General features: G+C 35.7%; 7 protein-coding genes across 7 annotated transcripts in view; all 7 read left to right on the forward strand.

Annotated features, from left to right (window-relative positions):
• LOC105972078 (mannan endo-1,4-beta-mannosidase 2) overlaps positions 1-41 on the forward strand; it is a 4,052-nt gene extending 4,011 nt beyond the window's left edge. The window contains exon 5 of the mRNA XM_012997010.2: positions 1-41. This exon is cut by the window's left edge and continues 579 nt beyond it. The gene's annotated coding sequence lies outside the window, so the exon portion shown is untranslated.
• A 9,288-nt stretch (positions 42-9,329) lies between these two features.
• LOC105972067 (putative serine/threonine-protein kinase At1g54610) lies at positions 9,330-15,392 on the forward strand. Its single transcript, XM_012997000.2, has 8 exons — positions 9,330-10,378; positions 10,874-11,158; positions 11,747-12,064; positions 12,152-12,379; positions 12,665-12,765; positions 12,900-12,990; positions 13,588-14,013; positions 14,783-15,392. The coding sequence occupies exons 1-8, from the start codon at positions 9,971-9,973 to the stop codon at positions 15,002-15,004; spliced, it is 2,079 nt and encodes a 692-aa protein (XP_012852454.2). The 5' UTR covers positions 9,330-9,970; the 3' UTR covers positions 15,005-15,392.
• Positions 15,393-16,010: 618 nt separating this feature from the next.
• LOC105972018 (uncharacterized) lies at positions 16,011-17,239 on the forward strand. Its single transcript, XM_088811933.1, has 3 exons — positions 16,011-16,204; positions 16,277-16,508; positions 16,595-17,239. Exons 1-3 carry the CDS (start codon positions 16,052-16,054, stop codon positions 17,014-17,016), a joined length of 807 nt encoding a protein of 268 aa, XP_088668059.1. The 5' UTR covers positions 16,011-16,051; the 3' UTR covers positions 17,017-17,239.
• Positions 17,240-20,684: 3,445 nt separating this feature from the next.
• On the forward strand, positions 20,685-22,533 carry LOC105972020 (transcription factor bHLH162). Its single transcript, XM_088811738.1, has 3 exons — positions 20,685-20,920; positions 21,658-22,011; positions 22,144-22,533. The coding sequence occupies exons 1-3, from the start codon at positions 20,774-20,776 to the stop codon at positions 22,294-22,296; spliced, it is 654 nt and encodes a 217-aa protein (XP_088667864.1). The 5' UTR covers positions 20,685-20,773; the 3' UTR covers positions 22,297-22,533.
• Positions 22,534-24,921: 2,388 nt separating this feature from the next.
• LOC105972021 (uncharacterized) lies at positions 24,922-25,910 on the forward strand. Its single transcript, XM_012996957.2, has one exon. The coding sequence runs from the start codon at positions 25,044-25,046 to the stop codon at positions 25,764-25,766; it is 723 nt and encodes a 240-aa protein (XP_012852411.2). The 5' UTR covers positions 24,922-25,043; the 3' UTR covers positions 25,767-25,910.
• A 590-nt stretch (positions 25,911-26,500) lies between these two features.
• Positions 26,501-27,367, forward strand: LOC105972022 (protein NDR1). The gene has a single exon (XM_012996958.2). The coding sequence runs from the start codon at positions 26,594-26,596 to the stop codon at positions 27,278-27,280; it is 687 nt and encodes a 228-aa protein (XP_012852412.2). The 5' UTR covers positions 26,501-26,593; the 3' UTR covers positions 27,281-27,367.
• Positions 27,368-48,051: 20,684 nt separating this feature from the next.
• Positions 48,052-49,362, forward strand: LOC148765662 (uncharacterized). Its single transcript, XM_088811894.1, has one exon. It carries the CDS (start codon positions 48,052-48,054, stop codon positions 49,360-49,362), a length of 1,311 nt encoding a protein of 436 aa, XP_088668020.1.
• The last annotated feature ends 22,727 nt before the right edge of the window (positions 49,363-72,089 follow it).

A 72,089-nucleotide genomic window follows, 5' to 3' on the forward strand; every position in this document is an offset into this window, starting at 1 on the left:
TTCGTTCGTAATGAAAACATATACGAAGACCTTTTTTTGTTGAGAGGAATAACGAGAGAAGTTCAATTCGGAGTGCTCGTTTTTCGTTTCTCGCTATATATATATTTGTATTGTGAAGTTATAACTACCGACTCGCCACGCACCTGCATGTACGTGTGTCACTAGTAGAAAAATGGCTTTTTACTACGATCATTAATCGTAGCAAAAGGTATCAAATTCGTACTAAAAAGGCTTTTGCTACGCATTTGCTACGAATTTGCCCCGTAGCATATACGGGCGTGACAAAAGCTTTGCTACGGTTAATGGCCGTACCAAATATTTTTTTGCTACGGTAAATCCTAGTATTTACTATGACTTCAAAATTGTTCCGTAGTAAAAAATACCTTTTATTACGGTTTTTTACCGTAGCAAAAAATTTCATAGTAATAAGCAAATTTTCTACTAGTGTGTGTGTGTGTGTGATTGTGTGCGATTGTATGGTGAGATTTTACTCGATATAGCATGAAATAGAATCTGAAGAAAATTGCAAAATACCCTGCCTATCCGTAATTACAAAATTTTCATGGTGTTTTGTTTGCATCTTACACTGACCCCTTATAATTTAAATTTTCATCGAATCTTTTTGATTCCAGGGAATATTCTCAGAAAATACCGATTCTACCTACAGATGTGACATTTCTTTATGCTACTTTTTAAAGTAAGAACTTACCCTTTGAGGCCTTTACACGGAATCATTATTCTTCTTAAATACATCTTCAGAACTTTTTATCATTACCATTATCCTTCCAAGAGTAACCTTTGTCTTTAAAAATAACACAAAAAATATCACGTTTGCAGTTTGCAGAGGTATAATTGACATTTTTTGGGGGAATATTCTCTAAGATTAAAAAGATTCTATGAAAAATCACCTGTGAACGAGTTGGTGTAAGACGTAAACACGCGTCAGGGGTATTTTGATAATTACGAATCGATGGGGGTGTTTTTATGATTTCGTCTAAGTTCAGGGGTGGTTTTGTAATTTACCCTTGCTGTTATTATATATATTGCAGCTTGGCTGGTATTTTCTTTTTTTAGACTATTGGGCTTGATCTTTTCAAAGCTATAATATTTTCTTTATTTTATCATGCCTATAAACTCCAACAAGGATAAATTGATTTGAAATTGTCTTTTCAATAGATTATATATATATATATATATATATATATATATATATATATATATATATATATATATATATATATATATTAGTTTCTAGAGATTTAGATATTAAATTAATATCTGAACCAATGAAAGTCCATTTTAGAGGCATAATTAAAGATGATCTAAATGGTGTAATGAGGTAAACAACAAACTCCAATAAAGAAATTTGTACTAGCTCCCTCCTTTTCTTTTCAAACGTCTGACTAATAAGTCATAAATAATATTCTCTTTTTTTAATTGTTTGTTTTGTTAGAATTTTAAGGCAAAAAATAATTTTTTATAACAATTTTGTCCTTTATTACCGGAAAATTTTGAGTTACATATTTAAGTGGATTAAAATTATTTTTTTTAAAATTATTTGTTGATGAATGACAAATTAATAAATTATTTTCAAAAGAATTGTGATTAAAACTATTGAGAATCTAGAAATATATCCTACGTCCACTATTTGACTTTTTCGATTTTCACACAATTTCATAATTGTTCGTTGGAGTTCTTCTTTAGCCCGGAAATATTCTCTATGGATTTTCTTCCGTATTCTTATCAAGAGTTCGAAAACACATTCGAGTGTTTGCAGATTTTTTGTTCTATAATATCGAAATAAGGTCGTTCTATCTTAGGAGGCAATTGCTACAAAACCGTGAGCACCAGTGCAGGACAATAATGTCTTTAGGACAAAGAACCGAGTTCTTGCCTCTACAGATTTGTTAAATCGACCAGTTTTTTTAATTTTTTTTTTCTTTTCTTTAAATGCTATTTATTAGAATTCATAATTTGTACTCGATCATAAATTTTCGTCTTTTTTTCGTTTTGAAAATGTTGTATTAAATAAGGAAAATAAGTCAACAAGGAGAAGTTGGATCAATTAATGAATTAATCAGCTAGATAGCTCAAGCTTGAGAGGTAAGTTGACAGCTATATGTAACCAATGCATATAGAATAATTGATATACTTTTTTTCTTCAAATATGTTACTACAGTTAAATCGGGGAGAATTATATTTTTCACCTCTCATTTTTCACTCGATTTCACTTTTGGTCCCTGTTGTTTTGAAGTGAGCAAACTACAAATCAAAAGTCCAATTTTAAACACATTTGGTCCCCTCGGTCACATGAGCGTTAGATGCCAACAGAAAACACTATTTTGGGCTAAAATTGGAATTTAATATTGTTTTGGGGCTAAAAAACAATTAAAAATTTTAAAGTACTAATTCTAACTTTTTTAATATATTTATATTTTAATATATATTTTTTGCACTTTTGTTTGTGAAAATTAAATATTATTCAATTTATTATTTATTTATACTTAATATTATAAAAAAAATTGATTATAATTAGTACTCTAAATTTTTAATTGTTTTTAGCCCCAAAACAATATTAAATTTCAATTTTAGCCCCAAAATAGTTTTTTCTGTTAGCATCCAACGCTCATGCGACGGAGGGAACCAAATTTGTTTAAAATTGAACTTTCGAGATGTATTTTGTTCACTTTGGAATAACGGTGACCACAAGTGGAATGGAATGAAACATGATATGGACGAATAATGCAATTCTCCTATTAAATCTCTATAACTTAATACAATCAGAACCAGCAGAATTCTATTAAAATATTAAATTATCGAACGAATAGTGTATTACGCTTACATCGAGTCGGAACCGATAAAACATATTATGCAAGCGACTAAGCGAGGTCGTACTGCACATGTAATAATAACGAACACAAACATGAATTTCTCAGAAAGAACAATTGCAGTGTTACTATTCATGTATGAAGTGTGAGTAATAACAAAAAAGTAAATGTTGATAATTCTTTTCTAAAAAGAGAAAAATGATTTTTTTTTTAGATAATTATTAAAAATAAAAATATTTAATATGTGAGGAAAGCCACGTCACATCAATAAGAGAGGCCGGAGTTTTAGCAATGTGGTCTTGTTTTATCCATAGAGTTAGCACATGTCCGCCAGCAAATAATTCAATTTTTCTGAAAATATATAAAGTTTGAAATAAGTTCAATTCTATCTTCAAATTTATGCCATTGAACTATCAATCCCCTACTACCCCACACTCTTTGAATTGTCTTTTTATGCCAAGGAATATATATATATATATATATATATATATATATATATATATATATATATATATATATATATATATATATATATATATATATATATATCGTGTGTGAGAGAGAGAGAGGTTATTGGCTATTTTTCGATTAATTGAGCTTTAGCCTCTATATTTGGCTACTGTTTTCTGACTTGAGCGTTGTAAGACAATCGTGGGCCACACCTTCGTGTTACTTAGTGTTTGCTAGTTGTTTTGTTGGTTAACGAACTATTTTATCCCTTCAACTACCTCAAACACATAAGTAGATAAACTTTTAATTTGGAATTTTATTGAAAACCTATGTGTGTATTGTGAACCCGTTTTTTTCCTGATATTATGCAATTTTTCCTAATTATTTCGTCTACTTGGTTCCTTGAAGTTTAAAATAATAGTTAATTTATGGTCTTTATATGTGATTATTGAATTGAACTTGGAAGGTCGTTTTGATAATTACACTGTTAGTGGAAGAACCTCTCGATCAATTTCACCGAATAAATGTGTTGTTGGCGTTTGAATGTCATATGTGTAGTTAACCATTATTGAAGCATGGATTTTAATTAATGTTTTGATCCTAATTGAATTGCATAGAAGTATTGTAATTTGATTTTGATCATGAGATTTGATTTATAATACACGCAGAAGGGGATCATTATTAAATTATTGTTTCAAGTTAATAATCATGAACCGTAATTTGCACGATTGGTGAATTTTGTGTGAACAAATTACGATTACCGAAAATATGAAATCCTAGGTACTTTTTATTTGGATAATTTAGATGTTCAATTAATTATCCTTTTAAGAACAACCAATCAACTCTGGTTTATTGGATAAGATCGTAACTGTGAAATAATTGGTACGGATTAGATAATTTATCTATTGCATAAGGGTCTGACATCCGACTCATCTGAGTGAATCTGAATCCACTGTTACTATTTTTTACGATACGTGCACTCGCATATGAAAATATTCCAACACCTTACATTCTATATCTATTTAAGCTTTGTGATTAGTTTATAAGCAACATCACCTTACATATAGAACTCGAAGCATAATCTAGGCTATGTTTAGAACTACTTCTTGAATAAGTATTTATTTTGTTTTTGTTATAAATGTATTTTTCAGAGAATATTCGAGAAATGAAATAATAATTCTTTTTATTTTGAATAGAAATAATTTTATATGGCACTCAACAAATCACTTCTAAAATGTTAGGAAGTATATGTAGAGAGAAGTTCAATTTGAGAAATTAAATAATATTTATTAATTTGTATTGTAGTTCATGTATTTTTTAATTTTTTTTACAGTAACGGTCTAATTATATATAGAAATATTACAGGACTTTGATTAAGTTCGAGCTTCTTAGAACATTAAACCTAAAGAAATTTCCAAGTAATCCTAAGAAGTAAGAACGAAAACTCACCGCGTGTACTTGAGTTGAAGAATTTGATATCGATCAGACAATTTGATCGAATAACTGTTTTTTACTATGTAGCACGGAAATTTCAAATTGTTAATGTATTCGCATTTTGCACATGTTTCGTGTCCCACACTCGGGAACATCTATCGAACACTTTATGGGCCATTTTGTAATATCCGAAAAGTTAGAAACATGTTTGAATAGCAAATTTTCAAATATTCTTGTTGCTTCCCTAATTATTTACATGATTTAATGATCAATTGCAAATTAATAGTGATACTTTTGAATATATTTGTATGGAAATATATAAAAAGAATCTATATATAAATAAAAATTTATGTATATTTATATAACATATTTATAAATGTACCCCTATATTTTTTTAATATTTACATATTTCCCCCAAATTCTCGTATCCCCCATTTTTTAGAATGCCGTTTTCCCGTGTCCATGCTACATAGGTTTTATATCACACCAAATGAGATGAATTTAAAATCCACGACATAATATAACATAAAAAAATGTCAAATAATTTAATTTAAAATATATTGTTTAAAATAAAAAAAATATTAAATTAAGGAAAACCATGGAGTCATGGGTAGTAGGTTTAGACTTTTAGACTTAGTAAAAGTATTTATTATCCACCAAATATATAAGATAATTCGTCCTGGTGGTGTCCTTGTATCTAATCCTTGTATTTTCCAAGTCTCCTGTGAAACTTGGTCAACTTTTGAGCGTTGACTTTGTGTGATTAATTTTTATGTATAAAAAAAGTTAATAGTGTGGAAACTAATTATTATTTAGTGAAATTAGTCATAATTTTTTTGATATTAAAATATTTTTTTCATTAGTGGTGACGTACATAGTTCATGTGAATAGTTTCTTCTATAGTAATTTTATTTTAGAAAATTATTCATGTTATGTAAGTTAACTTCTTATGTAAGATATTTTGTTTTGGACATCTAAATGTTTGATTTTTTTGCACAATGTTTTCTTCTCCTTATGAAATTTGAAAATTATGTTTCAATCTTTACATTGAATAATCATAATATAGCATAAATATATAATAATATTAGCTTTATAAATATAATTTCCAAAAAAAGTAAGAAACAGAAACGGAATTATTTTTTGAGATAAAAATCTAACAAAAATAAAATCGTATTTTCATATATTCTTAAAATGGAACTATTTCATAAAATTAGAATTGAGAAGGCGAACTAAGAATTTATAAGATGTTTCGAACTCAGGTTATTTAATATCACGCACTTTCTTATTCCACCAACTAGGCCACTCTTTGCAGGGCATCTATTAAGTTCTCGTACTATTAGTACTATTGTTAAGTTCTATTAACTAAATAACAATGACTAGTAATACATTTGGTTGATAATATTCGTACTTACTCAAACCAGCTACGAAAATTAAATGTCGTTATTTGATAACATATTTTATAGACAAACTCACGTATCGTACGAGAATCTTAGAATTAAATGCAAGGTCTAATGTAGAGAAGCGTATAATCTACCAACTAAATATTAGTTAGTTTGTAGAAAATTAATCCGATCACATCTGATTCATAATAATTTGATATAGGAAATCAAATAAGGTCAAAGTAATTGCCAAAATTAGACATCTCTTATTCTAAAATAACTTGTACTTCTACTTGTACAATAACAATATAACTTGACTCAAAGAAGACCAAAAATATTTTCGCAAGGAGTGACTTAATTAGGTGAACACGCATGATATCATTTGATTCGAGTTCTTGTGCACTTTAATTGAAGAAGTAAACGAGCACGAATTATTATTGGACCTGAGTTTGAATTCTCTTACCAATACTTTTTAGATCGAGCTCATTTCACTGTTTGAAGATAGAGTTATATGATATGTTTTAAGTGGCTGTGAGTTTTCTTGTCAATAAAAAAAAACATAAAATTAAAGTAAAAAAGATGATTAAGTACTACTAAATAGTATTGAAAATAAGTTGACTTAGGTAAAATCCAATTGAACCGTGTAGAAAATTGGTTGAATCGGTTAAAATTGAATTTTTTTATGGTACTTACATTGTAAATGTTTTATTTAATTTTTTTTATTCTCCAATTTTTGGATAGATGATTAATAAAATTGATCTAATGTTTTTAAGTTGATGTTTGATAAATAATTTTTTTTACAAACACCTAAAAATAGATTATAAAAAAAAAAAAACCCGTTCAAAATCTGTATGTAAAAACTTGGGCAAACACCACTGAAATACAATAAAAAAAATAATATATATATATATATATATATATATATATATATATATATATATATATATATATATATATATATATATATATATATATATATATATATATATATATCAAAACATAATAGAAAGATATTTAAGATATTTTACATCAAACAATTTGACATTGAAAAATAGTGGTATAGACTGTAGAGAGATACTACAAGAATAGAAAACAGTCAATAGATTGGTTATGAAAATATGGCTTAATACTATTTTGCACCCTTAAATATAGCATTATGGCACTTTGTGCCCTTAATTTTTTTATAGCACCTTGCACCCTCGAAACACAATGAATCATAATTCATATATAATGCACCCCTGACAAATTTTTAAAGCTAATGAAAGTAATTTGATATTTTGTGGTATTTTTTAGAATGTCAAATGTCAAATCAATTTTTTTATTCATCAATCCTTTTGAAACTATAAAGTGCAAAAATAAATATACATTTTATCACCCTATTAAAAAAAATATATATCTTTGAACTATTTAGGTATCAAATTATTTGAAAATTATATTTTGTTTCAAAGATTTCTACCGACTACTTTCACTAATTACAATAAAAAAATCCATCAATTGAAAATTTTAGTGAGATTTTGTTTTTTCCAGTAATTTTTATTTTTTGGGTAAATTACAACTATCTCCCTGAGGTATGGTCTACGAAAACCCCCTCTTGTTTGGTTAATTACATCTACTCCCTCAACTATGAATCTTCTTACACTTCCACCCTTATGGTGTCAAATTCAACATAATCATCTAGATTCCGTGGAATATGCTCTAGTTTGTACTCGTTTTGTGTAAAAATACAGTTTCTGATGCACCACAATTTGATATATATTACCCCAAAAAACACATCTTATGATCATCTTGCTTCAAAATATAGAGCTCGTATGGGATAAAACGGATACAACAGTGATAATATTCCATATAATCTCAAAGCTTCCAGTAAATTTGAAACCGCAAGGGTGGACGTGTAAGAAGATTTATAGTTGAGGGGGGTTTGTAATTACCCAAACATGAGGGGATTTTCGTAATTTGACCACACCTCAGGGGTGGTTGTCCCTTTTTTTTCGAATTTTGTACGCTTAGAATTATTTTGGGCTGAAATAATATAATAATTTAATTTATTATTATGCACCCTGAAAAAAAAACTAAAAGAAAAAATGAGATTATCCTTATTAAGGTTTAAATATTCAATTATGGTGCATTGTATACATTATTGTGTTTCGAGGGTGCAAAGTGATATTATTCCTTTTTAAGGGTACGAAGTGCCAAATTATCATATTTCAAGGGTACAAAATGGAATTAAGCCTGAAAATATTACACCCGTTGCACCTGATTCTCCCTCCAATTCCACTTAAGAATGGAAAATGATTTGGCACAATCATAATCTCACAAATATCTGGCTGAAAATAGTCAATCATAACAAATATATACACAAATTATTGATTTTCAAAATACATAAGATATTTTTATCTTTTATTTTTATTTTTATTTTTAATTTTATCTGGTAAAATTCACAAGATAATTCACACAGTCACACAAGTATACATATCAATGATTTTAAGTAAATCAATCATCACACGCATATAGTAAGATATAATAATCAATTGGTGGAAATTGGAGTCAGATTTCTAAATTCTTCCGATTTCAATTTGAAAATTTCCCAATTTTTAAACAAGTTTTTTGGTTCCAATTTTGGATCTTTTCGGAACAAAATTTGATTCAATTTTTCACTTCCGAAATAATTGAAGGGTAAATTACAACCACACTCCTGAGGTATGATCAAATTATGAAACCACCCCTCTTGTTTGGATAATTAAAACCATTCCCTCAACTCCTCAAATTTAATAGAATCTTCGAGATTATATGGAATATTATCACTTTTGTACCCGTTTTATCACATTCGAGCTCTACATTTTGAAGCAAGATGATCATAATACGTGTTTTTAGGCTTGTATATATCAGATTGTGGTGCATCAAAAACTGTATTTATACACAAAACGAGTACAAACTAGACCACATTCCACGAAATCTAGATGATTATGTTGAATTTGACACCATAAGGGTGGAGATGTAAGAAAAAATCACAGTTGAGGGGGTAGATGTAATTATCCAAACAAGAGGAGTTTGTTTTGTAAATTAACCATACCTCGGGGGTGTTTGTAATTTACCCAATAATTGAATTAATTTCGAAAAAACTAATTTCAACCCGACCCGTTTTTAGCAAATTCAAAAAAAAAAAAAAAAAAAAAAAGAAAAGGAAAAGAAAAAAACCGACCCGTTAGATATTTATTTAGCAACAAAAAAAGGTAGAAACATATTAACAGAAAGTAGAATAATTTGAAGTCAGAGAGAGAATCCCAACACCGTCATCGTCCTTGACTACACCCACACACAACTGCTTTTAGAGAGAGAAACTGCCGGCACCCCCTTTTTCATCTCTCTTTCTCTCTCTACATATATATATCCATCCATACGCAAACTGATGCATGTAATAATACTATAATATCGCCTCAATTTATATATATATATATATGTATATGTGTATGTATAACCGTGTTGAACAGTCAATAAAAGCACAGCTTTTGTGATTTTTTTTTTCTTCTTCCAGACCAAGTCATTTTTTCTGACTTCGAGGAATTTTGCTTCTGAAGATCAAGGAATCGCCAATTCGCATCTGTTCCGATTCAGGATTTCAGCAATTGCAGCGAATTTTGGTACGGATGGTGTGTTTGCATGAAGTAATTCGATAAGAATTTTTTTGGGTATTTTAGGTTTTTTTTTATATGATTGTAGTAGATTAAATTATTTGGATTGATTTCAAGTATGTTGATGAATTTCGTGAGATGTAAGATGAATTAATTACCCAGAGATGGTACTGTGAAAGTGAAGAAAAAAAGGGGAGGGTGTAATTTGTAATTATTTGCTGGGGTTTGAACTTTAAATTGGGGGAAAATTATGGGTTGTGTGTGTGGGAAACCCTCTTCAGCAGTTAAAAACAGCGGTGACAGCCCGAAGCAGAGAGAATTAATGAGGAAGACATCTGAATTACGAGTGGCCCGAGCGATTTCGTCGAAAAGGGATGAGAGTTTTTCGCTCAAGGAGAGATTTGAGAAAGTTGATATGAAAATTGGGTTGGTTGATAAGAAAATGAATGGTTCTTTAAGGGGGAGGCCCGATTATTACGAAAAGAAACGAGGGAGTTCTGCAGATATGGTCAATTTTCCAGTTATGGGGAACATTCCCAGAGCTGTTGAAGGTGAGCAGGTTGCTGCTGGATGGCCTTCTTGGCTGGTTGCAGTCGCCGGTGAAGCTATCAGAGGATGGGTCCCGCGAAAAGCCGATACATTCGAAAAATTGGATAAGGTATTGTTGGATTCGTTGCAAAATTGTTTGTGGTATTTGTTGTTTAGCTTGTGTTGTATGGTAATGAAATTGAATTTCATGATCATGGAAGTCATAATCTGTTAACCGAGTTTGACTTATGTTGGTTTTTTTTTTTGGCCCCCAATGAAAATGAGTTTAGTATTTTTTTTCCGAGTTCTTCAGAAAACCATATCAACGAAATAGTTGGATTAATATCTATGATTTGGTTTAATTGATATCTCGTTTTCTTGAAAACAAATTCAGTTCGTAAGAAAGGCTCTTTATTGTAGAATTTTCATCGTCAATCATAGGTAGCAAACAGTTGGTGTGAATCATACTCTGTGAATCATAATCTGTGTGAAACAGTCATATAGAGACTAATGAAAGTATCAACATTGACCATTGACATTCAGCTCCCCTTTCCTCGAGACATTTTGTGTATTTCAGGACTTGTGGTAGTGTTTTAACCATGATATTTTTTTTTTATTATTGCAGATTGGCCAAGGAACTTACAGTAGCGTGTACAAGGGTCGTGATCTCACGAACAACAAAGTTGTTGCTCTGAAGAAAGTACGTTTCGATAATATGGATCCTGAAAGTGTCAAATTTATGGCAAGGGAGATTTCAATTTTACGAAGGCTTGATCACCCGAATATTATTAAGCTGGAAGGCTTGGTAACTTCTAGAACATCACCTAGTTTATATCTCGTCTTCGAGTATATGGAGCATGATCTCACTGGACTTGCTTCACTCCCTGGTGTCAAATTCACCGAACCTCAGGTTTTTCTTTCTTTCTTTTGTTCTTCATAGTTCTTTCTTGGTTATGAGATTCATTCTCCACTTACAATCAAATGGGAGATTGTAAAGTGAAAAAAGCCGTTAAATTATCGAGTAGTTGAAGCTTTTTTCCATGATTAGCCATGATTAACTAAATCATTAGACTTTGTTTGATGTTTGATCAACCGAATAATTTTCCGGGTCGACCCGGAAATGTTACATTATAATGGTCTATCTTGCCTTTGGGGGAGCTTATTTATCAGACCTCCCATGATCCAATAATAAAATTAGATTTTAATTAGATTATCTTAAGAACCAAACAAGGCCTAGGTGGATGAACTAAGGCCTCGTTTGGGAATTTCGATGGATTGATAATATTGATTGAATTGGCTAGGACTACAGTGTACCTCATAATGTAATATGTGATCACTTTATATGCCTGATTTAAAATCTGGGCCCTTTTTTACGCACGGCCTTGAAAAACGTAAATGCCTAAAATTTTAAAGAATCTTGATTATATTGTCTATACAGTCCTAACTTAATTCTCAAACAAGGCTTAATAGTATATTATCTCTCTTATTTTCCTTTTAGGTGAAATGTTATATGCATCAGCTGCTGAGTGGACTCGCCTACTGTCACAGTAATGGTGTCCTTCATAGAGATGTGAAGGGCTCTAATCTGTTAATCAACAATCACGGCATCTTAAAGATTGCAGATTTCGGCTTAGCCAGTTATTACGATAATCAACAGAAAGTTCAATTAACGAGCCGTGTTGTGACTTTGTGGTATCGACCACCTGAACTATTACTTGGTGCAACAAATTACGGAGTTGCTGTTGACTTATGGAGCGCTGGCTGTATACTCGGAGAACTCTATGCTGGCAAGCCCATAATGCCTGGTCGAACTGAGGTATTAAAATATTAATAAATAAAATAAGCAATGGGTTATATTCATTGTTATGTAATTTTCTGGATTGATGTTTTTTGGGCTGTGTAGGTTGAGCAGTTGCATAAGATATTCAAGCTTTGCGGTTCTCCATCGGAGGATTATTGGAGAAAATCGAAATTACCTTATTCGACACAGTTTAAGCCTATTCAGCCATATAGAAGGCGAATTGCTGAAAGCTTCAAGGATCTTCCGGAAGCTGCGTTAGGGCTGATGGAGACCTTACTCTCTATGGACCCTTCGAATCGAGGAACTGCCTTTACTGCTCTTAACAGTGAGGTAATCTCTCTCTCTCTCTCTCTCTCTCTCTCTCTCTCTCTCTCTCTCTCTCTCGCCCCCCCCCCCCCACCACCCCCCCCCCTCCCTCCCTTATATGTGTGTGTGTGTGCGCACGCGCGCTTATTGCATAGTTTAATGGTACTCAATCTCAACCAAATTATTTGGAAATTATGCCATTCTTGTGGTTCTAGTTGTCCAACAATATTAAAATATCGCATACAAGATGTTGACCCGTTGATTTCATTTTTAAGCAATATTTAATTTTGATCTTTTTCTTTCCGACAGTTCTTCACAACAGTACCATTTGCTTGTGAACCATCAAGTTTACCGAAATATCCTCCAAGCAAAGAGATAGATGCAAAATATCGAGAACAGGAAGCACGAAGGTGTGTTCTGGTTTTCTCTATTTTTTTTTCGTTTCTTATTTGCTAAAATTTCAAATTTGTTACTCAAATAGTTTCACAGCCGGATTTTGCTTCACATATTTTAGTCTTACATTTCTTGAAACCTACTTTTACAGGCAAAAACTTGAAAATGGTCTGATAAGATCGAAAGAACCACGGATTGCTCCAGCACCCGATGCTAATGCTGAGTTAGTTAGGTCAATGCAGGTAATTCGATTCAACGATATTTATCACTTGTTGCCTTAATGAGTTGATATTCCGTCTATCTTTTGAAAAGTCAATAATACTCAGTCTTCCCTTCAAAGACTTTTTATTGGGGGAGCTGCAATTTTGGAAATAATGAACTTAGGGCATCCGAATTGTTTTAGGGGTATTTTGAAAAAGCAACAATAAATAAGAAATTTTTAATTAGCTCCTCAAACTTAGAAACTATGCATTATAAGTGGGTATTTTACTTTTTTGGGGGCAAATACACTAAAATATATAATTGAAAAAAAAACCCTATTAAAAGAAACATTTGAAGGGGCGGCTGCCCCCTAACTTAGTCTGTTTCATAAGGCCCACTAGTACCAATTAAATGTGGTGGGGCATATCTTTTTCCTACTCAATTTGTAGAATTGCAGTTTTCAAAATTTTAGTTTACCAGATAGTTTCAGATACATTGCATCAGTTGATTCAACCTCTGATTTGTTTCCAATAATGAAATTACATCGCATAAATTTCCTATCAAGCCATTGAATAAAGATAAATAAAAATCGAGTTCAGTTCTCTGTTATGCACCAATGGTTTAAAATTGTGTTTCAGAGGAGGCATGGGCAAAGCGAATTGTTCAACCCTCACAAGGAGGAATCTGCTTCCGGTTTTCCATTCGATCGACAAAGACCTACACAAGGTTTGAGAGAAACGAGCAAAGATCAAATGCAAAACCCTCCACAGAGAGTTTCTCACTCAGGTCCTCTTGGAAGGAAAAACGAGGACACTTCGATTATTTCCAACAGAAACAATTTGTCTTCTCTATCAGGTTTGGTGGCATCAAGGGATTTTTCGTCCATACAATCCCGAGACGAGTTACCTTCTTCTCGTTTGGAAGCTACAAATCAAGTAGCTAATTTTTCAGAGTCGTTTGGGGATCGAATGAAAAGAAATGATAATAGAAGGCCCCAAATGCACTTATATTCTGGCTCGCAACAATCGGATATTGGAAGAATGAGCATGAAAGAACCTGTTATGGTGAGTTTTTTTTTTCTTTTTTTCCCTTTCAAGTACTCTTTTTTTTTTTTTTTCTAGCTGCTGCGTTTGTGTTGTGTGTAAGTTCTTCAAGTCTTAGGTGGTGTTTGCAAAAGCTTTTGAATAAGTAGAAGTTGGTGATTGCGAGTAAAGTTGAAAATAAAAGTTTATACAGAAAAGTTGCAGGTGTTCGCAAATCCTATAAAAACATCAAATTTAAGTAGTCAATTTAAAAGTTGTAGGTGTTTGCAAATCAACTTTAATTCTTAGCTGTGAAATGTCTAAATATCAACATCAAAAAAGATTCAGATAAAAATTAAGGGTATGTATGAGTGTAAAAAAATAATTGGTAGTTATTTGCAGAAGTGCTTTAAACGACTTATTTTTGGAGAAGCAAAAGCAAAAGTTGTTTTTGCAAAGATTCTAAAACTGATTATAAGCCAAAAAAAAGCTCATAATCAGTTTTCAAAAAGCTTTTGCAAACACCTCGTTAGTTGACTCCGTAACATGTAAAAGATTTTTATAATCAAGATTGGTGTAATTAGAAGTGGTCATCAGGAATTAGTAGTGTTCAATTTTATTTTCCTTTTTTGCAGAAAGAACGTTATTTTGGAAAAATATAAGTACGAAATTTGAGATATAGAATATTTCTTTATGTTTCCTTATAGCACTATTGCTTCATTTTCTTGCTTAATTGGCCATTCACGTGACGTCGTAGCCATCTAAAACCATTTTTTTAGTAATTTAATTTAATTTTTTTTTACGTGGGCAGGATTCGCATAGTCAAAAAGAGAGGACGATCCACTTTTCCGGTCCTTTAATAGCGCCTTCAAATAATATAGAGCAGGTGCTAAAAGAGCACGAACGAAGAATCCAAGAAGCAGCTCGTAGAATAAGGCATGACAAAACTCGAGGAGGTGGTCGAGTTCGCCCTCAAGAGTTGCATCATTTCTCGGCTAATCAACTCTATCTCTCCAATCAGAGTATTGGCTAGAGCACACCGTACCCCCCCACCCCCCTCCTCGTTATATATATAGTTGCTATGTAAATTATCGTATGTGTATAGATATATTTCTTTCTTGGGTGAGGATTGATCTTCACTATTTTAGAATGTTTTGATCTTTTCGTCTGGGAGAGGAGGAATATTTAGGAGGAGAGATTGTTGTTGTTGTGTTTTGATGGGGGCTTTTTCCACTTATTTAAGTGAAAAGGCGATAAACGAGCTTATCGAATCAAATGTTTTATGTACGTAAAATAGTAAATCATCTTGAGTTGGGTATTTTTTGGCCTATGGAAAAAATTGGAGTCTATTTTCTTGAAAAGGAATCTTGTTTTAGTTTTTTTGGCAAGTGATGCTATAAAAGAAGTTTATTATGCTCAAATCCCGAAATTTGGCAGATTCAGTTTCGCGCGCTTTGGGTACATATCCAGCGTGACATGTCTTTTTTTTTTTTTTTTTTTGTGTCGCGCGCTCACACTAATCCATGCGCGTGCGCTAACGTAAACTATAGAAGAAACATATAAGAACCTCAATTAAATAATAGTTTCTTTCGGTCCCAACTCGGTAAAAACGTGTCAAACTATTAACTCGATAATTTAATAATTCGCTAAATTAATTGAATTTTCTTGGTCCTGACTGCATTAATTTACAGAGGTTTAAGTGTATCTGGACAATTCTCCAAAACACAAAAGCATCACAAAATTTGTTGAGGAGAATATTCAGAAATATGCTTAATTAGCACTAGTTACAAATATTCGGATAAACCATTTTGAATCTCTTTAAAAAAGAAACAAAAAAAAAAAAAGAAAAAAAAAGGAAAAACTTATCCACAATTACATTAACACACTAACAAATCATCCAACATTAACTTCTCCGAGTAAGCAATACAATTGACAGCCATGCACGCAGCGGCTAGTTCGTCCACGTGGACAACCCGTGGGGCCCACATTGCCCAACCGCATGATTCTATTTAAACACCCCCTAAAATGAATTTAGCTTCATAGCTAAGAAAAAAATAATAATAAAAAAATAGAGGTCCGTATGAATAATTACGAGAAACCCACGCAGTCATATTATCAAGTTCCAGGTTTAATTCCTTGGGAAGATGAAGAAGACGACGAAGAGAAAACTAGCTCTAATGGCGGCGACGAGCGGAAAGCTGCCTTTTGGGATTCTCACGACAAGCTTCTCCAGGTTAATTAATTAATTTATTTATTTTCTAAACTATTTTTTTAATCTTTTTTTTTTATTTTAATCTTCTTACAGGAACATTTGTTCAGGACAACGTTGTTTGAGTCTAGGATCAGACGGGCTACAAAGGATGTCGTAAGGAAGTTGAATTCCGACGACGGCGTCCGCTGCTCTTGCCGCCGGAGAATGGCTGCCGTTCGTTGCCGGAGTTGTATTATGAAAGAAGTTTCCGTGCAGCTTCGGAATTCAGGTTTCGATTGTGTTGTCTGCCATTCTAACTGGAAATCATCACCAAAAATTCCCGCAGGTACGCACACGCGCACTCAAACACACGCGCGCGCACTATTTTTTTTTTTTTTTTTTTTTTTAATATATTTTTTGTTTTGTTTGCAGGGCAACACGCGTATCTGGAAGTTACGGAGAGAAAACCAGGGTCGTCGCAGAAAAGAGAGAAGAAAGTAATAATTGAATTGAATTTTCGCGACGAGTTCGAAATGGCAAGAGCAAGCGACGAGTACAAAAAGTTGGTCGCTAAATTACCAGAAATTTTCGTCGCTAAATCCGAAAGGCTGACCGATCTCGTGAACATACTGTGCACTTGTTCTAAGAAATGCATGAAGGAGAAAAAAATGTACTTGGCTCCATGGCGGAAACACGAATACATGCAGGCCAAGTGGCAGGGGAAACCCTTGCAGCTGGCGGCGGCACCACCACAGTTTGTGGTGGAGCCGCTGAAGGCGCCACCGAAGCAGAGGGCTAATGAGCTAGTTTTGGATAGGTTTTTTTGTGCTCAAATTACAGCTGGTGCTTGTTAATTACGCTTTGCCCCAAACATTTGTAGGGAACATTTCCAAATTTGTTCTTGGAGTTGAGGGTATTTTGGGAATTGTTTTTAAGGGAAAAAGTTAATGTTAGTTAGTACTTGGTAGCTTTTTAAATTGTGGATTGAGATGAGATTTTTTGTATTGGAGTGAAATTATGTATGAAATATCAAATAAGTGTTGGATTAATGGTATATTAAATGAAGAATTTAAATTAGAGATATGCTTATTGGTACTTTAATAAATTTATTAAATAAAGATTTTTTAAAATCTTAACTCCATAATTGAATTTATTTTCTTAACGAACACATATTTTGAAAATGGAAAGAGGGAAAAAAAATTTAGAAAGCTTTCGGAATGTTGCCTAAGTTTGTAGTAGCTCGTGATATAAATTCATTTTGTCTTTTAATTATATATTAAGTGTGAAATCGATGATCGGGAGTTGGCTTAGAGGAGTAACTTAAAATACGTTAGGTAACTTTAACTTCACGTCGGAGTTGAAACAAAACTATTTATTTTTGTTGTCGGAAAACAAACACGTGTTAAATAAATAACATAACATAAGAATTTGAATACTAGTACGACACGTACGATTCGATCCTTAACATTTAATGAGTTGCTTTTGTACTCTTATTACTTGACGATGACCAACAAAGATTAATATTAATCATGAACAAGCGATCAAGTGAAATCCAACATGATCGACCAATCGTTGAATTGATATCGTTTTCTATATACGTCATGCTTAATTAGCATGTCGATTGAGAGCATTTATAGTTTTCGTCACTAAAGAGACGTAGAAGGAGTAAAACAAAATTCTTGCCTTGTTCTAAGGAGCACGGAATCTCATACATATCTAACAACCTAAAGGAAGGCGTAGACGACCTAAGGGCAATGTTCGAAAGTATTTTTGTGGCCCATTTTGTCATTTTGATTTGAGATTAGCGATATTTTAAAGACATATCCCATGCTCGTCATTGGAGTTGAACCGGACGAGAGACATCCCTACACACGCCATGTGCCTTTGCTCTCGCTTCGAGTTTATCCGATCTTCGAACTGGCGCGAGGGCCTTTATAGCCGGTCGAATCTGCCCCTGGTGGATTCGTCCATGATCATACGAGTTTCGTGATCTAACCCCCCCCCCCCCCCCCCCTCTGCGACTTCGTAACTCTCCGACCGGCTCTGCTCATAGCTTCAAGGTTACCTATTCCCACAGATGGCGCCACTTGATGAATACTAAATTGCCTTAATAATAATGATTATAATAATAATAATAATACGAAATGGGCCTTGAGAATGATGAGAAGCGAAGGTGAGAGAGAACCCATTCAAAGAGGAGCCCAGCTGCCTAATTAGGGGACCTGCTCAAAAGGAGTGTCAGTGAAGGTTTTTCGGATGTTAACACGCCGACAGTCAAGTTAATCAGGTAAAGTGGAAAACGATATATCTCTCAAAGGATGTTAAACCGAATATAATATTTCTTAAAGAAGGAACTTCTCTCCCGTTTACGTTGACTTCTACAGTTGTATTTATACCTGCCATAGGGATGAGTCTGGTGGGACCCCTGTCCTGTCAGGCCACGATGGACGTGTAAAGTAACGTGACTTGATTCGAGCTCTTCTTACCTATTGAAGTGGGGATGCTTACTCTTGTTTGGACCCGAGTCTTCTTCGTGGTTACTCTTAATTGCCTTCAGTTCACGTCCTGGTGCAGGTTTTCCACCCGCGTCTCTAATCTTAGTGTTTCTCTATACAAACTATTTTCACTTAAGATCATGTTGTTATCGTATTAATAATTCAGAAATGAAAAATAATATTCTATGATATAATAAATTAAATAAATTAGTTAATAAGATGCATTTTTTTAAGCAAGGAATTTGAGTCAAATTGACCCTTGACTCGGTCTCAACACTAACCGGGTCGTCGGGTCTAACTCAGCCGAAATATGTACAGCGGACTTTACACTTGTGCTGGATGACGTACTACTATTTATAACGTGCCATGTTGGTGCGCTTAAAAATTCAATAAGTTGATTTATTTTTACATTTTAGCTTGGGATAATATGATTAATATATTATATTTAAAATAAATATTTTATTTTTTTACAACGTCAAGGATTATTGTTTAGTTGCTTAAATAAAAATGTTGGTCCGTATTGAATGCATCTTTGTTTACGATTTTATTGAAGTTAAGTTTCAAACAGAAAAAAATTAAGGTTGAAAGTCGGATGGAACGGATCGAAATTAACCTTTTAAAAAACTTTCCAATTTTATTTTGGAAGTACAAAACAAATTACAATTCCACCTCTAAAATTTTCGAAACCTATAAAATCATTCCAATTCCAAAGCTTATGGAAATTTCGAAATTCCAAATCACATGAGCTTCAATATTTTCTAAAGTTTTAGAGACTTTTTCGTAAATTTTAAAAAATAAGAACATCCCGTTTCATAAAGGAAAGACATTGAGAATCCAACATAGGCAATAAGGTAAAAACAATATTTAATATTTACTTTATTTTACTCTAAATAAAATATAATATATATATATATATATATATATATATATATATATATATATATATATATATATATATATATATATATATATATATATATATATATATATATATATATATATATATATATATATATATATATATATATATATATATATATATATATATATATATATATATATATATATATATATATCATTATTGGTGCTTTTTCATGGGAATTTTTTTTCAGAATTTTTGGAATTAATTTCAGAAATTAAATAGGAAATATGTATATATATATATATTTTTTTTATAGAATTCGAACTTCAATCCAAAAAATCGACAATTCTAAATTTGGAAATATGATGAAAAAAGTTGTTCCAAAATCGAAACTTTTCCGATCCAAACCTGCGGAAATTGGAAATTCATTTTCAATTTTCACCGTTAAAAAAAAAAAAAAAAGCACGTGTTGTATATTTTTGAAGGAGCTTTCTTCGTTTGAAGTTGGTGCTAGGATCCGAGCAGCTGCGCTAACAAAAACCACGTGTGCAAAAAGTCAAACGTTCTTCTTACTACTATTTATATTGAAATATAATTAGGGTAAATTACAAACACCCCCTGAGGTATGGTCAAATTACAAAAAACCCCCTCTTGTTTGGATAATTACATTTACCCCCCTCAACTATGATTTTTTCTTACACCTCCACCCTTATGGTGCCAAATTCAACATAATCATCTAGATTCCGTGAAATTTGCTCTAGTTTGTACTCGTTTTGTGTAAAAATACAGTTTCCGATGCACCAAAAATTGATATATACAAGCTAAAAATCACATATTATGATCATCTTGCTTCATAATGTAGAGTTTGAATGAGATAAAACGGGTACAAAAGTGATAATATTCCATATAATCTCGAAGATTTCACTAAATTTGAGGAGTTGAGGGATGGTTGTAATTATCCAAACAAGAGGGGTGTTTTTGTAATTTGACCATACCTCATGGGGTGTTTGTAATTTACCCATATAATTAATTAGGGTGTTTCTATGCATCCACATCTAAATTAAGTGGCCTCCTATTAATTTTACTTTTTTGACTTTCAACCCCATCAATTATTCTACTTTTTCCAACATTATATATATGTTTATTGCATATATATTATTATTTAATATTGATTACCACTTCTCTTGCAATTAATTTAATGTTTAATATTTAGACACAGATTTTTGCAGTCAATTAATTAGGGCAACTGGGAAAATGGAAAAGCAAGCTCGTTATTGCAGCCCTAATAGTTCTTCTTCAGCTCCAAGAATTGAAAGGAAAATCACAGAGAAGAATCGGAGAAATCGAATGAAATTTCTCTACTCCAACCTCACTTCCCTCCTTCCTCACCATACCTCCAAGGTTCTCTCTCTCTCTCTCTCTCTCTCTCTCTCTCTCTCTCTCTCTCTCTCTCTCTCTCTCTCTCTCTCTCTCTCTCTCTCTCTCTCTCTCTCTCTCTCTCTCTCTCTCTCTCTCTCTCTCTCTCTCTCTCTCTCTCTCTCTCTCTCTCTCTCTCTCTCTCTCTCTCTCTCTCTCCCTCCATTTTTTATTCCAGAAAAAAAGAGAAAATGGTTAGATCTCGAGTTAGGTTTGTGATGTTTGTTACTCTCTCTCTCTCTCTCTCTCTCTCTCTCTCTCTCTCTCTCTCTCTCTCTCTCTCTCTCTCTCTCTCTCTCTCTCTCTCTCTCTCTCTCATACTAAGAACTATACATATATGTATATATATGAGAACTATATATATGTCTATAAGGGATGATCTAGTGATTGCATCCAAGTGAGTCTGTGTCAACTGACCCAGGTTCGAATCCCCTTGCCAACAGTTGTTAGGTCGAGCTAGTCATATATGGTTAGCCTAGTGTGGTTTACGTCTCTCGTATATTTTAATTTGCAAACTATTATACAAAAGAGTGTAGATTTGCTCGGTACATCTATATATTCGGCTGCGAGTTCCTTCATTACCAAAAAAAAAAAAAAAAAAAAATATTCAAGAAGTCCATCTTTCTTGGAGATTGAATATAAAACCATATGCAAAATAGTAACCAATTAAATTTGAAAAAAAAAAATGGAAATATTAAAAATAAAATAAAAAATGGATGCAGGTTGAAGGATTGCCGGTGCCGGATCAAATCGATGAAGCAGTGGAATATATCAAAAGCATGAAAACGAAGCTCGAAGAAATGAGTCGAAAGAAGGACTCTCTAAAATTGCCAAGAAAGAAATATTGTGATCAAGATCAAACCACAACGAGTATCGAAAAAACTCCTCTTGTTGAAGTTCATAATATGGGACCGAACATTGACGTCGTTTTAGCAAAAGGGCTCAAAGATTTTTCAACTTTTCACGATATTATCCGAATGCTTCATCGGCACGAAGTTGAAGTAGCAAGTGCCACTTTTGCCAGATGTGGGAACTCAACTATCCAAATTCTCCAAGATAATAATAATAATAATAAGGTCACTTCAATTATATATATATATATATATATATATATATATATATATATATATATATATATATATATATATATATATATATATATATTATATATTTATAGGGTTTTATTTAATTTGTGTATAATTTTGTAGGATGGGCAGTGCAGATTGGGTTTTGGAGGAGAAGAAATATTAAGAAAGGTGGAGGAGCTTGTTTGTGGAGCTAATTCCAGCAATGAAATACATTCACAATCGAATTTATGGGACTATGAAATTGAATCTAATATATACTTGAGGATTAATTAATTAATTCGAATATTAATTAATAAATGATCAAGCTATAATAAATGTTATAAGGTTATTGTGAGCTGTTCTAAGTAAAACATGGACAGGTTTTGATGTGTTTTAACTCCATGAGACTCTATTTTATTTCACGTAGCAAATGTGTGATTGTTCTTGATATATATGGGCTTGCATAATTAAGAACAACTTGCGCCAATTTCTCTCTATAACCAAACTCCCTCGTATCCCTATGCAAATGCACGTATCGAACAAATAATATAGTGGATAATTATAAGTTCAGTACTATAAGAAATATTCTACTATCTAATCCTAAGCGATAGATTATCCCAATTATATTCAAGTCCACCCTACACAGTCGAATTTAGAGTTGATTAAACTAAATTATAACTAAATTAAACTAAAGTAGTAAATGCAAATAGCAAGTAAAACCATGTAAGCAAATAAACATGAAGATTTCTCAAAAAAAAAAAAAAAAAAAAAAAAGAGCCTAGGATTGGCTCAGACGACCGAGATTCCTTATGCAGCTTAAGTAAAATACGAAGATTTATCAAAAATGCAGGAGATTCCTTGTGGAGCTGAAATTTCCTTATTGTGCAAACTCGTAGGCTCAGACGGTTGTCCGAAATGCAGTGTAAAATACCGGACGGTCGTCTGAAAATGCGTACTTCGAAAATCCTCTTGATTGGCTCAAACGACATAGATTCCTGCGAAATTGGAAGTCCAAGCGTCATAGAAGGCGGCTGACATCACGCCCGCATCACCATCCCGACAAACATAACTCGATCATTGATGCCGCCGGTGGGAATTGAAAAATCACTTGTTAAAAAAAATTGATCGGATCTGAGCTAAGACGTAGAGATGGAAGAAGAAAGCTTATTCCCGAGAGATATTATGTCACCTTCGAGGGACTCAGATCGAAGACCATTTGAGTTTCCACGACCCAACGCGACCATATATGCCTTTCGAGAGACGATGGGACCTTAGTTTGCACCTCAAAATAGACATTGTGGGAACAAGAAAAAAAGAAGAATTATAAATTATTTTATACGTAAAAAAGAGATATTTAATTTTATAGGGTAATGGTTTCAACATATATCACTTCAACCCCTCTAATATCGATTTGGTCATTTTACCCCGGCCCCTTGTGGTTGTCAATTGGTAGCTGCCGTTTGACAAACCGTTCAAATATCGAAAGTGCAGCTCACTAGCCCAAATTCGAAGTGATTGAAGGTTTTCAAGTTAAAATATTACGTTAATACCTATTTTGCCCATTTTTTTCTTTAATAAAAACTCTTACACTCATTTCTTACCTTTCTTTTAATTAGAAAAGCACCACAGTTTTTTCTTCAAATATATATTTGTATATTCTATATTAGTTATTTCAAAATTTTATACTAATTGTTTTTTAAAATTATATTATTTACTTTAGGGGGTAATGTGACCAAATCAATATCTGAAGGAGGTGAAGTGCAAAACGTTGAAACCACATGGGGTCAAGTGCTATTTACCCTATTGTATAAACTCCAACTCTTCGATCAACTTGTGTCCAAAGTATTTGATCATTTAATAAAGAATTAAATTAGTTAAATCAATTAGAAATAGTAATCAAAGATAAAATAATCTTATAGAGCTTTCAATAAGATGATGCTCTTTCAAACTGCAGCTAATAATTCCAACCTGTATTATGAATCCCCATTGAAATTTTCTTTTATTCTCAACTATTTTTTATTAGGCCACGATGGCCAAAAGTTGAGGATCGGAAGAGTCGAACTCTCGTTACAAATGTTACTATACGACTTAGCAATCGCATGAGCAAGATGAATGCACGTTGGTTTTACAGAAGGAAAAATAACCCAATCAAAAGAAGCTGCAATACTTAAACAATCTTCTATGAATGCCCCGCACGAAGACGTAGCAGAATCCTTCTTGTTAAGTGCGTCAATACCCATATAAAACAACTTTATGGTTCATCTGGTATAAGTAATTACAGTCGCATCCCTGAAATAATTACCGGAGCCAAGATTTTATGTCCTGAGGACCGATTTGCACAATATTTATTTCATGCGGGGCCGTTAATGCTACCATAGGCGAAAATTTATAGATCATAATGAGAATTTAAGAAATGTTAGGAGAGTCATGTCACCCCCTAGCTCTATGTTGTCTCCGTCACTGTTTGAAACTAATAGTTTATTAAAACCCTAAAGCATAACTTATCCAATGCATTATTTCATTAAGATTTATAACAATGTTCCAGGGGTGATTGTAAATTTTGTTTTCAATTTAATCGGAAAATGAATTTTATTAACCATAGCACAAGATGTGATGTATAGTCGTTACATGTCACCCCACTCACATTCTCACATTTGGATCTGAAAACATTTACCATATATTCAACACGCTCAAAAACCTTACATATCTTGTCAAAGACAGCTGTAATCAAAAGTGTGATTGTAATTATAAATACTATAAAGACGTTAAAAGTTATTTTAATATATACCTCAGTGATGTAGGTGTAATTTACCTTTATTTTAATAACCCATTTGGTGGATAAATTTTGTATATTTAATTAATTACTTATAATTTGGGTAAATTATTGTAATATTCATATGAGTGCTCTAATTATTTCAATTATACAAAAGTATTTATTTTCTCCAAACAAAAGTTTTTCTTCCAAATTCATATACCCATCTTCCTCCTTTAATTTCACCATATATCCAAAACCTACAGAAAAAAGAACCTAATTAAAAAAAATGGATGATGAAACTTCTCCATTACTCCAACCACTGGAACGACGTCGTTTTAGCACGCAAAGCTACATATGTAGGGATTATTGGTTCATATTCATCATATTAATCACCCTCATAATATGCTTTGTTTCAATCTTTACAATATGGTTGGTTTCAACTTTCGTCGTCGATATGCCGAAACTCTACCTCCAACAACTTTACATTCCGGCGCTCGACCTATCGGAGAATCCCAACGCCGCCGCCGCCGCCGCTCCGGTCAACCCGACGCTCTTCTTCGACCTCAAATTCGTAAACCCTACGAAAGGTCATATTATAAGTTGCGGCGATGGTGAAGTCACCTTCTTTTACGGCTTCGGGAGAAGTCTCGACGTAGCGAACTACACCGTGGGAGGAATTGTTCTTGATAAGGGGGAGACGGCGTACCGGAGAGGGGTGGTGGAGGCTCGTGGGGTGCCGTGGGAAGGTGCTCTAGCGGCTGTTTCCGGCGGATCTGCGGCGGTTTTCGGGGTGGAGTTGGCGGTGGAGGTGAGGTTTGGGTACTATTGGTTTTGGTATTCGAGTAAGAGGTGGCTACGAGTTGGGAGTGACGTGGAGGTGGGCGCCTCCGGTAGGAAACTGCAGAGCGAGGCTGTCCGGCTCACCTCCGCCGCGAACCGGCGGAGCAGCCAGCGATTTCCGGCGTTGACTTTTGTTGTTGGTAGTGTGTTGCTTGTCTTGGTCGTGTGATGTAATCAACGAAATTGGATGTCATATTATATTCATTGAATAGGTCTCTCCCAATATTTAAGTTACAATGTATGATGTGATACATAAATAAATCAAAAAAATATATATAAATAATATAAGTAGATGCTTGAATTTCTACTATTCATGAACTTTATTTGATGTGATATATGTGTATTTTTTTATTTTTTTTTCTACTATTACTTCAACAAACTTTAGCAAGAGAAATTAATGTATATTTGCAAAAACCAAATATATATAATCTTGAATGGCCGAAAAAACCCTCATGTTAAAAATATTAGCACATAACCCTTTCTAAAAATTAATCAAAGCAAAAAAAGACTCAACTTCCTCGAGTTCGACATAAGGTACACTTGCGGGTTGTGCGCGAGTGGGCATCTATTTTTTTTACACTAAAAGACCCAAATACCCTCGCAAACTGAGGTGAAGAAATGAGAGGGAGAGAGATAAACTCAAGTGATTAAAAGTTAAGACTTTTCTTTTTGGGGATAATTTGATTTATTTGCAAATAGGTTAGATTAGTCATTTCACGTAAGTCAACACCCAATTTAGAAGAAAGAAGCAGTGTGCTTTGCAAAACTAAACACATATTGTCCTTGTTAAATTTTTTTTAATACGAGGATTTTTTCAGCCATTCGAGATCACATTAGGAGTTCGGTATAAAGAAACATATTTCATTATTATTATTATTATTAATTTGTTTTTTCCTTCTAATAAATAATAACATCATAACACAACCTTGTTTCTTCTTCTTCGTCGTCATCTTATTCATCCAATCAAAAAGTAAAACAAAATTCCGATCATCCGCCATGCCGTACGACGACGATGGCTGCGGCAACATCTGGTGCACACCCGTATGCGAATTAACGGTCAGATGGCTAATCCTAATCCCGGTTCTCTTCATATGTTTCTGCCTCAGCTTCCAAAACCACAAACCCTTATGCCACGTGGTCGATTTCTACGCTCCCGCCCTCGATACATTCTCGATTAATAATAATAATAATTATTACAATATCAACAACACCTTCCTCTTCTTCGACCTCAAGCTCGAAAACGTGATGCCGTTCAACGGCCTTCTGTACGGTGATTTAAACCTAACCTTTTCGTACGGCGACCCGCCCGGTAAAAAAATCGGGTCGTTGGGCTTGCCCGGATTCTACCAGGGTATGAGGAAGACCGCCCACCGCAGGGACGTGGCCAACACGCGCGGTGTGCCGTGGGCGGATGCGTTTGCGTCTGTTTCGAAGAATGGTTCGTCGGCGGCGGTGGTGGTTTTTCGGGTGGATTTGGAGACGGAGGTTAGGTCGAAGTGCTACTTTTGGTATATGAAAAAGCAGAGGGTGGTGGTTGGCGGCGATGTTCGGGTTGGGAACACCGGAGTTCAAGTCGGAGATGTGGCGGTTCTGCTCAAGTCCGCGGCGGCGAGGGTTGGTGGTTTTCAAGAAAGTGTGTGGGTTTTAAGTTTTTTTCTTCATTTTTTTGTTTTTTGTTCATAGTTTTATTTAAAATATGTTTATTAAGAAGCACACTGTAATTTGAAATTCTGGATTTAAATTAATTCTAAAATTTAATATATTCTCAAAGCATTTATTATATGAACTTGGAAATAAAAAAACAAAAAGAATATTTACATCCATCAATTTAAATGTGCTTGTAAAGTTGGCAAATATGGCTAACCCAATCAATTTTAATAGCTCAATTTATAGAATTGTGTTTACCATATGGTCCGTCGATAATTTTAATCCATCCATGTACAAATGGATCGGTTGGTGCTTATTAATTTACTTAAAAGTTGGTTGTCTGATAATTATCCGAACAATCACTTTTTCAATAATAAAAATTTATTAAATATGTTTAATTGTAATTCTTATTTTTAAAGTTAAAACGATATATAAAAGAAGGCAAAATTTAAAAGCTCAAAATCTAAGTTTATATAGACCTCTACATAGTTGTTGAAATTTAATACAAAAGACTCTTAATTTTAAGGTTGTGCTTTTTGCAGCGTAAATTTTTCCAAAATTTTAAATATCTTTTGAAAAAACTTTTACAAAATTTGATAGAATGTCATCTTATTTTTGTGAAAAATACATTAATAAAAAGCAATAATTAAATAGCCGATAATATCAACCAACCGAGCCGTTTTTATCTGGCATGTATGTGATCGATCAGCAACAATAGAATCATTGGCGGAACTATTAAGGGGCTAGGGGGGCTGTTGAGGTTCCAAGATTAAAAAAAAAATAAAAATTTTAGGTATTTTGGTACTGTATTTCTTGAATATTACTTTTGGCCCCCCCAAAGTTTTTATAAATATGTGTTTTAATCCTTAATTTTTTTTTGAATATATATATATATATATATATATATATATATATATATATATATATATATATATATATATATATATATATATATACACTATTAAGTATAATTTTTTTTAAATGAAATGGTTAAAACTTCTATTATTTTAAAATTTATGAATATTTACTTATTTGTAATTTTTTTTTTATCAATGACTACAAAATAACATGAGACGATGCCATGAATTCCCATAATATTAAGTACGATACATTATTAGAATAATTTGGATTAATTTAAATTTTTTGTCATGCTTAAAATATGATAAAATTATAATATATATGTTAGAATTTATTTCGTGCAGATAAAAATTATTTGTGTCAGATTCAGTTTTTCGTTACTGTTGCGTGAAGTGTTGCAACAGTTCGTGAAACAGTTCGTAAAAACATAAATAAACGAGACACAAATTTTAATGTGGTTCGGATACAACTGTACCCTACATCCACGGGGACCTGCAAATAAGATTTACTAATTTTTAGTTTTACGAATACAATATTAGGACTTAATCAAAATACAAAGACTCCCTCTTTGTTGACGCCGTTCTTGTATACTACGCTGAATTATAAATCTTCAATTTGCAGCACGTCCCTTGCTCAGCACGGTTGAACTCCCTTCAACGCTGAATCCCTCAGTCGGCGGATCGATCTCCTCCCGAGATCTGTTTAAGCCCCTCTCCCGAAGAACCGATCTTCTTTTTGTATAGAAGAAGCAAACTTGTGATACTCCTTGAATCTTGGTGTCTTCACCACAAAGCCTTGAAGCCGGTATATGTTCTATGAAAATCACGTATCACGATGGAGCAATAAAAACGAGAGCAAATAATAATTTCTCTGTGAATTTTTCTCTCGATAAAAAAAAAAACGCTTGAAGAGCGACACAGAACAGAGAAAATCTTTCTCTCCAAAAAAGCCGCACGGCACTAACGTGTATTTGCTCCACTTTTATAAGCCTGATAAAGAATCCTACAAGAGTCCAATTCAATATACGTATCAGGCATATTAGGATATAAATCTTATCAAAAGATATTAACTCCTATTCAAACACTAATTCCCAAATAAAATAATATCACAATTAATGACAACATATAAACCAATGGAAACCACTTCTTCCTTTTTCAATAAAAAAAACACACGGCAGTTTATATGGCAACATGAAGACTTGTTGCCCAAGACTTTGAGAATAATTAGACTCCAATTTTGATTCTAACAATAGGAGACCTGCACACAAGAAAGTCTTGGGTTAAAATAAGAATAACTCTTTAGAAGAATAATTCCTATTATAAATCAATTAATGACAAATTAAAAGAATTAAAAGCTACAAGGACTCTTCCCTTCTTTAGCTCACGGTATATGAAAACTTGTGGCACAAGTTTTATTAATTCTCGTACAATTAGAATCCATAGGATTCTAACAATCTCCCCCTTTGTCGTTTATTGATTATAATCATTTTCTCCCGCTGAGTAAAAAACCTGAAAATAAAACAATCAGATGATTAGACCGAAGCAAATAAAACAAAAGATCATCATCAACTCTTTTCAACAACAAGAGTGGCATCAACTGCTGCAACAGTAAGTGCCACAGTTTCAGCAACTGTTCCCACAGTAGTGGCTTCGGCAGGTGGTTCACAACGGAGTCAGCTCCCCCTGCATGTGTATCTCCCTCTGTGAATGATCCTTAGGCAGCTCCTCTTGTAAATGCATTCATTCTTCCCCTTTGGTTACTCGGATTGATAGACTTGGAAGGCGGTGGATGACAACGTGGTAAATTATCCACGTGATAAGAGACTCAGCAAATAACATCGGCATTATAGCTCCTCCTTTTATATTCTTGTGAAGACCTAAACCAATTAATGACAATAAACATCTCCATAGAATTTCACTTGGTGTTGTGGACTTGAATCCCACGAGATTCTAACACTCTCCCCCTTTGGCATTGATTGGTCAGAATATTTACTCCCCCTAACTATATGATACATGCATGAACAAGGGTTAGCAAATTCAGAATAACATCTGCACATATAAACTGTTGCAACAGTTTATCAAACAGTTCACCAGATAATGTAAACTGTAAATAAACCATAGTTCCAAAATAAAAGCAGATAATTCGTTCAGATAAGCACGAGATAAAAAGGATATGCAGTAGCAGAAACAACTTCTCTTCACAATGCTTATTATTTGTCCTATATTTCTGCCCAGCAACTGTCTCATGCACTGTTTCAACAGTTGTCTGAACCCCCCTGCATTCCTGCACTGTTCCAGCAACTGTCGCAACAGTTGTCGGAACTCCCCCTGTGTTCATGCCATCGTTACTGTTCTTTTCTCCTGTTCTTTTCTCCCCCTTTCTGGGCAATCACCATGCAGAGATAACTCAACATGGACTAATGATCTTGATGATTCAAGCAAGCTGTTCAAACACTTAACAAAAAGATCAAAACGAAGAGAGAATCTTGGAAGGAAGTGAGAAGAATCACTATACATAACGTGCACAGAAAATCACAAACTCACAAACTCAATACCACACGATAATTGCAATGCGAAAATCAAAGGATAGTGATATCAAATCCAACATTAAATAGCAAAGACTACAGACTTTGCCAAACTTCATAAGAAACGTGGAAATGTGAGGAGTAAGCCCAATCGATCCGGTTGCAACAAAAAAAATCAAATTTAACCGGCACATAAACAAAAATCCCGTCTCCCTCTCTCTCTTTTTTTTTTTTTTTTTTTTTTTTTTTTTTTTTTTAATAATGCCTAATGCAGTACAAAAAGTAAACATGAGAAATAGACATGAGTGAAGAGACATATGTGAATAGGATACTGCATGGACAAACAAAACATATGGGATTTATCTTCACATTCACGATAAGCGCAATCCCCAAAAATCCGACTGCCAATGCAACCAACAAACTTAATAATCCCAAGTCAAACACAAAGATGCTCGTATTAGGTAGCGTACACACACGTCTAATGGTAGCTTTTTCTCATGAAAAATAGAGCAATTAAAAGGAACGAGATTATGGTGGTCGTGCAATGTGTAGTCCCCTGGGCTTTCTAATTGAGCCTTGTAGTGAGTGTTCGGTCAAGTGGTTTACTGGCTCGACTCAACTAGGCTTCGAACTATTCACTGACCATATGTATAATTTATATTGGCCGTGCAATGTGTAGTCCCCTGGGCTTTCTAATTGGTCCATGTAGCGAGCTTTCGGCCACGTGATTTACTGACTCGACTCAAAAAGGCTTCGAACTATTCACTGACCAAATGGTTGTAGATATATATATTAGTAACAGTAGTTCAAGAGGGCTTTCATTCATTAAAAGAGGCAGCTTTTCCCTATAAAAACATCCAACCATGACAAGACTATTCAGAGAAATAAATAAGTTGGAGCCTTTTAAGTAATCATTTTGGGAATTGGTGAAGTTCTACCCCACAAAATTTAGAAATACACGAAGTATCAAATTCACATTTGTCTCAATCATATGCAGTATGCTTAATGAGGTCCTATATGAGATGCAAAAACATATGAAGTGTCCTACCACTAAAAGTTGCAAGTCTGGACACACAGACTGTTGCAACAGTTCATGCAACTGCATCAGATTAAACAACATAAATTCCCAGCGATTTTCGCAAGGAATCAAATTTCTGTGCATCAAGGGTTTTTGCAAAAGCATCAGTTAATTCATTCTCCGTTGCAACATAATCAATTGAGACAACCCCCTTTTCGACCAAGCCCCTTATGAAACAATGACAGATATCAGTAAGCTTAGTTCTCGAATGCTGAATTGGATTCATAAACTTATTTTTCGCATTCAAATTATCACAATTCAGATTACCAAGTTTTTTATTCCCAAAACTAGCTTTGTCACCAGAACTGTTGGAACAGTTAGTACTATCATGACATGAGTTTAAAGAAGTAATGGCAGATAAACAATTAAGATCAGACTTCTTTACCCAGATTTTTTGTTGAGTTTTATTCACTAAATCAACCTTTATCTTGGGTTTTTGAGACGACACAAAAGTGTGATCAATTTTGGCGGAAAGTGGTGAGCGGGCCATTATTCTTTTAACCATTTTCAAGTACTTAAAACACCTGGGTCGTATATGACCAGCAACATGACAAAAATGACAAATAGGCACAAAACGTTTTCTTTGAAATGACTGTTTTGGCGCAACTGTCGCAACAGTCTGTGAAACAGTGCATTGTTTAACAAAATTGATTTTTCCTATAGGATCTTCTTTCTGTTTCAAAGCATCATCAGATAGTTTATTACCTCTTACACCTAGATGACCATAGTTCGGCTGATTTGTTCTCAAAATTTCATTCAAATTTACCCTACCTGTATTTAATTTTGAAATAGAATCTTGGGTTTTAGCAAATTTGGCCTTCAAACTATCTGTTTCTCTACTAGCAGAAATAACATTTTGTTCAAGAGTAGAAATTCTTACCTTCAATACTTTGTTTTCCTCAATTAGGACAAGCTTCTCTTTTTCTAAGAATTTATTCGACTCGCATACCTGAAGAAATTTTTCGTACATCCTTTCATAGCACTCCTTTAATTCTTCCAAGGATGACACGTCATCATCGCTGTTGTTTTCTGAATCCCAATCATCACCTGCAAGATTTAACGGAGTTAATATTTTATCAGATATTGAATGTAACTTATCATACCTAAGTTCTGTCTTAACAGTCTGTTCAACTGTTGCAACAGTTTCAGCGACAGTCTGTTTGCACTCGTTTATCTGAGTAGTTCCTTCGTAGGCCTCTTGTAGAACATCCCATGCCTCCTTTGCTGATTTGCACATTGATATCAATTTGAATTGGTCTTCATCGATACAACTCAAGATAGCATTGGTTGCCTTGGAATTATAATCTGCGATTCGTACTTCTTCATCACTCCACTTCTCTTTTGGGGTTTGAATGATCTCGTGTGACTCATTCATTGAGGTAGGAGGTGTCCAACCAATTAGAATCGCGCGCCAGGCCCATTCATCGATAGATTTGATGAACATCTTCATCCTTATTTTCCAATCAGAGTAGTTCAATTCACCCAAGAGAGGTGGTAGGAATGCGCCTTCACGATGATTATTCATGTCTGCACAAAAAAATAAAAAAATAATTAAATCCCAAAATCTCACTAAGTGTATCTAGTGACAGGCTCTTGATGCCAATTGTTAGAATTTATTTCGTGCAGATAAAAATTATTTGTGTCAGATTCAGTTTTTCGTTACTGTTGCGTGAAGTGTTGCAACAGTTCGTGAAACAGTTCGTAAAAACATAAATAAACGAGACACAAATTTTAATGTGGTTCGGATACAACTGTACCCTACATCCACGGGGACCTGCAAATAAGATTTACTAATTTTTAGTTTTACGAATACAATATTAGGACTTAATCAAAATACAAAGACTCCCTCTTTGTTGACGCCGTTCTTGTATACTACGCTGAATTATAAATCTTCAATTTGCAGCACGTCCCTTGCTCAGCACGGTTGAACTCCCTTCAACGCTGAATCCCTCAGTCGGCGGATCGATCTCCTCCCGAGATCTGTTTAAGCCCCTCTCCCGAAGAACCGATCTTCTTTTTGTATAGAAGAAGCAAACTTGTGATACTCCTTGAATCTTGGTGTCTTCACCACAAAGCCTTGAAGCCGGTATATGTTCTATGAAAATCACGTATCACGATGGAGCAATAAAAACGAGAGCAAATAATAATTTCTCTGTGAATTTTTCTCTCGATAAAAAAAAAAACGCTTGAAGAGCGACACAGAACAGAGAAAATCTTTCTCTCCAAAAAAGCCGCACGGCACTAACGTGTATTTGCTCCACTTTTATAAGCCTGATAAAGAATCCTACAAGAGTCCAATTCAATATACGTATCAGGCATATTAGGATATAAATCTTATCAAAAGATATTAACTCCTATTCAAACACTAATTCCCAAATAAAATAATATCACAATTAATGACAACATATAAACCAATGGAAACCACTTCTTCCTTTTTCAATAAAAAAAACACACGGCAGTTTATATGGCAACATGAAGACTTGTTGCCCAAGACTTTGAGAATAATTAGACTCCAATTTTGATTCTAACAATAGGAGACCTGCACACAAGAAAGTCTTGGGTTAAAATAAGAATAACTCTTTAGAAGAATAATTCCTATTATAAATCAATTAATGACAAATTAAAAGAATTAAAAGCTACAAGGACTCTTCCCTTCTTTAGCTCACGGTATATGAAAACTTGTGGCACAAGTTTTATTAATTCTCGTACAATTAGAATCCATAGGATTCTAACAATATATGTCATTTTAATTAAAAAATTTCAATATAAACTTACTTTTGCAATCTCTTGTGAACCTAAATTCTTTTCCGGGGCGCCGCCCCGAACCCCGAAATTTTAGCTAGCCCCTACGTTTTGATTTGGTTCGTGCCCTGAATAGAATAACGTTTGATGAGAATTACATATGATTGAACTGGTTAATACTGAATATTATAATACGAGATGAGATAGTTCAACCCGTAATGAAAAATATATATTTAAAAAAAAAAAGAAAACAAACGTGCTAGTATGTCCTTTTAATTTATTAGAATTAATTATAAACAAATTGATGATTTCAAATCCTAGGTAGTAGTTAGAAACTTTTAGGCCCGTTTGTTTGTTAATTGAAAACAATAACTTATGCACTCAACCAGAAACTATTATATTATTGATGATGCTATAAATAGATCATCTTAAATGAATGAGGTAGGATGAGTTGGGAGAGCAAAAGGGATCACTGGTTCACGAGCTTGATGATCTCGAGATATATGTGATCATGGAACACGTAAATTAAGCTAGAGGTTGATCCGGAGGAAACCCCTCCGACGCTCAAGTCAGACGTGTTGATAGTATAAATAGTCTAGAGAAGATACATGTTGTATAATATTACTCAGATAATATGACGTACCTTTAATCAATGAATTAAATCGTTTTTTATACCTTAATTCAGATTGTTGGGACCAAACCTCATTTAAAGGTGATTGGGCCTCGGTGGTATTGGTCTTCAATATTGGGCTCGTGGCCCAGCAGGTAAATAAATTGTAGGTCTATTGGGCTGGCCCAATTAGGCATATCATTAAGCCCCCCACTCTCGAGTCGATGTGGGGGCCATGTCGGAATGGGTTCCAGATTGTGTCGAGAGTAAAAATTGTAGTGGTCCCGTGTTGGCATATGGCTTAGTGGTGCGCGCAAATGTGTTAGAGCGTGGGTCGGAGGGGTGCGAAGGCGCGTGGCTGGAGTTTTGCGACGGTAGCGCGAGCGCGACCAAATTGTCGCGATGCAAGTTACTTGAGTTATCGGAGTTGTTTCGCGACGATATAGTATGGAGCGATTATCTCCTCGTGGGAGTTGTCTCGCGACAATGTAGTAGCACGGGGCTAATTATCTTCTCGTGGGAGTTGTTATTTGTTAACAATGTTAATGGTTTGACGCGTTGCTTGTATGTGTTTACACATAGCCTTGTGCATGATGTACTTGATGAGTGGATCAGGCTCTCAAGATTTTTTGATGGGGATTGTGCCCATTGTTAGACCTCGTGGGTCGTAAGTACGTTTGGACCGTGACCACGTTTTAATTAAGGACCCGTCGAAAGCAAGAAGATAAATTTGAGTAATCAAGCTGGTCAGGCTATATAGATTCCCGTAATATCTCTAAGTGTTTCTAAGGTTGTAATCGTGCTAACTTGAGCTTGCGATTGTGTTGTCAATTGCGAGCGAGTTGTCTCCTCGAGAGAGTTGTCTCGCAGTGAAGTTGTAGGAGCGTTGGATGACGCGCGACTGAGGAGCGTGCGGATTGAGGTTGCTCTGAGCGAGTTGTCTCCTCGTGGGAGTTGTCTCACAGCGAGTCTTATTATCGAGCGATGTGGCTCCTCGTGGGAGTTGCCTTGCAACTGATTTGTAGTGCCGAGCGAGTTGGCTCCTCGTAAGAGTTGTCTCGCTGCGGGATGTAGTGCCGAGAGAGTTGGATCCTCGTCGGAGTTGCCTCACAACGGGTTGTGGGACCGAGCGAGTTGTCTCGCGACGGGTTCGTAGTACCGAGGGAGGTGGCTCCTCGTGGGAGTTGCCTCGCAACGGGTTCGTAGGACCGAGCGAGTTGTCTCCTCGTGGGAGTTGTCTCGCTGCGAGTTCGTAGTACCGAGGGAGTTGGGCAATGTTTGGTAACATTTCTATTTTGTTTTCATTGATTCCCCAAAACAAAACTATATTTATTACACTTCTCAAATAATTTTTTCAAAACAATCTCAAAAGTTTCTCTCTCCTTCAGACATGATGTGACTGCTACAGTAAAATGATTTGACTGCTACAGTAAAAAATGTCTTCACTAAAAAACAAATAAATATCACTTCATTTTTCAATTTTTTTTTCTTCTAAAATACATTTTTCTAATACTTTTAAACATGATGTGACTGCTACAGTGTATTTTGTCTCCTTCCACAATATAAACAAACATTACTTTTATTCTCAAATTCTTTCCCCAAAACACATTTCCTCAAAATCAAATCAAAATAAGTTTAAAAACGCTTCCAAACATTGCCTTGGCTCCTCGTGGGAGTTGCCTCGCAACGGGTTCGTAGGATCGAGCGAGTTGTCTCCTTGTGGGAGTTATCTCGTTGCGGGTTCGTAGTTCCAAGCGAGTTGTCTCCTCGTGGGAGTTGTCTCGCAAGCTCCCCACTCTCGATTCGATGTGGGAGACAAGGCGAAAAGGGTACCAAATCGTGTCGAGAGTAGATCGCTGTTGTAGTGTTTCGTTAATTGTCGGCTTGGCATGGAGAAATAATAATTTATATTTATTGGAGAGTACGCGCGATTTGGTGAGCCGCGTTTGAGAGCGCGCGCGATTTAGTAGAGCTCGTTAAAATTCGCGCGCGATTTGGTGAAGCGCGAAAAATCCAGGCGCGATTTGGTGGACTGCATTGAAATCCGCACGTGATTAAATTGCCTTGGAAGCCGCGCGATTGGATGGAGGAGAGGGGGTTGGCGAGCCGGTGAATTGAGCCGCACGACTGCCATGTGAGAGGGGAGTCGCGCGAATGGGAGCCGAGCGGCTAGAAGCCGCGCAATTGTTGTGAGGGGGATCCGGGCATGGAGCCCGAGGCGAGGAGAGAGAATTGGCCAAGCAGGTTCTTGAGACGCGCGTGATGCCATGCGCGCGTGCTTCGCACGCGCTTTATCTCTCTTTTTTTTTTTCTTTCTTAATCGCGCGCGCCAACCGACGCGCGTGTTTACCCAGACGCGCGGCGCCCCACGTGCGCGTGCATGAACGCACGCGCTAGCATTGGCACGTTTTCTCCGAGTAGATGACTCAGGGACATCATGTGCGCTAGGTGATCTTGTATGCTTTCCCACAGACGGCGCTAAAATGATGATGCTATAAATAGATCACCTTAAATAAATGAAGTAGGATGAGCTGAGAGAGCAAAGTGGATCACTGGCTCACGAGCTTGATGACCTTGAGATATCGGCGATCATAGAACACGTAAACTAAGCCGGGGGTTGATCCGGCGGAAACCCCTCCGACGCTCAAGTCAGACGTGCTGATTGTATAAATAGTCTAGAAAATATACATGTCGTTGTATTACTCAGATAATAGGACGTACCTTTAATCAATGAATTAAATTGTTATTTATACCTTAGTTGAGATTGTTGGGCCCAAACCTCATTTGAAGGTGATTGGGCCTTGGTGGTATTGGTGTTCAATATTGGGCTCGTGGTCCAGCAGGTAAATAAATTGTAGATCTATTGGACTGGCCCAATTAGCTTGCACTTTAAACTCTACTTAGATGAAATTAATTTGAATTGGTGAAGGAATTTGGAGAAAGATTTGAAATGTTTTCAATCAAGATTCATTTGAAATCAACATCAATTTCTCCATTTATAAATAAAAAGGAGATGTGGGGTTTTGAAGTCCATCATCAAATCTCTCGATCCGAACAAGTGCAATGATTAGTTATTAGGGATTTGAAATCCCTCAACCAAATCCTTCCATCCAAACGGATCCTTAGGGAATTTTTGTGTCGGAACTTCCATTATCCTATAAAACTATTGAGTTTTCATTAGATTATTTAATTTTATCTTGATATTTTTAATTTACATTTATAATTTGTATTTATTATATTGCTAGTAAATATTTCCTTTAATTATAAGGGATTAAGATTGTAAAAAATTTAGTTTATGAGTTATAAGTTATAACTTGTTATATTATAACTATTTTCATGTGTTAGCGTCTGTGTTAGTTGTTTTCGAAAATTGTCCTATAGCAATAGTTGCTTTTTAAAAAATGTGCCAATCAGGATCGGTTCTGAGGGGAGGCCTAGGGTCCTCGGATTTTTTTTAAAAAATTAGGGCCCCCAAATATTTTATACCATTATATAAGAATATTTATTGCAAGAAAATTATATTATATATATATAATTATTGAGAACCTTAATTCATAAATTGATATAAATCAATCATTCTTACTTGTTTCTATAATTTCTCTAACCAGGGACCCATAATTATTAAATTTATAATATATTAGTTATTTATCTTTATATATATTCACTTGTTTTATTATTACTTCATGCAAATTATTCTTAGAAAAACTCGGGGGCGCTGCCTCGAGCCCCCGTAAACTTTAACCCCACTATATCACAAATTTCTAGCACTGCCACTGGCTATGTCCCTTACGAAATCGAGCTAACATAGAGTTTTCATCTTTTTTGAAAAAAAAAGAGTTTTATTGTAGATTGTAGAAGGGCCTCATTTTTAAGCCGTCTTCGAATCTCGCCTAAGACTCCCAAAATCTCAGGAACGGTCCTTGTGCCAACATTGTCCGCATGACTATAGTTCAACTGGTTCTTGGAATGGTACGTTGGTGCAATGTATTAGGATCGAGTACTGACAGCTACAGTATGAGAATTTCAGCTCTAATGAGAGTTATTTCCTTATGGGCACCAGGTCCTGGTCAATTATCCTAACATGACATTGAATTACCATCATTTACATTCTTCCGTCAAAATCTGTTTAGCAAATTTGCCGGCATATAACCCATTTTAATTTCATCAAGACTATTATAATTCATATAATCATATATAGCTTCTCCCTCCATTCATCATATTCAAAATCCGAAGGAAAAAACCTAATTAAAAATGGATGATGAAGCTTCTCCATTACTCCAACCACTCGAACGACGTCGTGTATAGGGGACACACTAATGTACATATGTAAGAATTACTGGTTCATAGCCGTCTTATTGATCTGCACCACAATATGATTCGTTTTTCAGCCTTCAGCGTCAATATGCCTGAACTCTACCTCCAACAAATTTACATTCCGGCACTCGACATGTCGGAGAATTCCACCGCCACCGCCCGGTCAACTTGACCCTTTTCTTCGATCCAAATTTGAAAACACAATGGAAGGTCATAGTGTCAGTTGCGGTAACGGTGATATCACCTTCTTTTATTTAATATTAACTAGATTTTTGGCCCCAGATTGAAGTAGAATTAATACAAAAGTAAAGTTCAATTTAAACGACAAAATTGAAGTTTCAATTCATTTTAATGTTTTGCTATATGTATTGATCATAATCCCCTATTCATAAGCCATATTTATTAATTTAACTCTGTATTTATGATTTCATATGGTTTTAAATGCCTATAGAAAACCAACTCGTTCTGTTGAGACACATTACTTGTTACGATATTAGGTGTGGTAACAAAATTCTTGTGTTGTCACAGTAATTAACCTACTAAAGGCAAAATAAAAAAAGACAAGAATTTAATGTGGTTCGGATACAAACGTATCCTACAACCACGAGGACATGCAAAATAGTTCAAATTTACAGTGTACATTAATAGGACTTAATAAAACACTAAAGACTCACTCTTTATGTTATATGCCGTTCTTGCACACGACTCGAACTTGTTGATAATCAAAGCAATTCCTCCATCCGCACACATAGACTCCTTCCAATGTTGAACTCCCTTCAAACGTCGGATCGACCTCTCCCGAGATCTTTTATGCACTTCTCCCGAAACGCCGATCTCCGTTATGGCCTGGTAGAAGAAACCCACCCTGTTGCCACACCTGATGTGCCGACGGGGCTGCAGCACGGGCTGCACCCCTCAAAGCCTTTATGCTGGGATTTTTCTTATTAAAGCTTCATGGTTCTTCACAGGTTCTTCTGACTTATATAGGGACGAAAATAAGCCTCTAAACCTAACTGATCGAGCCCTAAGAAATTGATTTAACTAGGTAATAGAATCTTAGTCGATTTCAACTCTATTCTAGATAAATACAAAGATACATAACTAGAATATAATACATGGAAATAAATCTAAGTCCTATTAACAATATTACAAGAATAGGACTCTAATTAATTCCAAAATAAACATGAAAAATAAATTTTTGTCAATCTTTAATTTCCACATATGGCGGATTTTTTCAATCTTCACTAACAGAAATTTGGCGCCAACATATATTATCTCAGTTAAGGTAGAAGTTTGACGAATCTTCTTCTTTATCACCCATAACATATCCCAACCGTTTAGTATGCGCTCGGAGAAACAAGCAGAAGTAAAATAGCCATTTTAAAAAGTTGTAGGTGTTTGCAAATCAAATTTAATTCTTAGCTTTTTGGATGAAATGTCTAAATATCAACATAAAATAAATTCAGATAAAAAAGTTGTAGGATGGGCAGTTCAGATTGGGTTTTGGATGAGAAGAAATATAAAGAAAGGTGGAGGAGCTAGTTTGTGGAGCCAATTCCAGCAGTGGAACATATTCACACTTGAATTTCTAATATATACTTGAGGATTAATTAATAATTCGAATATTAGTTAATAAATGATCAAACTAATTAATAAATGTTATATGGTATAATCGTGAGTTGTTCTAAGAAAACACAAGACTCTATTTTTCACGTAGCAAATGTGTGACTGTTCTTGATTTTTTGAATAACTTCTAAATCGGTCTTTGCGTAATTAATCTACCTGATACATTTACATCCCATGTAGCATGGAATAGATTGTTCATTTATGGCTTTAAAAACAAAAATCATTCTCCGTTTTTTAATGTGCTATAGTCTATATATAGGATGCACGGAAACTTTATTATGTACATAAGCTGTTAGAGAATATTATATTATAGAACTCTTGTAATATTAGGATTCTAGTATGATTGAGTCACCTAGATCAGTTAGGATTTAGTTACCTAGTTAAACTCTATTACATTGTATTATTTCTGTATATATATTCCATGTAAATCAACAGATAACATAATGGGGGTTTCTATTATATCACGTATTATTATTTCTCTCTTTCTCCTATTCTATTCTTCCTATATGGTATAAGAGCACAAGGTTTTTTTAACCTAGCCGCCGTCTTTCTTCTCTATGGCGGTGACCACCAATTTTCTCCCTCCCCGGTGGTGGTACTCTTAATATCTTTATTTTTCTATCTTTTCCATGAACACCACCCGAATTTTCTCCTTCCCTGGTGGTTCTCTATCTTTTCCGTTCTTTTTCTCTATTTTTTCCGTTCTTCTTCTTCCTCTTTTCTTCTCCATGGTCTAAAACCTAGCCGCCGCCTCTCTTCTTCTCCATGGTCGGCGACCACCGCCTGATTTCCTCCCTCCCATGTGGTTGTGCTCTAATATCTTTCTTTTTCTATCCTTTCCATGAACACCACACGAATTTTCTCCCTCCACCGGTGGTGTATCTTCTCTATTTTTTCCGTTCTTCTTCTACCTCTTTTCTTCTCCATGGCCTAAAACCTAGTTGCCGCCTCTCTTCTTCTCCATGGCCGGCGACCACCGAACCAATTCTCTCCCTCCCGGTAGTGGTACTCTTCTCTCTATAAATCTTCTTCTATCAGATCCATAAAATCCACCCCAATTTCCTCCCTTCCCCGGTGGTGATGTTTTCACTACTGCTGGATTTTGTGGGTTTTCTGTTCAGTCTTCACTTTTTGAGTATATTCGTTCCAACTGCGGGAGCGTGTTAACAAGTGATTGTCCAGTCTTCACGTTCGTCACGTTTCGACTTCGGGGGCGTGTTAGAGAATATTATATTATAGAACTCTTGTAATACTAGGATTCTGGTATGATTGAGTTACGTAGATCAGTTATGATTTAGTTACCTAGTTAAACTCTATTACCTCGTATTATTTCTCTATATATATTCCATGTAAATCAACGCATAACATAATGGGGGTTTTTATTATTAAGAAGAAGAATAGAGATTGGAGAAAGGAGAGAAATAATACGTAATAGAAAACCCCCGTTATGTTATGGGTTGATTTACATGGAATATATATTGATAAATAATACGAGGTAATAGAGTTTCACTAGATAACTAAATCCTAACTAATCTAGGTAATCGAATCATAATAGAATCCTAATATCCTATAATATCTAATAATATAATATACTCTAACACGCCCCGCAGTCGAAACATGACGAACGTGAAGATTGGACAATCCCTTGCTAACACGCTCCCGCAGTCGGAACGAATAAACTCCAAACGTGAAGACTGGACAAAAAACCCGCAAAATCCAGCAGTAGTGAAATCATTGGTGAAAATATCACCATCGGGGGAGGGAGGAAATTTGGGGTGGTGTTCATGGATCTGATAGAAAAAGACTTATAGAGAGAAGAGTACCACCACCGGGAGGAAGAAAATTGGTTTGGTGGTCGCCGGCCATGGAGAAGAAGAGAGGCGGGCACTAGGTTTTAGGCCATGGAGAAGAAGAAGAAGAAGAAGAAGAAGAAGAAGAAGAAGAAGAAGAAGAAGAAGAAGAAGAAGAAGAAGAAGAAGAAGAAGAAGAAGAAGAAGAAGAGGAAGAAGAAGAAGAAGAAGAAGAAGAAGAAGCAGATAGAGAAGATGCACCACCGGGGATGGGAGAAAATTCGGGCGGTGTTCATGGAAAAGATAGAAAAAAGAAAGATATTAGAGTACCACCACCGGGGGAGGGAGAAAATTGGGTGGTCACCGCCATGGAGAAGAAAGGCGGCTAGGTTTTCACCGAAATGGAGGGGAAAGGCAGTTAGGTTAAAAAAACCTGGTGCTCTGATACTAATACGTATAGGAAGAATAGAATAGGAGAAAGAGAAAAATAATAATACGTAATAGAAAACCCCCAGTTGTGTTATTTACATGGAATATATATAGAGAAATAATACGAGGTAATAGAGTTTCACTAGATAACTAAATCCTAACAAATCTAGGTAATCGAAACATAATAGAATCCTAATATCCTATAATATACTCTAACACGCCCCCGCAGTCGAAACGGGACGGACGTGAAGATTGGACAATCCCTTGCTAACAGTACCACCACCAAGTGAGATCGTTGGTTTGGTGGTCGCCGGCCATGGAGAAGAAGAGCGGCGGCGGCTAGGTTTTAGGCCATGGAGAAGAAGAAGAAGAACGGAAAAGATAGAGAAAAAGAACGAAAAATATAGAATACTACCGGGGGAGGGAGAAAATCCGGGTGGTGTTCATGGAAAAGATAGAAAAAAAAAAAGATATTAAGAGTACCACCACCGGGGGAGGGAGAAAATTGGGTGGTCACCGCCATAGAGAAGAAAGGCGGCGGCTAGGTTAAAAAACCTGGTACTCTAATACCATATAGGAAGAATATAGTAGGAGAAAGAGAAAAATAATTATACGTAATAGAAACCCTCATTATGTTATGGGTTGATTTACATGGAATATATATAGAGAAATATTGCAAGCTAATAGAGTTTGACTAGGTAACTAAATCCTTATTAATCTAGGTAACCGAATCATAATAGAATTCTAATATTACAAGAGTTATTATAATATAATATACTCTAATACGCTCCCGCAGTCGAAACGTGACGAACGTGAAGACTGGACAATCACTTGCTAGCATTTTTCCTATAGAAGCGTTTCCACGTTTCGAAAATCGAAACTCTATGACATCTTTGTCCGAAATATTTCGGGACTGTTTTCATAAATACGTAGAAGTTTCGGGGATATTTCTAGTAATCATCAAGAATACAAACTTGTTTCCGCGTGCCCAAAAAGAATCAAAAAAATATTTTAAATAAAGACTCAGAACTGCGTATACGTATGTCTGCAAAAATCTTAAAATTTTATGTTTGTTTTTCTTCTAGCGGCCTTTTAATATTTTTTATAGATATTAATTCTATACTGATATGCCTATTGGCCCAGCCCAATAGACCCATATTTACTGGACCACATGCCCAGTTTAATAGTTATTTCTACGGAGACCCAAACACATTCAAATTAGGTTTGGGCCCAACAAATTAACCGCAACCCAATCGACAAGGTATAAATAACGACATAATTCATTTATTAAAGGTACGTCCTATGTATTTGAGTAATACTATAATTTGTATTCTCTCAACTATTTCCACAATCCTCACATTTGACTTGAGCGTCAGAGGGGTTTCCGCCGGATCAACCCCGGCCTAGTTCACGTGTTCTTTGTTTGCAGGTATCTCAGGGCCATCTAGGACGTGAGCAGTGATCCACTTTGCTCTCCCAGCTCCCTCGATCTCAACTACTTAAGGTGATCTATTTTTAGCATCATCATATAGTATTATAAATTTCACGTCTGATAGATAATTTGTGCATTGATAATACGGATTTGTGACTTGTAAGTTAAAATAATTTATGGATACACATCTATAATTTACGATAAGCATATATATGTTAATAATGTTTATAATATTGTTTTAGAATTTATGAAGTTACCCCTATATTTTTAATATTTGTACGTTTTTTCATATTTACGTATCTAATTTTTTGGAGTATAGGGTTACATAGGTCGCAGCTGACTAGCGATTGGTTGGCGGTTAAATCGGCTAGAGAAGAGAAGGTTCAACATTCAATTTTCTACATGCAATGGTAAAAACTGAAGCGAATATCATAAAAGAACAAATAATCAAACATATATAGTAATGAAATTTTTTATTTAATGTGTCCGACCGTGAGAGGAAGATGTCCGATCGCGATATCCGATATCAAATCTGTGTTTTCCTTTGTTTTCCCTCAATTTTTTTATTTATTTATTTTAGATGGTTTGTTTGTTTTTTTTTTTTTTTTTGGAAATGGTTTTCTTCTTGTTTTAGTCTACATTTTTCTCAATTTTCCTCAAAGTTAGAGCACCTCCAATGGAGAGAGGGTGTTTTCCCTCCCCCTCCCAGACACATCGTCTCCAATCGCTCGGTCTTCTATTGCGATTTTTTCAAAACCCACTCTCACCACCATAAGAAAAATAATAAAATAATAATATAATAATAACAATAACAATTAATGTTTAATAATTAATTAATAATAATAATAATAATAATAATAATAATAATAATAATAATAATAATAATAATAATAATAATAATAATAATAATAATAATAATAATAATAATAATAATAATTAAAAAAAAAGGGGTTGCGGGTGCTTTTAAAAAAATAGCTTAAAGCATATTATTTTAAGAGAAACAAAAGCAAAAGTTAATTTTACAAACACCTAAAAACAGATTATAAGCAAAGAAAAACTTATAATCACTTTCAAAAAGCAGTTTGTGATAAGTGTTCGTTTTGCACGATTTTCGCTTATCAAATCTTCGAGTTTTGGTCTTCGTTCGTCCGAGTTTCGGCTTTATTTGTATATATTATTGCGTTTCTTGTTTTATTTCCTTTTTTAGGTTTTGTTAGCTTTTGTTGCCAAGTCGAAGCCATTTGGAAGCGAAACCGATTTTTGAAGCCGAGAAAGTGGCCATTAAGACCCAGATCGCGATCCAGGAAAGTCGGATCGCGATCTGGATGCAAATTCCAGTAGCGAGCAAGTTCAGACCCAGATCGCGATCCAGGAATGTCGGATCGCGATCTGGTGACAAATTCCAGTAGCATCGTGATTTTGGGGCAGATCGCGATCCGCACTTCCTGGATCGCGATCTGGGATGGCGGTTCACGTTTTTTCGAGAAGCCAGATCGCGATCTGACTTTATTGGATCGCGATCTGGCACGATTTTCGAGGGCAGATATTTTAAAAAGCAAAGCTTCTTGAGGAAGCTTTGCAATTTACTATAAATAGAAGCAAGCCCTCACTCTTCGTTTCTTCTTCGACTTTTTACGGTTTTCGACAGTTCTTTGCGGGAATCATCAACGGGGGTTCCGACTTGGGTTTTTCTTACGAAATTTCTTTACGTTTTGTTCTTCATTTCCTTTGTACATTCTTTTGATACTATGTTTGTTATGAACTAAGAACATTTTCTTCTAGGGCAATGAAGCCTTGTATATATTGATTTCGATCGTCATTTCTGTTATCTATTTGTCGTGTTTTGATTTCGTTTATGTTTTCCTGTATTAAATGCTTCTGATTGTGTTGATCAGCTCTCAGATTGATATTAAATAGGAATGAACTCGAGAGAGGATTTCTTGTTTGAAGTTAGGAAAACATAGCTCGGGGTGTGGAAACGGAGACGTGATGCACTTCGGGTAGCCCTTAAGGACTTGGCCTAAATGCTCTCTTAATAGCAGGTTCTGAACGGAGACGTCGGACCTGTGGGTAGACTCTAACTACACTGGAGACGGGGGTTAGAGTACTTTAGCGTCTGGGTTAACGAATAGGAATGTGGCGTTAGATAACGGATTTGTAGATCGTTGTTGATTATACATAGGTGGATTTGGCCCTAGAAGTCCCCTTTAAATCAAAGTCCCCCCGCGTTGAGTTGTCGTACTTTATTTACGTACATTCCATATTTGCATGTTTACGATCTTGCATGCTTTTAAATTAGGGTTTATCACCAATCCACTTATTTACGATCGGCTAGATAATATAACGATAATATAATTACACTACTCAGCATTTGAATCTACAAGGTCCCTGTGGATCGATATCCGGAACCACTGTTCTGCAAAATGCGATACCGTATACTTGCGGTAATTTATACGTGAGGAAAACGCGTATCAAGTTTTTGGCGCCGTTGCCGAGGACCAATTTGATTTTATCTTTGTTGATAGTGTTACCAATTATCTGACTATTACTTTAGCTATTTACCTGCTTTATTTTCGATTTATACCTTGATTTTAACCGATCACTTTGTTTATGCCCAGGCGTCGAAATTTGGAAATCATACCTTACGATCCCGAGATTGAAAGGACACTTCGTAGACTAAGGGCCACGCGCAACCAACAAAGTGAACCAATGGCCGAAGATCAAGGAAATCCAGAGCACCTGGCCTTTGAGTACGATCGAGAGCCAGGACGAGATCACGAGCAGCCAAGACCGAACCTGCCACCCGAGCGAACAATGCGAGAATACCGAACTCCAGCTGTGAATGAGAACTACTCGGGAATCAGGAAACCGACGATAGCCGCAAACAACTTCGAGCTGAAGACGGGGCTAATCAACATGGTCATGGCGAACCAATTCTCCGGAGCAGCCACTGCAGATCCAAATCTCCATCTTGCCAATTTCTTGGAGATTTGTGACACGATCAAAGTTAACGGTGTTTCCGATGATGCCATTCGATTGAAGCTATTCTCATTTTCTGTCAGAGACAAAGCAAAGAGTTGGCTTCTGAGTCTTAATCCAGGATCACTCACCTGTTGGGAAGAATTATCACAAGCCTTTCTGGCACGATTCTTTCCACCCTCGAAGACCGGACAATTACGAAGAGATGTAGGCAACTTCAGACAGATGAGCCAAGAGCCGATGCACGAGTCTTGGGAGAGATTCAAGGACTTATTACGACAATGCCCTCAAGATTCAACCCGTGGGACCAAATGGAGTTATTCTACAATGGGCTCGATCAACCAGCCCGATCTTTAGTCGATGCTGCTTCAGGTGGATCATTGCAAAACAAGACTCCCACAGACGCTCGAGACATTGTCGAGCGAATGTGTGAGAATGCTTACCATTGGCCGTCCGAACGGAGTGGTATACAAAAGGTGGCCGGAGTCCACCAACTCGATCCTTTAGCCGCAGTTTCAGCACAATTAGCGACCCTATCAAATCAGGTCGCCCAAATTTCAGTTCAAGGGCCACAGATCGAACGAGTAGCAGCAACAAGTACTTCACAAGCCACAAACGACGATTGGGAGCAGGCACACTTTATGAACCACCGATTCAACAATTTTCGGGGAACCCACAATCAGAACCAAAACCCTACTCATTATCACCCGGGAATTCGGAATCACGAGAACTTCTCCTACGCCAATCCAAAGAATGCTCTACAACCACCTCCCGATTTCAACCATCAAAGAGAGCAACGAGGGCCAACGTATGACGAGCGTCTTCACCGACAAGAACAGGAAATGGAGGGCCTGAAATCAACAATGAAGAACATGGAAAAGCAAATAGGGCAAATCGCCCAATCCATGTCCACAATGGCCAAAGGTGGATTTCCGAGCAATACCGAAGTCAATCCAAAAGAAAGCTGTCAAGCCATAACCACCCGAAGTGGTTTGCAAATGACCGATCCTCCTTATCCGACGGACGAGTCACCAAGGCCAGCTGTACAACCGACCCCGGTCGAGCCAGAAATCACCATTTCAGGGAGTGATACAAAAGAGGCTAGTAAGCCCAATAACATTTCTTTTCCTGATAATCCCCCTCTATTGATAACTCCTATTCCTTTTCCAGAAAGACAGAAGAAAAAAAGGTTCCAGGATCAATTGAAGAAGTTCATTGAAAAGATCAAACAGATTCGAATCAACATCCCTTTTGCAGAAGCCTTGGAGGTAATGCCAAACTACACCAAGTTCATGAAGGAAGTTCTATCCAAGAAAATTCGGATCGAAGAAGACATACCAGTGGCACTCACGGCAACTTGCAGTGCCATTCTTCAGTCGAATCTACCACCGAAAATGAAAGATCCAGGGAGTTACACTATTCCTTGTATTATTGGAAATTCTACTTTCGATAAAGCTTTATGTGATTTGGGGGCAAGTATTAATTTGATGCCTATGTCTGTGTTTCTAAAACTGGGCTTAGGAAATTTGAACCGCACTCGCATGACTTTACAACTAGCTGATCGTTCATTGAAATATCCCGATGGGATAGTAGAAGATGTGCTAGTTAAAGTAGATAAATTCATTTTGCCTGTTGATTTTGTGGTACTTGAAATGCCTGAAGATGATGAAGCACCAATCATTTTAGGTCGTCCATTCTTAGCCACTGGTAAGACGATGATTGATATGGAATTATGATCTTTAATGCTTAGGGTAAATGGGGAAGAAGTTGTTTTTAATTTGACAGATGCATTTAAACACTCTGAGCATGTTGAGCATTGCAGTAGTATAGACGTGATCGAGGACTGTGTTTCCTCCTTTTTTGATTTGAATGAATTGTGTGATTCTATTGAGCACTGCATTGTTAATTCTATTGATTTGCATTCTGCCTCCCGTGAAACTCCTATTGAAAATGATGTGCTTGATTGTGTGTTGTTTCTTGAGTGTGCCGAGATTTTAGGCGTAGACGAGGTACGAATTGTCCCCGAGATACCAGTTAGTGTGAAAACGGCCCCCGTACTGGAATTGAAACAATTACCGGATTATCTTTGTTATGCTTTTCTTGGAGCAGACAAGACTTATCCGGTGATTATTTCTTCTAGTTTGAGCGAGGCCGAAACAAACACACTGCTGGAGGTCCTTAGAGAATATAGGTCGGCTATAGGTTGGTCTATTGAGGATATAAAGGGAATTAGCCCGTCTATTGTTCAACACAAAATTCTAATGGAAGACGTCTATAAACCGAGAGTCCAACCTCAGAGGCGGTTAAACCCGTCAATGAAAGAGGTAGTCAAAAAAGAAGTCTTAAAACTGTTAGGCGTTGGTATGATTTATGCAATTTCTGACAGTCCGTGGGTCAGTCCGGTACAGGTTGTGCCAAAACGGGGTGGGATGACGGTTATTGTGAATGATAAAAATGAACTTATTCCGTCTATGACAGTCATTGGGTGGCGTGTGTGTTTCCATTACCGATTATTGAATGCAGCCACTAGAAAAGACCATTTCCCCCTTCCCTTTATCGATCAAATGCTAGACAGACTAGGAGGTTTCGAGTATTACTGTTTTCTTGATGGTTATTCGGGGTACAATCAAATTTCAATCGCCCCGGAAGACCAAGAGAAAACTACTTTTACTTGCCCCTACGGTACTTTTGCATTTCGTAGGATGCCTTTCGGGTTGTGTAATGCACCTGCTACCTTTCAACGATGTATGATGTCTATTTTTCATGATATGGTAGAATAATTTCTTGAGGTGTTTATGGATGATTTTTCTGTGTTTGGATCGTCTTTCGATCATTGTGTGCACAATCTAGAACTTGTTTTAAAAAGATGTACAGAAACGAACCTTGTTTTAAATTGGGAAAAATGTCATTTTATGGTTCGTGAAGGTATTGTTCTAGGTCACAAGGTCTCGAAAAAGGGTCTTGAGGTGGACAGGGCAAAAATCGAAACGATTGAAAAATTGCCTCCACCGAAGGATGTCAAGGGGGTTAGAAGTTTTTTGGGGCATGCTGGGTTTTACCGTAGATTTATTAAAGATTTTTCGAAAATAGTAAAACCATTGTGTCATTTGCTTGAGAAGGAAGCCGTCTTTGATTTTGATTCTGCTTGTTTGCAGGCTTTCACGTTTCTCAAGGAGAAGCTAACCCAATCACCGATTATGATTACTCCCAATTGGGAGGAACCATTCGAGATCATGTGCGATGCGAGCGACTATGCTGTAGGTGCAGTATTGGGACAAAGGAGGGACAAAATCTTCAAGGCCATCTACTATTCGAGTCGTACACTTGACCAAGCACAGAAGAACTATTCAACGACCGAAAAGGAAATGCTTGCTGTCATTTATGCCGTTGACAAGTTCAGACCGTATATTTTGGGGTCTCAGGTGATCATTTACACCGACCACGCAGCTATTCGATACTTGTTCGCAAAGAAGGACGCCAAGCCCCGACTCATCAGATGGGTACTCCTACTCCAGGAGTTCGACTTGGAAATCAGAGACAAAAAGGGGAGCGAGAATGTGGTAGCAGATCATCTTTCCAGACTCATACTAGAAGAAGTTCCAGCCGAAGGAAATATTCAGGAATCCTTCCCAGACGAGCAACTGCTCGCCATTAGTACTCACACTCCGTGGTATGCTGATGTGGCCAACTTCTTGGCCAGTGGAATCATTTCTGACGATCTTTCTTATCATCAAAAGAAAAAATTCCTTCACGACAGTCGTTTCTATCTTTGGGACGAGCCATTGCTTTTCAGAACCGGCCCCGATCGTGTCATCCGAAGATGTGTTCCGGAAACAGAAGTACGTGAAATTCTCACACATTGCCACTCTTCACCTTGTGGCGGGCATCACGGGGAATCTCGCACAGCCGCCAAGGTTCTGCAGTCAGGCTTCTTTTGGCCAACCCTATTCCGAGATAGTTACGAGTTCGTGAAACGATGTGATCGATGCCAACGAACAGGGAACCTATCCAACAAAAGCCAAATGCCTTTGAACAACATGCAAGAGGTGGAGCTTTTCGATGTTTGGGGCATAGACTTCATGGGACCATTCCCTTCGTCGAACGGGAAGTTATACATTTTGCTTGCCGTGGACTACGTGTCAAAATGGGTCGAAGCGATTGCCACCACTACCAACGATGCTCGTACGGTCCTCAAATTCTTCCACAAGAACATATTCTCAAGGTTTGGGACACCTAGAGCGATCATTAGCGATGAAGGATCTCACTTCTGCAACAAACTGCTCACTAATCTCACGAACAAGTTGGGGATCCGACACAAAATAGCGCTTGCCTATCATCCGCAAACAAATGGCCTTGCTGAGTTGTCAAACCGAGAAATCAAACAGATTCTGGAGAAGACCGTGAGCACGAACCGAAAAGATTGGGCATTGAAGCTCGATGATGCACTTTGGGCCTATCGAACCGCATTCAAGACACCGATTGGGATGTCTCCGTACAAACTCGTGTATGGGAAAGCGTGCCACCTGCCAGTGGAATTGGAGTACCGAGCTTATTGGGCAGTCAAAAAGCTCAATTTCGATCAAACAGCTACCGGCGATCGTCGATTGCTTCAACTCAACGAGATGGAGGAATTCAGAAATGATACTTACGAAAATGCCAAGATTTACAAAGAAAAGACGAAAAAGTGGCATGACAAAAGAATTACGAAGCGAGAGTTCCGGGCAGGTGACCAAGTCCTGCTATTCAATTCTCGGCTACGACTATTTCCGGGAAAGCTCAAGTCCCGTTGGTCGGGACCATTCGTAGTCCTGAGCGCAACCCCACAAGGAGTCATCGAAATACGAGGACGAGACGGTCCGTCGTTCAAAGTGAATGGGCAACGAGTTAAGCATTACTACCCGAATGGTGCTCCCGAGGAAGTGGAGCGTGTCGCACTAATTTTCTCCCAATAAATCCAAAAGAAGTCGAGCCGTCGACTGTAAAACAGGCGCTAAATGGGAGGCAACCCATTGTTGCTCATTTTCTGTCATTTCTCTTTTGTTCTTATTTTCGTTTTTATTTTTTTTTAGCTTTTTCGTGCATTTTTATATTTTAGGGTTCAACATCTCTATCTCACCCATTTAAATTTTCGTTTTGGCAGGTTTTAGGTGTCCCGGATCGCGATCCAGGTAAGTCGGATCGCGATCTGGAGTGTTTTTCCAGTAGCAGCCAGTTTTGGGCCCGGATCGCGATCCAGGTAAGTCGGATAGCGATCTGGGGTGTTTTTCCAGTAGCCACCAATTTAGGGCCCGGATCGCGATCCAGGTAAGTCGGATCGCGATCTGGGACGTTTTTCCAGAGACTGCGATTTTAAGGGCCGGATCGCGATCCAGGTAAGTCGGATCGCGATCTGGGGCCTTTTTCCAGAAGCTGCAAGGTAAGCCTCCAGATCGCGATCCGGGTATTGTGGATCGCGATCTGGGGTCGAAAAACAGTTCAAAATTCACAAACCCCCTTCATTTTCTTATTCCCTTTTTTTTTTTCTAATTCCAAACCCTAACCCCTCCCCAACTTCAAAATCTTCAATTTCTTTCATAAAAAGCACATCAATCACACACTTGATCATCACAAATTCACGATTTGCACATTTACTCCAAGAATTTGTGGGTGAATCTTCAAGAAAAGGTAAATTTTCAATCTAGTCCTAATTTTTTTATTTTCTTCAATTCTTTCGAATTTTCCCAAAATTTCATGTTTTTTCCCCTTGTTTGTTAATTGTGTATGCTAGTACGTGATTTTGTACTAGGTGTTGGGATTCAAAACATGAATTTGCGGGTGAACCAATGTTTAGATATAGGAATTGCCCTATTGTTCTTAATTTCGAAATGAAGGATAAAATAAAAATTTGAATGACTTGGGTTGATTGTTTAGCTACCTATTGTTGTATGTAGTGGTGGATTCTCACTTGGGTGTTGTGATTGATGTAGGAGGGATAGGTACCGAACAACCGGTGGAAATCAAAAGGCTTACCAAGTTGGGCACGCCAAGTGTTCGACAAAATTCCCGAACGAACTTCCAAAAGCTTTCGACCTTCCATCTCGCACAAATTCGAGCGAAATGACGTCGCCGGCCAAGAAACTCTTAAAGACGGGCGAAACCACCAAAAAAGCCCAACCCAAGGAGAAGGCTCCGGCAAAGGGAAAAGCCGCACCGAAGAAAAAGGCAGCTTCTCGAGGCACGGGAAGCCAAGAAGGCACTTCGAGCGCACCACCACCATCTCAGGTGCCGGAAGAGCAACAAACCCCACGCACGGGAAACGTGCAACTTGAGATGGGATCTCGTGCTAATCAACACACCATCCTTGACCACGTAGTCCTCGAACCGGGAGATGAGTTTTTGTACGTGAACGTCGAGGCCAAAAGAGAATTCATACGTCGCCATAGCCGACCGTTTGTTCCAGAAAGGGAATTAGATATCTATGGCATGGAAAAAGAATCGATCATAACAAACTTTGATCGTCGAAAATGGAAGTACTTGGCCAAACGACCGGAGGACTACAACGAGAATCTAGTGAGGCTCTTCTATGCCAATGCCGGTTTTCACGCGGGGTCGGTGGTCGTTCTTCGAGACAAAGAGGTGCGCTATGACGCTGCTACAATCAACAAGTTTTTCCACTTACCCGAAGTCCCGACCGAGCCGTTTCAACAACTGAAGATGGCAACGACCTATGAGGAGCTGATTCAGACTCTTTGCCCTAGGGGTTCGAAGTAGCAAAAAGGAGAGCACTGGTTCCGTCGGGGGGAACTTTCAAGGGAAGCGAAGGTATGGATGTACTTCGTCAGTAGCAGGCTCATGCCCACAAAGTCAACGGCCAAGACCTATGCCCCACGTCTTACACTGATGTATGCCATTATGAAGAGGACACCTGTGAATGTGGGCGCGATAATACACGCTGAGATCCGACGATGCTTAGGTGATACCTCTCTAGGTCTGATGTTCCCTTCCCTCATCACTACACTGTGTGATCGTGCAGGGGTCCCCACATACGCTGATGACCGGCTCACCAGGTCACCACAGCCTATCTTCCCTTACCACAAGCTCCAGCCAGCGAGTGGACCCCTAGGCGAGGGCGACTCAGACTTACCAGATGCTGGTCCCTCAGGTGTTCATGCGGCTCGACCAGAACAAAGGGCCAGAAGAGGCAGACAAGAAGCAGAACCACAGCTCCCGGAGTATGTCGGCCAATGGATGGATGTTATAGAGGAAAATGTGGGATGGTTCAAGAAAATGATGAAGGCCATGGCTGCAGCGCTTCAGTGCAGGACCGATGACATTGTCGAGCCACGGCCGTTCCCACCACGGCCTCGATATGATGCAGCATCAACCTCCGCCGCCGACGAACGAGCACAAGCGGCAGCCACTACACTGGTGGCACAGGCCTGGGAGGAGTACGAGCGGGGACGACATGAAGAGGAGGGAGGAGCCCACGAGGACGATCAAGACAACTAGGGGACGTTGTGTTTTCTATCCCTTTTATTTTTTATTCTGCTTTTGAACATAGGGACTATGCTAGAATTTAAGTTTGAGGGTGATTGGTGTGTGTTGAACCTGTTTGTTTTTTTGTTCGTTTGTTTTGGGATAAGTCGTTGGATTGATATTTCGTTTACGATGTATCTTTGCTAGACTTTGTTTTTATTTTATTTTATTTATCTTATTTTGATTTGGTCTTTTGCATGCATATCATATAATTTAGTTTCGTTTATGTATTTTGATTTCTGTTATTGTGTTATGTTTGTCACATGCATTTCATTTAGGATCGAGTGTAATTTGCATTTCCGGGTTCTATTGAAGCAAAACAATTAATGAATTAGTAGATGGGCTAGTTGATTTTAAAATTGAAATTATGGATCACCGGCTAATTATAGATGAACCTTCCGACTGCGTTTTTGCAACTTGTGTGGATAGCCTTTCGAATCCTTTCCGATTAAGCTTGAGCGCATTTTTCTGAGGGGTATAATAGCCTGAGGTTTGGGGGGCAAGTTAGAATTGAATTATGTGTTCACGATTTCGAGTTGTTGGCTAGAAGTTCTATCAAGGGTCTCTACGTTTTTATTCGATAAAAAAAAAAAAAAAAAAAAAAAAAAAAAAAGAAGAAAGAAAGTTGTGATGAAAATCACACAATTTCGTTGTTGTCATTTCTTATTGAATAAAAAGACCTACTTATGCCCAACTCGAGTTTTTGAATTTCAGAATCAAAACTTACTTTTCACCCACATTTCTACTCAAAACCCTCGATGATTTTGTTTATTGTTTAATTATGGATTCTTGAGTCTATCTTTCATTTTGGTGTAGAAACAACTAATTGCGTCGGTAGGAAAGTCGAATACCTTAAAGCCATGGGCCATTATGAGATTTTAGGTTATCTAGCTCGTTTTATCTTTCGAATTAATTGCAATGCTTTGACCAATCCGGCAACTTTGTGGGTGTGTCGTCTGAAAACCCTCACGAGACACAACTCGTCCTTTGGGGGTACCCAGGGGTTCAAAGGCTTGTTGCATACGCTAAATGCAATCGTGATTCCCTACGTTAGTGGCCTAGTTTAGTTTGTTGTTTTTATTTCATTTTTGTTGAAGTTTCGTTTTGATTTACTCAGGACGAGTAAAGATCTAAGTTTGAGGATGTGATAAGTGTTCGTTTTGCACGATTTTTGCTTATCAAATCTTCGAGTTTTGGTCTTCGTTCGTCCGAGTTTCGGCTTTATTTGTATATATTATTGCGTTTCTTGTTTTATTTCCTTTTTTAGGTTTTGTTAGCTTTTGTTGCCAAGTCGAAGCCATTTGGAAGCGAAACCGATTTTTGAAGCCGAGAAAGTGGCCATTAAGACCCAGATCGCGATTCAGGAAAGTCGGATCGCGATCTGGACGCAAATTCCAGTAGCGAGCAAGTTCAGACCCAGATCGCGATCCAGGAATGTCGGATCGCGATCTGGTGACAAATTCCAGTAGCATCGTGATTTTGGGGCAGATCGCGATCCGCACTTCCTGGATCGCGATCTGGGATGGCGGTTCACGTTTTTTCGAGAAGCCAGATCGCGATCTGACTTTATTGGATCGCGATTTGGCACGATTTTCGAGGGCAGATATTTTAAAAAGCAAAGCTTCTTGAGGAAGCTTTGCAATTTACTATAAATAGAAGCAAGCTCTCACTCTTCGTTTCTTTTTCGACTTTTTACGGTTTTCGACAGGCAAACACCACGATAGCAAATAATGAAATTAGTTAATAAATTAGAAATATATGGTAATGAAAGAAAAGGTGTAAGGTCTTTTAAAACTCAACCGGATAATTCCAACCCGGATACCATCCGGCCGAATAATTCCAACCCTAATGTAGTTTCGTTTAAAACCCAAATAATTTAGGTTTTACCAATTCATACATGTTTTCAAAGTCTGACTTTCATTCATTCGTTTTTATTTATAGCAACACAACCTTATACGTAGTACTTGTTCACCTCCCCCAACTCCAAAAACACAAAACGACAAAAAATAGTATTCATCCAATCCGCAATGCCACACGACTACGACGACAACGATGACAATGACGACGACGACGATAACGGCCGCACCACCTCATGTAGAGGAGAAGTCGGCTTCTGTTGCTCAGGAGTATTCGAAGGTTGTTGCCGAGGAGTAGTCGAAGGTTGCTGCGAATCAATCGTAGAAATCCTAATAGGGATCCCATTTTTAATCATAGTTGTCTTCCTCCTCAGTTTCCAAAACCACAAACCCTCATGCCGAATAGTTGATTTCTACGCCCCGGCCCTCGATACATTCGCTATCGATAATAATAATAATAATAATAGGATTCATTACAATATAACCAACACCTCCATCTTCTTCGACCTCAAGCTTGAAAACACCATGCCCTTCAACGGCCTTCTTTACGGTAATTTAAACCTGACCTTTTCGTACGGCGGCCCGCCCGGTAAAAAAATCGGGTCGTTGGGCTTGCCCGGATTCTACCAGGGGATGAGGAAGACCGCCCACCGGAGGGACGTGGCCAACACGAGCGGTGTGCCGTGGGCGGATGCGTTTGCGTCTGTTTCGAAGAATGGTACGTCGGTGGTGGTTTTTCGGGTGGATTTGGAGACGGAGGTTAGGTCAAAGTGCTACTTTTGGTATAGGAAGAAGCAGAGGGTGGTCGTTGGCGGTGATGTTCGAGTTGGGAACACCGGAGTTCAAGTCGGAGATGTGGCAGTTCTGCTCAAGTCCGCGGCGGCGAGGCTTGGTGGTGGTGGTTTTCAAAGAATTGCGTCGGTTTTGGTTGTTTTTTGTTTTGTTCTTCATTTTTTTGTTTTTTGTTCTTAGTTTTATTAAAACATGTGTGTATTAATAAGCATTGTTATTTGAATTTGTGGATTTAAATGAAAATATCACACGATACGTGTTGATGGATATTTTAAGTAGTTATTGTGTGGTTCCCAACACATTAAAATACTTGTTTAATAAATTAATGGGAGAATATTTTAATTAATAACACTAATATCTTAACTGCTAAATTACTGTCTCCAACAATAATTTAATAGTTGGAGACACTAAATTAACTGTCCAAGACAGTAATATTACTGTTTGAGACAATAATTTTATTGTAAGTAGTTAATTTTATCGTGTTGGCCTGCAATTTTGTTGTCTTCGACCGTACTGTCTCATGCAATAATATTACTGTTTAGGACAATAATATTATTGTTCGGGAAAGTAATATTCATAATATTATTGTTCGGGACTGTTTTGGTATTTAATATTAACTAGCATTTTCCCCGTGCGATGCACTGAATATTATTTAAATAGTGAAAAAAAAAATCAATTTAATACATAATAAGAAAATATAGTACACTAATATAGTAAAATTTAATATGTAGTATTATTCATATTTTATATAACATTAGTTTTTTTAAATCTTACATATTAAGATTTATAATACAAATAAATAGATTATGTTAGCCTGGGTTTGGCAGCAATTGTCCACGTGGTGGAGGCCCGGGTATGGGCGGCCCACAATCGAATGCCGTGGGCGCTTGTGTGTGTTGAATGCACTATAAGGCTAGGGTTTGCGTCTTTCCTAACACCAATTGGTTTTGGGACAACTGGTAGCGCCTGAGGTCCTACAAGTGGTATCAGAGCCAAGGTCACGGGTTCGATTCCCAGCTGGAGCAATTGCTGAGGGGGAGATTGTTAGCCTGGGTTTGGCAGCAATTGTCCACGTGGTGGAGGCCCGGGTATGGGCGGGCGCTTGTGTGTGTTGAATGCACTATAAGGCTAGGGTTTGCGCCTTTCCTAACACCAATTGGTTTTGGGACAACTGGTAGCGCCTGAGGTCCTACAAGTGGTATCAGAGCCAAGGTCACGGGTTCGATTCCCAGCTGGAGCAATTGCTGAGGGGGAGATTGTTAGCCTGGGTTTGGCAGCAATTGTCCACGTGGTGGAGGCCCGGGTATGGGCGGCCCACAATCGAATGCCGTGGGCGCTTGTGTGTGTTGAATGCACTATAAGGCTAGGGTTTGCGCCTTTCCTAACACCAATTGGTTTTGGGACAACTGGTAGCGCCTGAGGTCCTACAGATTAAGATTTAACAAATCGAATTTCTAGCTTAATCTTTTAAGATTTGAGATATATTAATGAAAAATGGGAGATTAATAATTGTTGAAAATTATAGTTAAAAAATTAGTAGAGAAAAAATATTAAAAATAAATAATTATATAAGTACCAATAATGTAAGATTCTTCACGGAAATAAATAATTACAGAAAAGTCATTAGGGTTGCCCAGCGTTTCTTTCTTTTATATATAAGATATCTCAGACAATAATTTTGTTGATAATATAGTAATTTCAAGAGGAAAATAGTTTCAAAAAAAGAAGTCAATGCCGGTTGACCGGCTGAAAAACAAATTTCTGGAAAAAGAAGAACCACCTGGTCAACGTCAGAATCTGACCGGAATAAAAAAATTAGAAAAAAAAATTGTTTTTTGAAAAGAAAATGATATATTTGTTCAAATCCGAGGTCAATGTGTAATATTGATCAAGTTAGAATATAATGGATGAAGTTGATAAAAAAATATATTATGGAGGGTATTTTAGACAAAAGACTTGGGATGGGTTTATTTGCAAGACTGTTTTCATCCGGGTATATGTGCGTTTAAATCCTTTGTCATAGGTCTATTTGTTATTCGCCTAATAATATAGTATGGTAACTTTCACTAATAGAAAATAGGGGCATTTTGAATAATTTTAATCAATTGGATTTATGGCTAATTTGAAATTAAAAATTGAATTCATCTAATAAGGAATTTCATTGAGGGGATTTTGTCAAATAGCCCCATTTAATTTGCCGGCATATAACACATTTTAATTTCACCAAGACTATTATAATTCATATACTCATATATAGCTTCTCCCTGTAGGCATTAGGATAGGATAAACATGATTAATCCCGAATTTGGATTTTAGTGATTTTTGTGAAAACTTGAAAAAATAATATTTTTGAGTAGAGAAAGTAAAAGATTAGTGTTTTGTGGATGGAAAAATTACTTGTCTCTTTGTTTTTTTTTTTTTTTGTATTACTTACAATCATCTCTAGCACTCCATATTTATAGTGAGGAGTACATTAATCTACTAATAAAATTACAAGATAACTCTTAGACTAACAACTCTTTTAATTCTAATTTAATACTTAGGAAAATCAAAAGACAATTGTCTATACATCTAGACAATGGTGCTTCAAATTCACATTTATTCTAACATTCAATCCTCCAATTATTCCAACATGAATGCACTCTTCTTCCAATATTGAATTGCCACTAATTTCAATATTGAATTCACATTTATTCAATTTATTCCAACATTGCCTCCTGTAAATTGAATTTGTTTTTGATTCCCAAACCTTCCACATTTTTCGAAAAACGGGACCTCCAAGTGGCTTCATGAAAATTTCCGCAAGAGAGATAATTAAGCGAATTGTATCAAGTCTTGAAACGGGAGTAAATACCTCATTGAAGTCTTCTCCTTCTTTTTGCTCGTATCCTTTTGCAACAAGCCTCGCCTTGTATTTGTTGATGGAACCATCAAGATTGGTATTTGTTTTGAACACCCATTTCACACCAATAGGAGATTTGTGTGAAAGTAAAGGTGTGAGCTCCCAAGTTTCATTTTTTTCAATCGCCTTGATCTCTTCTTTCATCGTTTGATTCCACTTTTCTTCTTTTAAGGCTTCTTCAAATGAGATTGGATCCTCCCCGGCAAAGAATGCAAAGAAAATATGATTTGTTGCATTCACCTCCTCCGTTTCATCATAGAGTTCTCTCAAACTCCTCGTTTTTCTTGGCGGGGGTGATGGTGAATTTTGTGGAGATTCATTTTCACCATCATTTGGTTGCATTTGAGAATCGCCTTCTTCGTCTCCAAGGGTCGGCCAAGTTAATGATTCTGAATTTTTTGAAAAATCATAAGAGGATTTTTCATCAAAACGAACATCCCGACTTATCACAATTTTTTTCGTTTGAGGATTGTAAAGATTGTAAGCTTTTGACCTCTCACTATACCCAATGAAAATGCATTTTTCGGCTTTATCATCGAGCTTGGTCCTCATAGCATTTGGAATATGTGAATATGCAAGAAAACCAAATGTTTTAAGATGACTAACATGTGGCTTCTTGCCATACCACACCTCATTTGGAGTAGAATTCTCCAAGCTCTTCGTCGGTGATCGGTTGATCAAATAAACGGCACAAGCGACTGCTTCAGCCCAAAACTCCGATGGAATATTCTTCTTTTTCAACATACACCGAACCATATCCATGATTGTTCGATTTTTTCGCTCTGCCACGCCATTTTGTTGCGGTGTATACCGGGCCGTCAATTCATGTCTAATCCCATGGATTCGACAAAATTCTTCAAATAAAGAAGATAAATATTCTCCACCACGATCACTCCTCAAATTTTTTATTTTGAAACTGGAAAATTTCTCAACTTGGATTTTAAAATCTTTGAAACACGAAAGAGTTTCGGATTTTTCTTTCACAAAATAAGCCCAAACTTTTCTTGTCAAATCATCAATAAATAACAAGAAATAGCGATTACCACCGAGAGAGGAAACTTGAAATGGTCCACAAAGGTCACTATGAATGAGCTCCAATGGTGACTTTGATTTTCAATTTGATTTGGAAGGAAAGGGCTCTCGGTGTTGCTTCCCCAATTGGCATTCTTCACAAATTTCGTCCATGGCTGTAATGTTCGGCAATCCTTGAACAATTTCCTTGTTTGATAACTCCTTCAAACTTTGGAAATTAAGATGCCCAAACCGGTCATGCCACTACTTTGAAACATCGTCCTTCACAGTTAAATGGCGAGAGGCTTCAAAATTATCAAGTTTGATCGGAAAAATATTATTTCCAGTCATACCGATATTTGCGATGTGTTGATCCTTCTTTTTCAAAATGCAAGTGAAGTCGTCGAAAAACATGTTGAAACCTTTCCTCATCAAGTGACCAACACTTAGCAAATTACTTTCCAAGTTAGGTACATAGTAAACCTCGGACATTGTTTCGACTTTTCCGAATTTTGTTTTGAAGACAATTTCTCCAACACCTTCTAATGCGTAGGTGTATCCATCTCCAAGCGTAACTGTCCCATGGCTAGCTTCGACAAGAGTTGAGAATAATTTTTTATTCCCCGTCATGTGCTTGCTCGCACCACTATCCAAATACCAAGTATTTTCAAAGTTACCGTTAGATGCAATCAATAAAGTCTCCATATTTTCGACTTTATTTTCATGCAAATAACCAACTTCTTGCCTTTTTTCCAACAATCATTGATTTTGTGTCCCGGTTTATGACAATAATGACACACAACGTAAGGCCTTATACATTTATATGATCCTCGGCCTCGGCCTCTTCCTCTTTGAAAATTGTTTGGAAAATATTTCTCCTCCTCTTTCGCCTCATCATTTGATTTGGCTTGTCCACGGTAATAGTTGTAAGAGTTTCTTCCTCCACTTATTTGGCTACGACCTCGGCCACGTCCACGGAACGAGCCACGGCCTCCCGTGAATGTAACTTGGGATTTTAATGCTTGATCCGAAGAAGAAATTTGAGGATTTCTTTGAAGGATCCTTGCTTCGTGTGCCTCCAATCGTCCTTGTAGACTCTCCAATGCCATTGATGAGAGATCTTGTGACTCTTCGATAGCCACAACAACATGATAAAATTTCACCAGCAAGCTTCGCATAATTTTTTCGACAACCCTTTGGGTTTCCATGACTTCGCCATTTGTTGCCATTTGATTTACAAGAGAGGTGATTCTTGTAAAATATTCAACAATTTTTTCGCTTTCTTTCATCTCCAATTTTTCGAATTCAGCCCTCAAAGATTGCAAACGAACCTTCTTTACTTCATTTTTCCCGGCATAGGTTGTTTGTAGAATTTCCCATGCCACCATGGAACTACTCGCCTTGGTTAGTCTTTCATAGACAGGAACTTCGATGGCTTGATATATTTGGAAAAGAGCTTTTCGATCTTTTTGCCTTTCGGTTCTCAAAGTTTGTCTTTGTGCATTCGTCAATTGATCTTCATTTTCGGGATCGGAGTCTGAACACCGTCTTCAACAACGCTCCAAATGTCTTGAGATTCAAGACAAAGTTTCATAAGATTACTCCAATAATCGAATTTTTCTCCATTGAAACGAGGTATAAGAGAAGCAAGGTTGGTGGACATTTTTAAGATGGCTCTGATGCCAATTTGTAGGCACCAGGATAGGATAAAAATGATTAATCCTGAATTTGGATTTTAGTGATTTTTGTGAAGACTTGAAAAAATAATATTTTTGAGTAGAGAAAGTAAAAGACTAGTGTTTTGTGGATGGAAAATTACTTCTCTCTTTGTTTTTTTTTTGTCTTACTTACAATCATCTCTAACACTCCATATTTATAGTGAGGAGTACATTAATCTACTAATAAATTACAAGATAACTCTTAGACTAACAACTCTTTTAATTCTAATTTAATACTTAGGAAAATCAAAAGACAATTGTCTATACATCTAGACAATGGTGCTTCAAATTCACATTTATTCTAACATTCAGTCTCCACTTATTCCAACATGAATGTCCAATTCTTCCAACATGAATGCCCACTTCTTTCAATATTGAATTGCCATTAATTCCAATATTGAATTCACATTTATTTAGTTTATTCCAACATGAATGCCCACTTCTTCCAACATTAATGCCCACTTCTTCCAATATTGAATTGCCACTAATTCCAATATTGAATTCACATTTATTCAATTTATTCCAACACTCCCTCCATTCATCATATCCAAAATCCGAAGAAAAGAACCTAATTAAAAATGGATGATTAAGCTTTTCCATTACTCCAACCACGGGAACGACGTCGTGTAGGGGACACACTAATGTACATATGTAAGAATTACTGGTTCATAGCCATCTTATTGATCTGCACCACACTATGGTTCATTTTTCAGCCTTCAACGTCGATATGCCCGAACTCTACCTCCAACAAATTTACATTCCGGCACTCGACATGTCGGAGAATTCCACCGCCACCCGGTCAACCTGACCCTTTTCTTCGACCTCAAATTTGAAAACACAATGGAAGGTCATAGTGTCAGTTGCGGTAACGGTGATATCACCTTCTTTCATTTAATATTAACTAGATTTTTGGCCCGGGATTGAAATATAATTAATACAAAAGTAAAGTTCAATTTAAACTACAAAATTGAAGTTTCAATTCATTTTAATGTTTTGCTATATCTATTGATCATAATCCCCCATTCATAAGCCATATTTATTAATTTAACTTTATATTTATGATTTCATACGGTTATATATATATATATATATATATATATATATATATATATATATATATATATATATATATATATATATATATATATATTATCTTAGGTAGAAGTTTGACGAGTCTTCTTCTTTATCACCCATAACATATCCCAACTGTTGGGTATGCGCCCGGAGAAACAAACAGAAATAAAATAGCCATTTTTAAAAGTTGTAGCTGTTTGCAAATCAACTTTAATTCTTAGCTTTTTGGAGGAGAAAGAAATATTAAGAAAGGTGGAGGAGCTACTTTGCCGAGCTAATTCCAGCACTGAAATTCACACTCGAATTTATGGGAATATGAAATTGAATCTAATATATACTTGAGGATTAATTAATAATTCGAATATTAATTAATAAATTATATCAAGCTAATTATAAATGTTATAAGGTATAATCGTGAGATGTTCTAAGAAAACACGAGACTCTTTTTTTCACGTAGCAAATGTGCGATTGTTCTTGATTTTTTGAATAACTTCTAAATCAATCTTGCATAACTAATCTACCCGGTGCATTTACATCCGATGTAGCATGTAATAGAGTGTTCATTTATGGCTTTAAAAACGAAATCCATTCTCCTTTGTTTAATGTGTTATAGTCTATACATAGGATGCACGGTAACTTTATTATGTACAGAAGCGTTTCCACGTTTCGAAAATCGAAACTCTATGACACCTCTTTCTGAAATATTTCGGGAATGTTTTTATAAATACCTAGAACTCGGGGATGTTTCTAGTAATCATGAAGAATATAAACTTGTTTCTGCCCAAAAAAAATCCAAAAAATATTTTAAATAAAGACTCAAAACTGCATATGCGTATGTTTGAAAAAATCTTAAATTTTATGTGTTATCTTTTTTTTTTACTTCTAGTGGCCTTTTAATATTTTTTATAGATATTAATCCTATATATAGTATTACAAATTTTATGTCTGATAGATAATTTGTGCATTGATAATACGGATTTGTGACCTGTAAGTTAAAACAATTTATGGATACACACCTATAATTTACGATAACCATATATGTTAAGGTTTATAATATTGTTTTAGAATTTGTGAAATTATCCCTATATTTTTAATATTTGTACGTTTTTTCATATTTACGTATCTAATTTTTTGGTTCGTTTCCCATATCGCCTTGTTGGTGTTCCCGTATATGAGTTACATAGGTTGGCGATTAAATAGGCTAGAGAAGAGGAGGTTCAACAATGGGTCAATTTTCTACATGCAATGGTAAAAACTGAAGCAAATATCATAAAAGAACAAAGAATCAAAAATAGTACTGAAATTTTTTATTTAATGAGTCCGACCGTGAGAGGAAGATGTCAGATCGTGATATCCGATATCAAAGTTAGAGCATCTCCAATGGAGAGGGGGTATTATTATTATTATTATTATTATTATTATTATTATTATTATTATTATTATTATTATTATTATTAATATTATTATTATTATTATTATTATTATTATTATTATTATTATTATTATTATTATTATTATTATTAATATTATTATTATTATTATTATTATTATTATTATTATTATTATTATTATTATTATTATTATTATTATTATTATTATTATTATTATTATTATTATTATTATTATTATTATTATTATTATTATTATTATTATTATTATTATTATTATTATTATTATTTATTATTATTATTATTATTATTATTATTATTATTATTTATTATTATTATTATTATTATTATTATTATTATTATTATTATTATTATTATTATTATTATTATTATTATTATTATTATTATTATTATTATTATTATTATTATTATTATTATTATTATTATTATTATTATTATTATTATTATTATTATTATTATTATTATTATTATTATTATTATTATTATTATTATTATTATTATTATTATTATTATTATTATTATTATTATTATTATTATTATTATTATTATTATTATTGTTATTATTGTTATTATTGTTATTATTGTTATTATTATTATTATTATTATTATTATTATTATTATTATTATTATTATTATTATTATTATTATTATTATTATTATTATTATTATTATTATTATTATTATTATTATTATTATTATTATTATTATTATTGGACATGCAAAGTGTGTACACAGAAAAAAATAAATTAATTAGACTAACCCATCTAATGAATTATTGGTGAATGGGAACGCAACTACCTATAGCGTATATAGTAAAGAATGAAATTAGTTAATAAATTAATAAATTAGAAATATATGGTAATCAAAGAAAAGGTTTAAGGTCTTTTAAAACTCAACCGGATAGTTCCAACCCGGATAACATCTGGCCGAATAACTCCAACCCTACGTAGTTTTGTTTAAAACCCAAAAAAATTAAGGGTGCAAAATAGGGGTGAAAGTTGGAACGGAATTTCCAATTTCCGCCGGTTCCGATCTGAAAAATTCTGATTTTGGAATAATTTTTTTCATTCAGACTTTCGAAATTCCGATTTCCGAAATTCCGATTTTCTATTTTTTTTGGATTGGAATTGGAATTATATAAAATAAATTTGGAATTTCAATTTTCCGATGATTTAATTTCGAAATTAAATCCAAAAAATTCTGATTTTTTTTCTAAAAATTACACCTATAAATAATATATATCATATAATAGTTATTTTTTCCGAAAAATACACCTATAACTTTTGTTTTATGATTTTGACATAATGAATTGTTGTTAGAAGTTTTATTGGATATTACACTGTGTTTATTTTTATTTATTTTTTGAACTGAAATTTATTAGTTATTAGTTTTACTTTTATCGACGTGGATGTTCTTATTTTAGAAAAATTATGAACATTTTAGAAAATTTCGGCTGAGTTTTGAAATTTTAAAGCTTATGTTATTTTCCGAAATTCCGAAAATTTCGGACCTTTTGAAATTGGAATGAATTTTTAGATTCCAAATTTTTTGGAATTGGAATTGAAATTGATTTTGTACTTCCAATTATTTTTTTTTGAAATTTTCCGAAAAGTCCGATCCGATCCATCCGACTTTCACCCCTAGTGCAAAATGCCAATTAATCGAGGTTTTACCAATTTATACATGTTTCAAAGTTTGACTTTCATTATCCTACTACCAACTCCCACGCGCCCATCTATCTTTCTTTCTTTCTTTCCTTTTTTTTTTTTTATATATAGTAACACAACCTTATACGTGTTCACCACCAAAAGTTAAACACGAACGACAATATATAGTATTCATCCAATCCCGCAAAATGCCATACGACTACGACGACGACGACGACGACAATAACGGCTGCACCTGTATAGGAGTAGTCGACTGCTGTTGCTCAACACTTGTCCAAGGTTGTTACCAAGGAGCATTCGAAGCATGCTGCGAATTAACCATAACATTCCTAATAGGAATCCCATTTTTTGTCATAGGTTTCTTCCTCAGTTTCCAGAACCACAAACCCTTGTGCCGAATAGTTGATTTCTACGCTCCCGCCCTCGATACATTCGCTATCATGAATATTAATAATAATAATAATAATAATTACAATATAACCAACACCTTCATCTTCTTCGACCTCAAGCTTGAAAACACCATGCCCTTCAACCAGTGGCGGAGCCATGAATTCGAGACAGGGTAGGCTTAACATTAACGGGGGTTCGGGGGCAGCGCCCCCGATTTTTTTTTTTTTTGATTCATTCACATAAAAATATAGCACAAAATAACTACAAATTTATAAACTTAAACTAATATAAGCTATATTAAATTACTTGGGTGGGTGGGCCTTAACATTGACGGGGGTTCGGGGGCAGCGCCCCCGATTTTTTTTTTTATTCATTAACATAAAATAGCATAAAATAACCATAAATTATAAACTTCAACTAATATAACATAAATTTTTTGATAGATAAGCTAAACTAAATTACTTGGGTGGGCTAAATTAAACTATTTGGGAGGCTAATTATATATAGATATAATATATAGTATAAATTTTTAAATAATGAGAGTGGGCTGGAGCCCACCCTTGCCAAAGGGTGGCTCCGCCACTGCCTTCAACGGCCTTCTTTACGGTAATTTAAACCTGACCTTTTCGTACGGCGGCCCGCCCGGTAAAAAAATCGGGTCGTTGGGCTTGCCCGGATTCTACCAGGGGATGAGGAAGACCGCCCACCGGAGGGACGTGGCCAACACGCGCGGTGTGCCGTGGGCGGACGCGTTTCGAGCTGTTTCCGGGAATGGTTCGTCGGCGGCCGCGGTGGTGGTTTTTCGGGTGGATTTGGAGACGGAGGTTAGGACCAAGTGCAACTTTTGGTATAGGAAGAAGCAGAGGGTGGTCGGCGCCGGCAATGTTTTGGTTGGGAATACCGGAGTTCAAGTCGGAGATATGGCGGTTCTGCTCAAGTCCGCGGCGGCGAGGGTTGGTGGTTTTCAAGAAAGTGCGTTGGTTTTGGTTGTTTTTAGTTTTCTTCTTCACTTTTTTGCTTTTTGTTCTTAGTTTTATTAAAACATGTGTGTATTAATAAGCATTGTTATTTGAATTTGTGGATTTAAATAAAAATATCACTCCATACGTTGATGGATATTTTAAGTAGTTATTTTGTGGTTCCCAACACAATAAAAAACTTGTTTAATAAATTAATGGGAAAATATATTTTAAATTAATTAATATTAATTTCTTGACTAAAAAAAATCATAAAAAAATTGTTTTATGAAAAAACAAGAATTTTTTTTTCAAAAAATTATGAAAATGGGGATTAATGTAATATATTTGTTCAAATCCGGGGTCAATGTGTAATATTGATCAAGTTAGAGTATAATGGATGAAGTTGATAAAAAAATATATTATGGAGGATATTTTGGACAAAAGACTTGGGATGGGTTTATTTGCAAGACTGTTTCATCCGGACTTATATGCATTTAAGTCCTTTGTCATGTACTTATCAAAGAAAAAAGTCCTTTGTCATTAGTCTATTTGTCATTCGCCCAATAATATAATGTGGTAACTTTGAATAATAGTAAATAAAGACATTTTGAATAATTTTAATCAATTGAATTTATGGCAAATTTGAAATTAAAAATTGAATTTATCATAATAAGAAATTTCATCGAGGGGATTTTGTCAAGTAGCCCCATTTCATAATTTGAAATTAATTGTAAACTTTTATCATGAAAACCTCCTGCATTTACTACGATGTAATTGTAAAAAAAAAATTATTAGTTACCACATCCATCAATCTAAGGTGGTGTTCGGAAAAGCTTATGTAAAAGCAGAAATTAAAGAGGCCCAAAATAAAAACTTTTACGACATAAACCTCCTTATTATTTTTTTTTAATGAAGAGAGGCCCAAAATATTTCTCTCCATTTGAGAGAGCTCACATTCATTTCCAGCTATTATCTCTCCTAATTTTGTCCTTGCCCACCACATCATCACCGCGTCACGCGATGGTCATTAGTTTTTCTTTTTTTTTTTCCCGTTTTTTTAATAGTACCAGTTTTATTAATCGACTATGAAGCATAGTCGATTAAGATAAATCGACTACGAAGCATATTCGATTAAGGAAATTCTTTAATTTTTTATTTTATTTTTATTTTTTCTTGTTTTTTAATTTCTTTTTTCTAAATCAGTATATTAATCGACTATGATGAAGCATAGTCGATTAAAGAGTCTGCTACTGAAAATAACAAATCAAAACTGCAAGAAAATGCAAAATCAACTATATTTTACAAAAACAAAAAATATAAGAACATTATAATTGATTATACAATTGGAATCAATAAACAAAAAATCCAAAAACAAAAAAATTGGGGTCAATTAACCTTAATCGACTACGAGAGCATAGTCGATTAAGAATCTGCTATAAAAATAACAAATCACGATTGCAAAAAAATGCAAAATCAACTACATTTTACAAAAACATAAAATATAAAATGAAAAAGGAAAAAAATGAAAAAAAAAACAAAAAAACGAAAATGAAAAAAAAAACAACTGATACAGAAAAGGAAAAAAAAGGGAAAAAACATCGCACGTGAGCAGTGATGTGTGGCGGGCGGGGGCAAGTTGGAAAATATAATGGCTGAAAATGGGTGTGGAATTTTCTCAAATAGAGCAAAATATTTTGGGCCTCTACCCATTAAAAGAAGTAATGGGGATTTCCCCAAAGAGCCCCATTTCAAAAAACCATAGAAATATTCAGTACTAAAATCAGATCGAAATTGGAATTTTCGATAATTTTATATACCATTCCAATTCCGTCCCAAATAAATTCGGAGATCGGAACTTCGGAAATCGGAATGAAAAACACGGTTCCAAATTTCGGATATTTTCGAATCCGAGGAATTCAGAAATTTCATTCCGATTTCTACCACTGTGCACAGTGGGGTACACGAAAAACATTTAAGGGTAAATTACAGTTTCCACCCTGTACTATGGAAAAGGTCGAATTCACCGCCTATACTATCAAAATCTACAAAGATCCTCCTACCGTTAGCACTGATTGCTGACTCCGTTGGTCAGACGCGTTGACCGACTGTTTCACAGAGCCTTTGATTTTTTTCTGATGAAAACACTCCCAAAAATCAAAATATAAATGCTGCATACTTTTGCCCTTTCTTTTCTCACCAAAATTTTAACCTTTTTTCAGCTCGTTTTTTCATCTTTTTTTCTTGTTTTTTTTCTCATTTTTTATTTTCTCCCTAAATTATGCGTTTTATTCAACTTCAATTCTATTTTTTTTCCTGCTTCGTTTCTTTTTTTCATGCTAAAATGTCTTTTAATGGTTCAAATTCTCAACAATTGTGTCTTATATCCAAACATTACATGTCTTATTTTTTGGAATCACATGCCGATGTAAACGAAGTGCTTCAATTCGAACATCTTGGACTTCAAAAATCCGGGAAGAAAATTGCTGCATTAAAAAAAAAAGATTCAATCAATAAAATCTTAGGAAAAAAAACTGAAAAATCCCTCATTTTGAACTACATAAGCCATAATTTCAACCAATAGTAAAAATCGTCAAAAAGCAACAAGCGGTAAAAATCGAAAAAAAAAAACCCTAATTTTATTCAAAATCATACCCTAAACCTTCGAAGGTCGTCGGATTCAAGAACCCCCAAAAAAAATCCGTTGTACCCGCACAAGTTCATGGCATAGTCGAGAAAAACCCTAAAATCCAAAATCTTACCTTCTTCTAAGTAAGTGTGCTTCAAATGCACTCATACGATAGTTCCTCCAACCAATTTCGCAAAAACAAGAGACAGAGAGTGAGTGTGTTGTTGTGAGATAATGAAATGACTTAAGAAATTTCAACAATCATCAGACGTATAAACGAGGGTAGAAGAGTAATTGCACCGTAAAAGTTAACACTGTCAAACGCCTGACCCTTAACTGTTAAAAACAGAGGGGATCTTTGTAGATTTTAATTGTACAGAGGTTGCGACCTTTTCCATGGTATATGGGTGCAAACTTTAATTTACCCAAAATTTAATTAGACTAACCCATCTAATTATTGGTGAATGGGAACGCAACTAGCTATAGCATATATAGTAAAGAATGAAATTAGTTAATAAATTAATAAATTAGAAAAATATATGGT

The sequence above is a fragment of the Erythranthe guttata genome, chromosome 13, assembly GCF_056151865.1.
Source record: "Erythranthe guttata isolate IM_541 chromosome 13, IM_541, whole genome shotgun sequence".
In the NCBI taxonomy this organism is placed as follows: domain Eukaryota; kingdom Viridiplantae; phylum Streptophyta; class Magnoliopsida; order Lamiales; family Phrymaceae; genus Erythranthe; species Erythranthe guttata.

Excerpts from the sequence above, each read along its gene's own strand:
- LOC105972020 (XM_088811738.1), top strand. The coding sequence starts at position 20,774 with ATGGAAAAGCAAGCTCGTTATTGCAGCCCTAATAGTTCTTCTTCAGCT. Across the intron at positions 20,921-21,657 it reads TTCCTCACCATACCTCCAAG|GTTGAAGGATTGCCGGTGCC; the intron begins GTTCTCTCTCTC and ends AAATGGATGCAG. Across the intron at positions 22,012-22,143 it reads ATAATAATAATAATAATAAG|GATGGGCAGTGCAGATTGGG; the intron begins GTCACTTCAATT and ends ATAATTTTGTAG.
- LOC105972022 (XM_012996958.2), top strand. The coding sequence starts at position 26,594 with ATGCCGTACGACGACGATGGCTGCGGCAACATCTGGTGCACACCCGTA.
- LOC105972018 (XM_088811933.1), top strand. The coding sequence starts at position 16,052 with ATGAATAATTACGAGAAACCCACGCAGTCATATTATCAAGTTCCAGGT. Across the intron at positions 16,205-16,276 it reads CTCACGACAAGCTTCTCCAG|GAACATTTGTTCAGGACAAC; the intron begins GTTAATTAATTA and ends ATCTTCTTACAG. Across the intron at positions 16,509-16,594 it reads ATCACCAAAAATTCCCGCAG|GGCAACACGCGTATCTGGAA; the intron begins GTACGCACACGC and ends TTTTGTTTGCAG.
- LOC105972067 (XM_012997000.2), top strand. The coding sequence starts at position 9,971 with ATGGGTTGTGTGTGTGGGAAACCCTCTTCAGCAGTTAAAAACAGCGGT. Across the intron at positions 12,766-12,899 it reads CGAGAACAGGAAGCACGAAG|GCAAAAACTTGAAAATGGTC; the intron begins GTGTGTTCTGGT and ends CTACTTTTACAG. Across the intron at positions 12,991-13,587 it reads AGTTAGTTAGGTCAATGCAG|AGGAGGCATGGGCAAAGCGA; the intron begins GTAATTCGATTC and ends ATTGTGTTTCAG.
- LOC105972021 (XM_012996957.2), top strand. The coding sequence starts at position 25,044 with ATGGATGATGAAACTTCTCCATTACTCCAACCACTGGAACGACGTCGT.
- LOC148765662 (XM_088811894.1), top strand. The coding sequence starts at position 48,052 with ATGTGTGAGAATGCTTACCATTGGCCGTCCGAACGGAGTGGTATACAA.